The sequence below is a fragment of the Melanerpes formicivorus genome, unplaced genomic scaffold (genome assembly GCF_026170545.1).
Source record: "Melanerpes formicivorus ecotype bairdi unplaced genomic scaffold, bMelFor1.0.p_v2 SCAF_22, whole genome shotgun sequence".
Lineage (NCBI taxonomy): Eukaryota > Metazoa > Chordata > Aves > Piciformes > Picidae > Melanerpes > Melanerpes formicivorus.
Genome location: NW_027142374.1, coordinates 11,763,728 through 11,835,350, shown reverse-complemented (window position 1 = coordinate 11,835,350; position 71,623 = coordinate 11,763,728). Strand labels below are relative to the sequence as shown.

Genomic DNA, 71,623 nt, shown 5'->3' with positions numbered 1-71,623 from the left:
TCCTTTTGTTCCTCGCAAACTTTGGTCCTCCAGTGCTGTAGAAGGAATTACAGCTGCCGTGTTTGTAAACTTTCATTTATGATACATGACCTGCCTGTGTTTGCTGGGTTTTCTTTTCAATGCATTGGGAAGGCCAGCACTCTGCTTGCTGCTCACCCTTGGCTTTTCCTATTTATTAAAAATAAAAGAAAAAAGGAAAGGGAAAAAAAACCCAAGTCATATTTGGCCTCAGCCCATCTCGAAATATCGGGGATTTTACAGGCCATTGAGCTTTGCCTGCTCCTATTCACTGCTTTTGTGTTGCACTAATTGGCTTGATAAAGAAGGGCTTGGGCTCTGTAAAGTGCTTCTCCTCCAAGGTGAAATGTGAGATGGGGCGGGGGGGAGGAAATATTCAGATGTTCACTAGCAGTTATGCTCGCTGGATAATCTGAATGCATCAGAAATGAGCTAGAGCTCAGACAAAGTAGGGGATTAGGAGTCTGAGATGGGCGAACGGGGTGGACATCTGGAAGCCTGCTGTTTAGCTTGTCTGCTGGGGTGGGTTGCGTCTTCATTATATGGGTTATAGACGCCGAAAATGAACAGTGCACTGGGACTGTGGTTGCTCTCTGTGGATATCTTCTGAAATAACAGTTTCTGGTGTTATTTACCGAGCATCCTGCCCTTCCCGGCAGAGCTCTGTGTGCTCAATGCAAACCAGTGCGAGCAGAGCGGTGGAAGCTCACCCCCTGAAGCTGGAGGGACAAGCTCAGGTTTTATGGCACTCTCTGCACACACCACCTCTGTCAGCTGCTTTTGAGGAGAAGTACTGCTTGTGTCTGTGGCCAGGGTTGTGTAGGTTGTGGATGCTTGGATCCTTTCTTTTATGGTGCTCCCTCTGTTTCTGGGCAGGTACAGCTCTAAAGAGTCTGATAGAAAAGCAAACATGCGAGGAGAAGAAGAGAGAAAGTAAACTCAGGGCTTCTGAACCCTTCCCATGTGCAGACTCTGGCTCTCCCAAAGGTGAGCCCATTGTTACAAGCCGCTGCTGCTGCTGCCAGTATCTGCTTCAGGCAGTGCCATGTGTCCAGGGTTGGTTTCACTGGCCCCATCTCACTGTTCCCTTGTCTGTCTCACTTTGGGCATGAAGACCTGACTTGTGGTACAGAGCCATGGGTGGACTGGTGACAGCTGTGTGGGGATTTTGTCATCTGATGATGAAGTATGAGTTGAAAACTACTTTTGCCTTTTGGAACACACAGTATTGGAGAAAGAATTCCAAGTATGGTGTGAACAGAAGTAGATTAATAATGGTTTGGGTTGCTTTTGGGTTTAGCTCTAAAGTACTTTTTTTCCAGCCTCTTAACATATGCTGTGTTTCTCCTCTATCTCCAGCACTTTGCTCATGTTTCCATCTCCTTTCGGGATAACCTGCTTTGGCAGTTTCAGGTTTGACCACAGCTGTAATATACTGAGACATGTCTGTACACAGCTGGAGCCTTGCACCTCTCCCAGAAATATCCACTGCTGTCTGAACAACATCTCACCTGCCTGGGGTGGGAAACATCATGCTGACCCCACAGGAACCGAGAGGTTTGGGATATATGCCTTAGGAACAGAATGTTTTGGGTTGGAAGGGACTTTTAAAGGCCATCTAGTCCAACTCCCCTGCCACAGGCAGGGACATGATGACCTTGAATGTTTCCAGGCGGGAGGCATCTACCACCTTGCTGAGCAATCTGTGCCAGTGTTTCACCAGCCTCACTGTGAAAAATGTCTTCCTTGTCTAGTCTAAATCTCCTCTCCTTTGGTACAAATCCATGACCTCTTGCCTTTAAGTACTGAAAAGCCACTACAAGCTCTCCCTAGAGCCTTGTCCTCTCCAGGCTGAACCTCTCTCAGCCTGCCCTTACAGCAGAGTGGTTCCAGTCTTCACATCATTGTTGTGGCTTCCTCTGGACGTGCTCCAACAGGTTCCTGTCATTGTGCTGAGGGTTCCAGAGCTGGACCTAGAACTTCAAGTGAGGTCTTAGCAAAGTGGAGTATAGCAGCTCACCTTGTTCAGGTGAGCAGTGTAATTCCCACCCTGCCCCGTCTCTGGCAAAGCCAAAGCAAAGCAGTTCAGGGGAAGTTAGAGAAGACCTCCAGGCACAAAAGCATAATTCTAAAGCAGATGCACAAGCTTGGTGGTGCTATGGGTTGTGCTTGGGATGATAAAAGCAGGTTTTGTTAATTAAAAAAAACTACTCAATGCTGCAAAAGAGATGTGCAGGTACCAGGGCAGCAGGGACCCAGGCAGGGCATTGAGTAAAGGGTGGTTGAAGGACATGTGCCAGTCACTGCTGAATGTGATGCCCCAGGGAATTAAAAGCAGGACTGAGGAGTAAGACCTGTTTCAGCTCATGGAGATTTGCAGCTGTGTGGCAGCATCCCCTGAAAGTGCTGACTTGGTGAAACGTGCCTGCGTCGTGTCAAAGACATGCACAATTTAGGGAGAGAAGGAAAGCACCAGGTTTCCTTTTTAAAAAGCAATGTTGTGTGGGATGTTCTTGTTCTACCTGTTAGCTGCACACGCATTAACCACTTTGTGGGCCTCTGTGTGAGGTACTGGTGGCCAGCAGCTCCTGCCACGCTGCCTTGTTTGACCATCTTTTTGTACCAAAACTGGCTTTTTCTTGGGCAGACCCAGGAGGGGAGCAGAGCTGAGCCCTGGCAGTCTTTTTACTCTTTCGGGTGCTCTTATGTCCTACTAGGGTTGAAACATGGTGTGCTTCTATTTTGCCTGTGTGAGCTCAGGGAGCTGCTGCTGTGCAGTCTGTGAGCACTGGGTAGTGTGCAGATGTGAGGGTAAAGCAGATCGTAGAATCATAGAATCAATAAGGTTGGAAGAGACCTCAAAGGTCATCAAGTCCAAGCTGTCACCCAAGCTTTGCTAAGTGCCAGTGTACCAGGAAGCCAGTGCCTTGCTCTCTGTTAACAGAAGGTTTGGGATGGATAGAAGAAGGTCTGAAGAAGAGCTACAGCTTCCCTGGGGTCACCCATGGGTCCCCTGGGTGTCCAGGATCTGGAAGCTAGATACAAAGTCTTCCTCTTCTTCTCAGGATGGGAGAAGGATTGTGTTTCACCAGAAATGCAGGGCCAGAAAAGTATTTGTGTGCTGTGGGTGGACTCTGGATTAGGAGGTGTTACACAAAGTGCAGTTAAGCAATTATGATCCTAATTCTTGCTCCATTTTAATGCCTTTTTTCAGAAGCGCCAGCAGCACACATTGGAACTGCCCCATGCTGAGGGCAGAGCCTAAGGGGCTGCCCTGCAGAATTGGGGTCTTTGGAAGAGCCTATAGTAGGTACAGGGCACACTGCAAATCCCTGCTACACTTCTGGGCTGCCAAAGCCTTGCCACAAGGTATGGGGGTCGAGGGTTTGAGGAGGCAGTCCCCAGCACCGGGTCAGTCCTAACAGCTTCAGCGGGGGATGGTCTTGCAAACAGGGGCTGCCAGGAGTTTGCATTCCCCTTGGCCTCAGCCCCGAAGAAAGCCTAAAGCCTCGGTCAATAATAAGCTTATAAGTCAGTAAATCTTGGTAATGAGAAAAACAGAAGATGGCATCTGCTCAACACGACGGTGCTGTGTATGGTGTGGTAAACAGCTATGGAAATGAGTTGCCTGTTATTGCAGGGGTTACAGCTGAAAAGCCCTGTTTCCCTACAGGATCAGCAGGTTTTGCTGCCCCAAGCCTTTGGGGGGACTACTGGAACTCCACTGAGGCTGAGATTGGGGAGAGGTGACCTGTTGTGATGAGGGCTGGGTGCTTGCCACAGAAAAGGCAGCCCTCACTGTGAAACCAGTGGCAAGCTGCTGTTGTCTTGCATGTATGAAGCCTGAAACAGGACCACCACAGCAATTGTCAGCACACCTCCTTCTCCTCCTCCTCTGGTGTCCCCTCTAATGGCTTCTTGCAATGGCTGTGATCTGAGATGTAGATGTTTTGGAGAGGGCTCTGAGGCAAATGGGGTTTGGGGTAAAAATGTGGAAATGGTTTCTTCTCTGTTACAGCTTCAAGGATGCCAAAACGAGATGGGCAACAGGCACCTGTGCATAAATGTTGTGCAGGGGGCAGCAGGAAGTCTCCATGTGACATTCACTTGAACAAACCTGGTGCCCATGGGATGGGAGCTGGCAGTGGTCCTGGTTCCGCTCAAACAATGTGAAGCCAGGTCTGCAAAATGGGGAGGAGGAGGAGGAGAGAGTTCAGGGGAAGGAATCTGCATATGGTGTGTAATGCTTTTATGAATTGGGTCTTTAATAATTTACATTACCAGTTTAATACTTTGAATACAAATTATCTTACCCATATGCTGTGCTGACAAACATAAAAATGGAGTAATCAAAGCTGTAATAGCACTACAGCAAAAAGACATAAAATGCCACTAGAAGGCTTAGGATAAATTATTGCATGCACACACTGGTTCTATGGCTCCCTGGTGCCAAAGGATGCATTGCAATTGCTTCCTCAGACTTTGCATTTGGGCTTGAGGACTGATGCAGTACTAGGAGTACTGCTGGAAATTCTGTGACACAGGCGGCGTTTAACAGAGGAGGAAAGAAAAAAAGGCTCAGACCTGCTTGATGAACACCGCAATTTAAATTCTGCTCTGGCATTACACAGACTGCCAAGAAAATATAGCCCTCTTATTTGTAGGGAGCCCCCTTCTTCTTCCAGCGGGGTGATTTGCATGTATTATGAACCGCAGTGTTGGCTTGCCATCTTCAGGCAGCTGCCTGCACTGCACAGCATCCCTGTGCATCCCTGCCCATCCCTGCGCTGGTTGGAGGTGGTGGGTCCAGCCTGGGTGCCACAAGGGGTGCCCAAAGGAGGATGCTTGCATCCGAGCACCAGGTTACCCAGGAAATGCGCAGCATCAGCCCAGGGAAGACACGAGTTTCACCTCATCCTTTGTACCTGCACTCGCTCCCCTCTAACGTCTGAGCTCTAAGAGGCAGGAGCGGATGAAAGAGCCCCAGGTGCTCCTTCCTGGCTGCTCTTAGGCTACAGCTTAGCATCAAGGGATCAGTACAAGTTAGTCTGGGAGCTGCAGGTGGCTTAGCAGTTTGCTTTTAGCAGCCTGGCATCTTCAGGTGCACACGTGCAGGTGTACCAGGTATCCCAATGGGCACGGGACTCTGCAGCAAAACAGGCAGGTTTGCAGAGCAGGTTTGCAAAGAAGAGATGCAAGTTGTGCTCACAGGGGAAAGCTGCTGTTTGTAGATGTCAGTAGACCTTATACTGCAGCTTATGGCAAAGTCTCTGCTTTTAAGTACCAGCCTATTCATTGGCGCCGAATCACAAAGGCATCCCTGCTACAGGCAGTCTTTCACAGAGAGAGCCATTTAAGGCTCACATTTGCATATGCTGTATTTCTCAGCTATCAAGGTTACTTCATGCTGTAATCCATTCTGTGCTTCTAATATGATCCATGAAAAATGAGGCTTCTTCCCAAATACATCATCAGCAAGGGAGGGAATGGTGTTTTTTCTGGAAGGTGTGAGGCTTTGGTGGTAGCAACATCTTTCTCCAAAAGGCAGATGAATTGGGGCAGATTCATTCTGCATTGCCTGAACTTGCTGCCAGTCACCCAGAGACCAAACCCCTTGCACATTAATGCTTTTTTTTCCCCTACATTTGCCACTCCCAGAATCTGCTGCCAGCTGTTTTCTTGGCTCGTCCATGAATGCATGATCAATGCGTACACCGCAGCTCCAAGACCTGTGGAGCAAAGAGGCAGCTGGGGCTTCTCCTGCCCCTGCCTGGGTGGGTGAAGGGACCTGCACGAGCTGCAATAGGGAGGTGCAGGTGGGCATTCAGACCCCGCTGGGCAAACTTTTCCCATTGCCAGATCTTCTGGGGAATAAGGCCCTTGATGATCCCTTTGCACTGCAAATAAATTGGATGGATCAAGGCCACAATGAGAAATATCCTCACCCTTGCCCAGAGGGGGATTTTCAGCATAAAAGGCTTTATATGACTCATAAACTCTAACATTTATTTCTGCGCACGAGGTAAATATTTCCCCCTCTGAACGTCTAAGCAATGCAATTTTGTTTGAAGCCTCCATTTGTTTAAGTCTGGAGGTGACAATAATTCACCTGTTTTCCCTTCCCACAGCTCCCTGAGCAATGACGTAAGTCAAAATAGAGCGAACTCAGCTCTGGCTGTTTGTCACTTGTCAGCTCCCTGCCTCGAATACGCTCAGATGAGCTTTGTCCTGGAGCTTACATTCAGGCACCTTCTGATCTCTCGCCGTTGGTTCGTGGCCCTGTGTTCTCTTGTTTAGAAGAAGAAATACAGCACACCTGTAAGCAGCCACTGCCAGGGCAGAGAGACATAACTTAATTTAACTCCAGATAAATCATGATTTCACAGTCATCTGCCTGCCACAGGCAGTTGAGAGCCCCATCTCCTTGGCACCGTAACAATACTTGTCACTCAGTGTCCCAGAGAGACTCGCTTGCAGCCAGAGATCATAGATGACTGGGAAGATGCCTGGAGTTGTAAACATCATCAATCTGGAGGAAATAAATGCTCCTGGTAACTGGTGTCCAGTGATGACGTTTGAAGCCAGCACTTGCCTCTGCAGAGCATGGGACATGTCCGTGAGCCATGTGGGTCCCCAGCCCTAGACCTCCCTCACATCTGTCACCATCTGAAGCTCCAGCAAAGTGAAGAGCTGCCTCTCCTCTTCTTCAGGAGGGCTTGGGGCCCAGACCTTTGGAGGCCAGTAGCCCCTTGTGCAGCCCCCAGCCCCACTCAGGATGGGGGGAACTCAGGAAGTGGTTAATTGCTGTGGAGCAGAGGCATTGGAGATTGATGTTAATGCATCAGGTCTCTCTTTGAGGGAGGTGAAAGAAAGGCACTCCAATTTTGGTGGTAGGTGCAGCTCTTCTGTCAGAAATGTTCACCTCCACCTTGAAGCTGTTTTAGCTTCTGCTGGGGAGGACAGAGGCGCCTGGATGTGGCCTTGTCACTGCTTAAAGATGTGTTGTGTGAGAGGGATGGGTGGATGCATGCTCAAAACTCTGCCAGCACACCAGGTTTTGGAGAAGCCTCCCACAGCAGCACAGGCAGCATGTTTGGTGTGGGTGACTCATTTTTGCTCTCCACCCTTTATGGTACCCCTGTGCCTTTGCTGGCTTTGGTGGAGTTGCTTCTAACTTAGAGCTGGCATCACATGAAATCTGAAGAAAGTGCTGCTCCTCCTGCTTGCCTGCTCTCACCCAGGACTCTCCTGCTTCCCCGACAGCATCCAGGGCTGCTCCCCAGATCCCTGCCCATCCTTGGGGACACGTCTGCATCCAAGCCTAAACTCAATGGTAATGTGCACAGGCAATTTCTTTTTTGGACTGCCTCTTTATCTGTTTTTTTTTTCCCTTTTGAAAAGCAAATAGAATCCAAGGCTGCCATGTAGTGATGATGATGTTATAGTTAGTAGTTACTTCTATTTCTATAGCTCCAGGAGGCAGAGAACAGTCCCACTGAGTTAAATGCAGCACATGCTATAATGAGAAGATGGTCTGGGTGCCAAACAACTTGCAATCTTCTTGTTGGTGTAAGGAATATAAAATTAAGATTACTATAGCAACATCTTGCTTACATTGCATAGAGGTAGGATTTGTTTTTCATCTGTGTGTGTATGTGTGTGTGTATATATAAATGTAACACACACATACAACCCCTAAATATCTCTGGCAACTTTTTCCATTGTTGAATGTATATTTACTTTCAAGCTCGCTGTCTGTATCTCAGATCTGTGTTGCTCTTTAAGCTTTGCATCCAGCTTTCCTTCAGCAAGCCTTGCCTTCTCCTTTGGGCTCTTTTATGAGTGCTGCTTGCCAGGCTCTAGTCCCCTCTGCCTGGGAAGGGTGCTTGGCTCCCAGCCACGAGCAGGGACAAACCCTGACTAAGGGGTTCATCCCATCTCAGGGTTTTTGTTTTAAACATACACAACCCTGTTAAACTTCATTTTGACTTAACATCTCCAAATTTGCTTTCTTCTGTCAGGTTTTGGGAGACTGAGGTGAGCCCAAACCATGCAAAATCCCTCTTTTCTCTTCCCATCTCTCTTCTCTCAAGTCATTAGTTCAATTTTAAGTGACATTTCTAATGAATTATAAACCACACCTCTCACTTTTCCTCTGCAACTGACTCAAACCTGGGCCCAGGAATGCCTGCCTAAAGGGCAGAGCACACCCAGGAGTAGGAAGATGGAAGAGAGGCAGCAGGAAGATGGAAGATGGACTTACAGTTCAGTGTCACTTAAATACTCCAGGAAAGCAGCAGTTGAAGCAGTTTTCACCTCATCACAGAGGTAAGTGTAGTCACTGGTAAAGAAGAACTTTAACATTGCCAAATCTTAGGGGCTGTCTTTGCTTACCAGCCTACAATGGGATAGGAGGGGAAAACTAGGCACCAGACTGAGCTAGAGAGATCTAAAGAATATTGCTGTTCAGCAGAGAAAGACCTGTTGGAGGAATACCTGTCTCTCTTGAGAAGCAGGAGGAACTTGTGGATCATTTGTTACAGCTTTGAGGCTGTGGATTTGAACGTGCACAGTTGGAGGGCTGCTGGGTTTGCAGTTTTGATACCAGACTGTAATGGAGATCTGAGAACCCAAACTGAAAATGTCTGCTGGCAAATCTGGATGGAGAAGCTGGAAAGCAGCCTGAAGTTGCCAGCTGCAGATTTCTGGTGCCTCTGACTTAGCAGTATTAAATACAAGGGAATAAATCATAGGCAGCTCTGCCTGCAGGGTCTAGAAGGAAATCAAGGGCTAGCCAGGGCGAGGTGGGTGAACAAAGCTCACTTTCCAGTGGGTTGGTAGGGCAGGCAGAAGTGGAAAGGCAAGGGTAGAGGATAGAGTGGCCAGCTTTCAAAGACCTCCCTGCAGGCAAACACAATGACTTTTCTTCAGACAGGGCTTCTCTAAGAGCAGGAATCAATATCCTTCTGCAGAGCCTGCAAAAATGCTGATGGACCTGAGTGTGCAGAGCTGATGCAGAGATTTCTGTATGGCTATTGAAGAGATGGGCAGGGTGGGAACAAGTGCAAGTGGTGCTTGACCGTGTATGTTGGGAATTGGTGGAGACATTACGATGATGGCCTTGGGGTATGGGCCCAGTAGACATTCATGGGCAGCAATGTATTAGAAGACAAAGTGAACACGGTGAGATGGGCGCTCAGTGTTTTTGCTGCTGGTGACAGGCAGGAAAGCTGTCCCTTTGCTGAACTGGCCCTGATCATGGGCCAACCTCCAGGCAAAAAAGCCATCTCCACATCCTTCCCCAAAGGAAGGAGTAAAGACAGGCTCAGGGGTGAGGTGGGGCAGCAGAGGCTGTGAACCTGGCCCAGGGAGGAACCAGCAAGGTCTGTAGGGCTGAAGAAACTCTCTCTGAGACTGAGACTGTTGGTTAAAATGCACATGCCCTTTCTCATCCTTTATTTGGAACGGGGAGACATCAGGACAATGTTCTGTTTATGAAGCTCAGCTGAAACTGCACCACTCTAGACTTCCCAGGGTAAGAGCAGCTGTTATGGGCAGCATGAACACTGGTGCTGTGTGTTTGGTAAAGGCCCAGAGACCTGATCACTCACCCCTTAGAAATCCCGTAGGGCTTTGCAGGTGTATGGGAGTGTCCAGTGAAATCAGGGCATCTGGTGAGAGTACAGCAAGGGAGGGAATGGTTTCCTCTTCCCCAAAGGGTGTCAAGTTCCCCAGTTGTGGGGTGCACACTGCCAGTATGTACCAAAGCCCTAGACTGAGAAAAGGGAATCTCTTCACTGGGGAAAAACTGTGGCTTTGGAGTCAACTTGCTGCAGCCGCTCTGTTAACCCTTGCCACACCACTGCTGTCGACAGCTGTGCTTCTGAAGAGGCAGGCAGGGGCCATGTGTCCCCCCCAGTCTCCATGTGCCAGCCATCATCACCATCATCTCTATGCTATTTATTTCTCTTGACCTCTGTGTTTCCATCATCCATTTTTAAGCAAGCCTGACACCAAGACTGTAATCGTTTCCCATGTACTCCTATTTATGTTTCCACCCAGCAATTTGCACAGGGCTGTCGAGCTCTCTGCTCGTAATTGACAGGCGAAAGCAATCTGCTTCAAGAGAGGAAACATCTCTACCGGCTGCTGGATCTGAGCAGGCTATTTCCCATAATGAGGATGAAGCAAAACAGGATCTCGCTATCAGCTGTGGCTGTAGCTGAGCCCTCATTACTGCAGGCGCAGAGGTGCTGCCTGGGACGTAATTAAGAGCTGGGTTTTTGGAGTGCAGTGTTGAGCTGTCCTTCCTGCGCTGCTGGCTGCTGACGAGGCGGTTGGTGCCGAGCCCTCTCCTGAAGCAGCTCCCATGAGTCAGGCTGCAGGAGGGGCTGCTCAGGGAAGGCTCCTTGTTTTCTTTCTTGAGACTATTATTCCTCCACTTACAGGGGATAACCATGGCAATTTCAGCCTTAGCATTGGAAAGCAACTGCCAATGGCAATGGAGTGATTCTGACAATAGAGTGGCATCAACTGTGAGTGTCCCCACGGTGACAATGTGGCTGGGTGAGTAACACAGGTACCAATGAGCTGGACTAGCCAGACCCCAGCTAGATGTGCACCTTGAGATGTGCAGCAAGGCTGGCTCCAGCCTGACACAGCACAGGATCCTACCTGACGTAGCTGGCAGCAAAGGCCACCCTGATGCCCTAGATCAATGTGTATCCCCAGAGGCACAAAGCATGGCTGAAACCACTAAAGATGCCACTAGAGTTTGGGTTTCTCCACATGTGTCAGAAGGCCTGGAGTTATTTGCTAGCAGAGGCTGCACAAATTCCATGCATAATTCAGCCACTGCCATACAAATAATCCCACTAGTAAAAGCCTTTTTGGATATTTGATTTCAACAAAGTTTGACCTAAATGTGCCATGGCTGACAGCCCCATATGGTGGGTTTTAAACTTTTGCCATCACTTCCTTCCGAGAGGCAAAGTGAATCTAGGTCATTCCCTTTGCTTGTTTGTAACGAGGCTAATTCTGATTTCATTCGTGTTGCGTCCTTGAGTTTGAGATGGGGTGAAAAAAACGGGAGATTTGAAATGGCAAGCCAGCCTCCAAGTCATTCTTCTTAAATCCTATCTTGGAGCAAAGGAAGTGGTTTGATGTTGCGTCCCAAGGCAACATTGACAGTGTCATTTAATATTCAGGGTAGGGAAGGAATACAAAGTTTTCCTTCTTTCCCCTTTCTTCATTGAGGTTGCAGTGTTAAGCAGTTGAGCTGAATGAAGGGGCCTGTGTCCGTGGCTTTTTGAGCGATTAACAAAAAAGCCTATTCTGGGTGAGCGAGCTGCGCGCTCCGCGTGAGGCTGCTGCTTCAGGGACAAAGAGGGGAAGTGGCTGAACACGAGGTTATTAGTTTGTCTGGAGTTTCTGTGCGAGCACGATGGCATAAATAGAGCTGCTTGTTTGTTGATCTCTTCTGCGACGGCAGCTGAGGGCAAGCTGCTGTATTTATCTATTTATTGCCAAAGCAACTAGTGCTCCTTCTCCCAGGGCTGGGGTTCTCTCATGCCATGCACAGTACAGCTGTGTTGCCTCTGCAGTAAATAGCTGCACAGTCCAAATGGACAGAAAAAAAAAGTTTGGGAGAAGGGAACTACTGCTGTGTGTGTTTGGCTAGAGAGCTGTGGGTGGATAACAGGGATTCCCTTTTTGATAACAGTTTGGAAGTTGTTCTGCCACATGTGCATAAGTGTGACAAGCATGGAGGGGAAAGGGGGTGATTGATCCTTCTTTTGAAGGTAACAACCCTGATGCTTGGATGGAGTAAGTGGCTTTTTAGCTGTGTTTGTTAGAATAGAATAGAATAGACCAGACCAGGTTGGAAGAGACCTTCAAGATCATCGCGTCCAACCCATCATCCAACACCATCTAATCAACTAAACCATGGCACCAAGCACCCCATCAAGTCTCCTCCTAAACACCTCCAATGATGGTGACCTCACCACCTCCCCAGGCAGCCCATTCCAATGGGCAATCACTCTCTCTATGAAGAATTTCTTCCTAACATCCAGTCTAAACCTCCCTTGACACGGTTTGAGACTGTGTCCTCTTGTTCTGGTGCTGGTTGCCAGGGAGAAGAGACCAGCCCCCACATGTCTACAACCTCCCTTCAGGTAGTTGTAGACAGTAATAAGGTCTCCCCTGAGCCTCCTCTTCTCCAGGCTAAGCAATTCCAGCTCCCTCAGCCTCTCCTCATAGGGCTTGTGCTCCAAACCCCTCACCAACTTTGTTGCCCTTCTCTGGACACATTCCAGCAACTCAACATCTTTCCTAAACTGAGGGGCCCAGAACTGGACACAGGACTCAAGGTGTAGCCTAACCAAAAAGTCAGCTCAAAAAGCCTAAGGCTGTGCCAAGGCATGAACCTCTGTTGTCTGGAGTCTAGAGCAAAATCTTAAACAAGAAAAAGAGACTTCTGGAAAGGCAGGTCTGTTTGGCTGAGCACCGCGTCCTGGTGGTGTTAAAGTGCTGCAGACTGCTGCTATTCATACAGGAGGCAGGAGAAACCTCTAAACCCTCTCCTAGTCTGCCCAGGCATGGAGGAAACCTGGTTTGCCCAACACCAGGAGCAGCCGTGCTGGGCTCCACTGTACCCTGTCTGGGACTAAACAATGTGGGAGTAGCCCACATGGCAAAGGATTTATTAGCCCCATTTCTGTGCCTGCTTATGAGTCTCTCCCAAAGGCCAGGAGTCAGAAGTCCTCTTGTTGAAAAACTACAGCTTCTATTGTCTGTTGCTCTTGCTGGAGTTTACCTTAAATACTCAGCTAGGCTGGTGTGGTGGGAGGGGAAGGGTTCAGCTTCATTCAACTTCTTTGTGCTGCTGTGTGGATCTGGGGAAGGTAGAATCATGGAATTATTTTGGCTGGAAGAGATACTTTAAGATCACCAGATCGAACCATTAACCCAACACTGTTAGGTCACCACTAAACCACATCTCTAAGCACCACATCTACCTATCCCTACCTCCAGGGATGAGGACTCCACCACTTTTCTGAGCAGCCTGTTCTAGGGCTTGACAACTCTTTTTATGAAGAAACTTTTCCTAATGTCCAACTTAAACTTCCCTTGGAGTAACCTGAGCCCATTTCCTCTTGCTCTATCACTTCTTCCTTACCAGGAATAACCAACCCCCACCTCACTAGAACTTCCATTCAACTAGTTGTCCTGAGCCTCCTCTTCTCTGAACAAGCCCAGCTGCCTTAGTGGCTCTTCATGAGACTTGTGCTCTGAAATCTTGTTAGGATTCTGAATTTCCCAGCCTGGTATTCCTTATCCAGTGCTACCCTACCTCTTCCTGAGGGTGTCCAGGAGGCCACTGATTATTTTGGTAGGCATGAAGAGATCCTTGGGTCTGACTAAAGGGAATGACTATGTCTGTCACTAAGCAGGCTTGGTCAAAATGACAAGACAAATTGGCCTTAAATGTACCAAATTCAGCATAGTAGTATTTGTGGAGAACAGCCATTATTGTTGTGTATTTGACAAAAGTTAATTGTCTCTCTGACAAAATCAGTGTAGTAGTCAGCCTGTCCCTGTGAAGGGGGAGGGGGGGGGGGGGGGGAAATCCTTCATTTAGAAGTGATTCATTAAGTAGCATTAAAGCTGTCTCTGAAGACAAAATAATCTTTTTAAAGAGGACTCAAGGTACTGAGGAGGAAGATTAATGCCTCAGCTATTTTTCAATTATGCAAGCTTTCATTTGTTACAGTATACCTGGATTAACTCTTCCTGAGCTTATGCTTCGGTAGGTAAGGTTGGAAAGGGAGGTGTTTCATGCCACTGGACAAGTCCCATGCTCAGCTGTGAGCGGCACAACAGGAGGGTGCCAGGTGTTGCCCATCTAAGCCTCACTCTTAGCAAAGCTATGACAGCTTTTCAAAGGGAGTGTTTGAAAAGCACCAGAAGGGGAGGACACAGTCTCAAGCTGCACCAGGGGAAGTTTAGGCTCAAGGTGAGGAGAAAGTTCTTTACAGAGAGACTTGCTAGCCATTGGAATGGGCTGCCCAGGGAGGTGGTGGAATCACCGTCCCTGGAGGTGTTCAAGAGCGGATTGGACGTGGCACTTGGTGCCATGGTTTAGTAGTCATGAGGTCTTGGGTGACAGGTTGGACTTGATGATCTTTGAGGTCTTTACCAACCTTATTGATTCTATGATTCGTGGTGCTTGTATATTTTTCACTGCTTGCATTCTGCTTGGTGTTCCTGTTTGTGTACATGCACTTAAGCTCCTCGGTGTGCTTTGGGTACTGAAGGGCTTTGGTTTCTGACCTTAATTCAGTTGCCTTCTCCTGTGATCACATGGTTCTTGCACAATCTAATGAGCCTAAACTCTTCTAACACACTGGGGATAGTTTTATTTCAGTATGATTTACGTTAGAGGTTCCAGTAAAGCGTAATTAAAAAGGTCTTATTGATACCTCTACCTTCATTTTTTTTCCCTTGCCATTGCTTCCTAGAGTGCTAGCCTTTTCTTAATTGAAGCAGTGAAGAGTCCATTTAGCAGGAAGGTGGGAGGAAACAGCCTGAAAATCATTCATCTAAATCACTTCACTGATGAAAACAGTTGCTCACTACATCTATCATAATTTCTTCTCATTGTCTTACGAGAGATTACTTCCTATAACTGTGCAGATGCACACACGCCTGGCAGAGCTATGCAGACCTTCCCATCTAGGGCAGTTGCACTGGGCTGTGGAGGAATACCGCTGCTTGAGGGTATAAACTATGCACCAAAAGAAGTTACCAGAAAAGCCCTTTTTGTGTTTGGTTTTTTTTCCCCACTTGCAGCAGTACCATAAAATATGACCTACTCTACATCACATTGCTGTGCTAGCAAATGGGCTTTTTGAAGTATAATTGAGGCCAAATCCTTCACTGGGCAGCTTTGGTGCTCCCATTAGCCCCAGACAGCAGCAGGACAACCACCTCTGTCCCAGTGAATGTCAGTGGGGTTCAGCAGAATTTGCATTTATACTCTTCCTGTTATTCAGCAATCAACTGCTTTTCTCTGTCAGCAGGCAAAACTAGTTCCCTGCAGGACATCCTAGCATGGTAGCCTTCATCTTGGAAGACAGCACTAGAAGGTTTTATGCAAGCAGAAGATAATTGTTCTGGATTCAGGTTTACTGGGGATCTTGAAATCTTCTAAATCTGGGGGAGAAGTGATAGCAGCACACACATCTCTATGCAAACAACTCAGAAAGGCAGCTTTTTATGTTTTTACTTCAAACTCACACAGAATCACAGCATGACAGTGGTTAGAAGAGACTTTGGGAGATCAGCTAGTCAAGCCCTCTGCCAGAGTAGGTGTACCTAGAGCAGATTGCATGGGATGGTGTCCAGGAAGGTTGTGAATGACTCCAGAGATGGAGACTCCAGCAGTTCCCTGCACAGCCTCTTCCAGTGCTTCACCATCCGCAGCAAAGCCTGACCTAGTGCTGCAGCAGTGCCTGCACCCATGATGATGCGAGCCCAGCCTTGCTCTCCTCAGTGCCTACCGTGAATTCAAGGGCTATGCTTGCAGACTGGTACCTTGGGCTCAGCACCTGCTCCCTCCTTATTCTGCCCAGCACAGATGTGTGCATCATGTGTGGTGCATGGGACAGGATAGACACGTAGACTGCCTTTTCCCATGCAGAAAAGCAGGCTCCTCTGTCATCATTCCTCTTTCTCAGCCCAGCAGAAACATCTGCATACAGCTGGTTGGGAGACAGGAGAGGTAGCCAGGGGCTTGCTGTAGTACCTGTGTTTTCCTTTTCATTGGTGGAAGCATCAGATCTGGTTGCTTCTTTACTGCCTTTATTTCTTGGTATTATTGTTTGCATGAATGCTAACATTGTAACACCAGCAGTACTGAGGCACTGCTGTAAGCAGGGGCATTTTAAACTCTGAGCCCTTTTACTGTCTTCATTGTTCAAAAATGGAAAAGAAAAAAATAAGCAGGAAATCCTTTTCCCCATGGCACCTGTGGTTTCTGTTAAAAATGTGTGTGATGCTTAAGGGGAAACATTGTCTCATCTACCATGTAAAAGAAGATACAGGGATAACATTTGCTGAGAAATGTGACCCAGGCAGTGAAAAGGTCTTGTTCCATATCCTCAGATATTTACAGGATACAGTCTCCTGGCAGGGCTTTTTCCAGATATCTAGATGCTTCACACACACAATATCTGCATAGCTAATGTGTGTGTGTATATTGATACACACACACACATACAATAAACTACATGTCTATACATTTTAAACATACATTTATACTTTAATCCTCACCACAGAAATTGTGCCTTTCCTTATTTACTATTAACAGAGATATTTTGACTCCATCTTCACCAGTTTCAAATCATGTTTCTACTATCAAGTCCAAGGCACCTGCATATAAAATTCAGGTCCTCTGAAGTCACATCCCCGTTCTCCACATCTAAAATACATCTGAAAGCATCTTAAATAGGGTGCAAACAAATGCCAGAGCAGAGTGGTATGAAGGTGAAAGGTGCCAAAGGGATTCATCCATGCAAGCTGTTCCTGCCCCTATACCACAGGTACATCCTGAACATAGACCAACCAAAAGTCTGTGAACAAAATTGTTTGGTTGACAAAGAAAATATCAAAGCATTTGCTTTTAGCTTTGTTATTGGCTCACTCAATTGAGCAGCTGTAAAACCCCGAGGCCAGGTTGTGGCACAGCTTTTTTACATTAGCTCAGTCACTTCGTCACTTCAACCTGTACACAGAGAAGCAACTTTGAGCTAATGCCCAGGGGAGGTGCGATGCAGTGGTGATCAGCCTTGGCATGCCCCTGCCCTCTCTCTGCCTGCCCGCCCCCCAAGGCACAGCATCACGGCTGAGTTTGTTTTCTAAATAAAGATGAGAATTCATGTGGTTGTGTATTGCAGCTGCAATCTGACCACAGGAACTCGATCTCTTCTTGCTCATGTTCGTGTGGAGTAAAGCACAAAAGGTGCCTGGAAGCTTTAGTTGCAAGGCTGGGCTGAGGGAGGTGGGAATTCCTGCTGAGCGCTGCTTTCCTGCGGCTAAGCAGCACACACCTGGGCTGCTGAAGTTGAAATTACAGCTCAGACTTGCGCATCACACACACCAGAATCAGCAAGGATTAAAATGAAAGCAAATAGGTTTGTTCTGATGTAGTTGAAGAGAGACATTCTTGCTCTCTACAGCTACCTCAAAGGAGGTTGTAGCGAGGTGGGGATTGGTCTCTTCTCCCAGGGAACAAAAGATAGGAAATGGCCTCAAGTTGTGCCAGAGGTGGTCTAAATTAGACATCAGGAAAAATTTCTTTGCTGAAAGAGTTGTCGAGCCTTGGAGCAGGCTGCTCAGGGATGTGTTTGAGTCATCATCTCTGGAGGTATTTAAAAGACGCGTTGATGTGTTGCTGAAGGACACTGTTGAGTGGTGGACTTGGCAGTGCTGGGTTAAATGGGTTTGAATGATCGTAATGATTTTTTTCCAACCTAAACAATACTATGACGGTGGCCGTGGCTGCCTCCTCGGGGCTCCGTGACGGCAGAGGTCGTACGGGCTGGAGTTGTTGCCTTTTACCTTAGACAGTAAAACGTCCTCCACCGTGTCTCGGTGTCCTCTCAGCACAGCTATGGGGGAGAGTAGCGCGTTGGGAGGGCTGCGGAGCCGGAGGAGTGCTGCAGAGTCCCGTCCCGGGGCTGAGTCCCCAGGCGCCCCCGCACCTGCGCCCCGCCGCTCTCCGCACCCTGCCCCGCTGCTGCCCGTCACGGCCGCGCGATGGCGCCATCGGCCCGGTGAGCGCTACGGGTGCCCCGGTACCGGGCAGCCCCCCCCGCCCCGCCCCGGGCAGGGCGGTGGCACGGCGGGGAGGGGGCGGTGTGCCCCTGCCCCCCCCACCCCTACACCCCCGGGACGGGTGCCGAGGCGTGCTCCTCCCCGCGGCGCGGCGGCGGCCTGGGGGGTGCCGTCGGGGCGGGAGAAGGAGGAGGGGCCCCGGCGGTAGCGCGCATGGAGCGACCGGGGAGCAACGAGAGCTGCCCGGGCTGCCAGCTGGAGGGGGGGTCCCTCGGCGCGAGCCGCGACCGCCCTAGCAACCGTGCTCATCTTCACCATCGTGGTGGATGTGTTGGGCAACGCGCTGGTCATCCTCTCGGTGCTGAGGAACAAGAAGCTCCGCAACGCCGGTGAGAGCGGGGCGGGAGCGGGGGGCGGGCGCGGGGGGCGGCGCGGCCACGCTGCCAACTTGCCGGCGGCGGGCGGAGCGGCCCCGCACCGCGCCCGGGGCACGACTGCCCCCGGTCCCGCACGGCAGCGCTCCCCGGTCGCGGTGGGGCGGGGGGTCGGCGGGCGGCCGTGGACGGACAGGACCGCAGCCCCTCGCCGTGTCACTAAAGGGGTATCGGGCGTCTTGGGAGCGCCGGGAGCCGCGTTGCCCCGGGTGAAGGGGTGGCGAGCTGCCCATGAGCCAGAGAAGCACCTGCTCGTCTCTTTTCGCCGGTGACCTGAGTTACCGCCGGGGTTCCCGCCTCGCTGTCCGTCCCGTACCGCCGCATCTCTTCTCCAACTCCTTGGAACTTCTGTCTCCCAGAGGCAGCTGCAAATCGAGGAGCCCGAACTCACGTCGCGACTCAGGTAAAACCCGCGTTCCTTCAGCTAGGAGCTGGGAAAGAGCGAGGAAAGCGAGCGCGGGTAAGGAAAACTTCAAGGGTTGCTCAGGTGCGGAGGAACACGTCTCAGGTGTTTAAGACTAACCTAAAAGCGACGCTGAAAACTTGCTTTTATGTCCCAGTCCTCCATACGCTTTATAATTTTCATTGCAAAGCTGCTGTGCTTTCGATGACCGACTGAACTCAGAGTGAAGATTCTCTGTGAGTTTTTTTTGGTTGGTTGGTTTGGTTTGGTTGGTTGGTTTGTTTGTTTGTTTTCTATGTGTAATTTGAAAGTATGTTATGGAGCTTTGTGTTTTGCCCTCCCTAAGGCTTTAATCTAGGAAGATTGTTAGGTTGATATTGATACTAATAATTTTTTAGGAAGGCTGTATTTCTTCAGGGCATATTTTCATTCCTCTCCCTCCCCCCTTCAAAATCTTGTTATTTTAGCAAAGAAATAGCATTGGATATAAATTTCAGCAATGAGGTAGCACTGGCTATAAATAGCTCTGTAAGGAGTTTCAAGTAGTCTGAGAAGTGCTGCTTGAAACACACCGTAGAATGTGTTTTGCTAAGGACGACACAACTGTCTGCTTTTACAGCAGAAGACATAAAATGATCTTTAGTTTTATAGCTTGTAAAATGGTTTTAATGAAATATCTCCAGTGGCTATAATGTGCAAGACACAGCTGTAAGCATTTTGGAGATGCTGATCTCTCAGTCTTCTGTGAATATGGAGTAACTCAGCAGTTTGGTAAAAGTAGTAGGTGGGCAAGACTGATGGGACAATTTCTGCCCCCCTAGTGTGTTTATTGTTTGATTGATTTATTAATGATAGCCATTTGCTTGGGCAGATGCTGGATGCAGTGATCCCCACCAGAGTTGCTCTCTAACTGGCACGTTAAATGTGGCCCAGAGTACCCACAATCCACAGATGTGCTGCATTTGGTTTATGGGAACTTTAACATACCTGGGACTGGTGTTTCCCCAAGCTTTTCAGCTTTGCTTTAAAATGTGAGTGCTGAGAACTTGTGATCAGTGCTTCTGGGAATGAAAAAGAGAGTCACTCTTCTCTTCTTCCTAAGATAACTAGTGGTTTATGTTGTCTGACTGGGTTGGGCAGCGAGGAGATTTGAAACTACTTAGCTGCTTTTATCACCATTCAAGCTGTTAATCACTTGACCTCATTTCGTGTCTTGACTGCCTCCGCTGTGAGGTGAGTTCAAGTTCCTGTGAAAGTCAAAAAGAACAACTTTCCCTTGAAGTAACCATGAAAGTATTTTCTAAATCTTAATCCCTGTCAGCAGCCCATTGTCTGCTCTACCTGCAAGCTATTGAGATGTACGAGCAGAACCAACACAAGTGGAACCTTTGTTTAGCTCCCTGATTTGAGGGCAGGTGGCTCTCACTGCACACAGAACTTGAGCATGACTAATGGGGAATTTGGTGTTACACGCTTCAAAGCAGCGGTGAGTGTAGAGCGACCTGCCCTGCTTTGTTGACCTGAGCATCGTTCTTCCTTCAGTCAACAGCCTAAACTGAGAATGCCTTAGAAAAGTCACTAGAGGGATTCAGCAGCAGGAAAGCAAGGTAGGCTGGTGGTGGTGGTCTGAAGCTCAGTTAGATTAACCACTGTCTCACTGTTGTCATCTTAATTTGCTGAAAAGATCATGTATTTAGGATGCTCAGACAATGTCTTGCATCTGTCCATGGGATATAAGCAGACTATCTGTTTCTGTGGATACAGAACAACTCCTCAGGGGTCTCAGCTTGGTTCATGTTCCTGTTAACACGTGAGCAACACCATGACCAAAGGGGCTCAGCTTGAGTGCAGCAGCCAGATTGAAGTCCTTCTGACAGAGTTTTTCTGCTCATGTTCAAACCTACACTTGCCTAGACCAATAAATGGACACCTGTTATGAATGTATCACCTCTTGCCAAATCCTAGAAGTGACAAGTCCTCTGTTTCTGGAGCAAGCTCACAGAGATACTAGCAAGAGCTGAGCTGGAAGATTGTCCAGCTGGAGCTAAAATTTTATTGCCAAGTTTAGCTGAATTCAGACTGGGAGGTGAAATTGGCACTGCTTTAGTAGCTGCGGTGGGTGATCACTCTTGCAGGGATGAGGCTTTTGGTCTGTCCCTCTGCAGTACTCGACAAGTGTTGCTATCAAGCAGGATCTCACAAGTCTGGATTCACTGACAAGTCCATAGTAGATTGTGCATTTTCCACTGGACACTTGGAGCTGCTTGTATGATCTGAGAGCTTTAAACAAAGCTCCAGACTTTGGTCCATATGTTCACAGTGTAGATGGTTGAAGGTGAAAGGTATGAGAAATAACTGCTCTAACAATGAGAAATAACTGCTCTAACAGGAGGGATGTCTATATGGGAGGCAGGTGACAAGGGGTGAACTTTTTGTCAGCTGAAAGCCTTCAGAAACCTGGCCACCTGCTATCCCTGCACTGGTACAGTTGAAAAGCAAAACACCTGACCTCAAAAACTTTCCAGGAGAAATCACTGCACTACTCTTTCCCTCTGGGAAGATGGAATGTGTGTTGGGTGGGTGTTGGGGTGTATCCTGTGTTGTTACTGGAAGGTGCTCTGGGTGCCTAGCACGAATTAGGATCAGTGAAGCAAATGTGAGTGAGCCATGTGCTATGTGGCACGTGCAGAAGCGTGACCAGCTGAAGGCTGCGGGCATGGCTGAGTCTACAGCTTTTGGCTTGTGGGACCCACTAGCTTTACAGGGGTGAACATCCACACTAAACCCAGCAGGTGTTTTTCAATGAGCCAGTCTGCTCCTGGGCAGAGGGTCTGGAAATACCTTCCTTTAGCTTTCCTACACTTGCTGCAAACCTAGGCGTGCAGCCAAAACATGAATTCCCCCCAAACCCCCATCTCTCACTGGTGCTGCCTGGAGCTTCCCTGCTGAGAAAGATTTCTGCCACCTTGTGGACCCTTTTCCTCTGTGGGGGCAGGTGGCACAGGTATGACTCTAATGAGGTCACTGGGCTGAGCCGCCTTTTAATCCTCTGGGTATACACTATACAGCGATGTTTGCGTAGCGCTGGGGATTTTGGTCATAGGCTGTCACACTGGCCAAAGGCAAGCATCACACACCAGTCTGCACACATTATGTCAACACAGTTACCTTTGTCAGCCAAATGTGTACTCTTAGAAGAAAAAGTAGATCAGTTTGACAAGCCCTTGGACCAGAAAAGCATGTTGACTACCACTAATTGTGTTTGCAGCTCCGAATATTGGCTGTTCCTCTGCTGGGGACTGCCGGCAGGGTAACCAGCCTGCACTTCCCAGGTCAGGCTGTTTGCCCTCTGAAAATACTGGCACAATGTTAAGTTTTTGTTTGCTTGAGTGGAGTTTTTTATTTATTGTTCCAAGACCTTTGGAACTTCCTGGCTGGCCTGAGACATGTTTCTGTTAATTAATTATTTAGTTGTTGGTTTTTTTTTTTTTTTTAAAGTCAGTGTTGGAGGTTTTCTGAGCTCCTTCATACACTCTGACAGGCTGGTTTTCTAGTTACAGATGTGAAAAACAGTTGGCAGACAGTGCTGGGTGCTTCCCAGCTTAATTCCCAGGGAATTCTCTTATAGCTGAGATAGAAGTCGTCCTTATCTGCAAAGATAACAAGTAATGCTGGTACTTTCTACAGCTCTTCATAGAAAGAGTTATCAGCCATTGGAATGGGCTGCCCAGGGAGGTGGTGGAGTCACCATCACTGGAGGTGTTTAGGAAGAGACTGGATAGGGTGCTTGGTTGCGTGGTTTAGTTGATTAGATGGTGTTGGATGATAGGTTGGACTCAATGATCTCAGAGGTCTCTTCCAACTTGGTCAATTCTATTCTATTCTACTCTACTTGAGGACGTTTTTGGCCAGTGTTTGACATCCAAGTTGTCTGCTATGACAACTTCCTCCTGTTGTCACAGAGAAGTTATCCTTCAGTATTCAGTACTCCTAAGGTTGGAAGGGATCTCAAAGATCATCGAGTCCAACCTGTCACCACAGACCTCCTTGACTAGAGTAGGGAGGACACCACTGCCCACTGCAGGCTTGAACTCATGACCTTCCCATTAAGGGTCTTGTGTGCTACCAACTGAGCCACCTGTCCCTCCAACTGAGCCACCTGACCTTCTACCCTATTCTGTCTGTGTCAGGCTAATTTCACTGTACTCTATCAAGCCTGTTGTATTGATACTGTTGCTTGTTTTCCTGATATACTTTATTGCTATTAGGTTTTTAATCTCTCCCTCCCTCCCTCCCTCCCTCTCTCTCTCTCTCTTTCTTTTAGCTTTCTTTAGAAAATATTGCATTCCAGCTACTAATTTCATAGTGGGTTTTCTGTTTGTTTGGTGTTTTTTTTTAACATATTTTATTTATTTTTAAAAAATTTGGTTCTTGTCTTAAAATTATTGTTTTAAACCAAACTTCCTCTTTTTTTTTTGTTGTTATTATAGTATTGCTTTTTTTAGGGGGTGCAAAGAAGGGCTCCACTAAGCCATCCTTAAATATCTCCCAATCAGCGTTGTCACATTTGCTTATATTTAGGTGTTTTCTCTCAGTTATTTTTGTGCCTGTTTCTAGTTTGGGGAAGCTGACCTTTGAGAGAGGTTGTGTTGGATCATTTTCTGATTCCTTATCTCACATGCAGTTGAGAGCTGAGAATGGTTTTCTTCCAGCTACTGCAGGATTTCCTCATCCTAGAAAGCTATCTATTATATGTAGGTGTGTTGAGATTATTTATTTTTACATTTTCTTAATCTTTTCTTTTTTTTTTTTAACACCACAAACCCTCCAGCATCTGCCACAAGCCTGAAATTACATCTTTTCTTTCTGTACACTGCGGGTAGATGCTTCAGGAGCTGCTCGTCTGTTCTGCTGATTCATTTGTCTGTAGCGAACTCCTAGCAGTGCTTCTGATGTACTCAGTGTCTGACCCTCTGACCGAGTCAGGGACACTGCAACACGTGTCTTGGCCTTCTGGTGGGCTCTTGAGGGGAATGTGCTGTGTGCTGATGAAACAGGTTGGAGGTTGCTGAGACTCTAGAGCTGCATGTGCCTTCTCTTTCCCTGGGTCCCCATAATGTGGAAGGGTGACACCTGGCACCACCTTGGTCTTCAACAGTGATGGGTGCCTGTGACACCAAATGCGTGAGCTGCAGTGACAATTTCACTGTTCCTTCTCTGCCATTGGTGGGGAAATAATCCATGGTAGTGTTTGCTTTTAGCTTTATTATTGACTCACTCAGTTGGGTGGTGATGAATTTGCTGTATCGAGCTGGCTGCTAGTGATGTTCCTTGTGCTATCAACCATGGGAATGTTAGCTGCAGAAACAGTGCTGCTTCAGAGAAGCCAGGCTGGGGCTTGGTGTGGTGATTCCATGGGCTGTATGGTTGATGCAGAGGAGCTGTTGGAAGTAGTCTGTTGTGTGAGCAGCAGAGATGTACCCAAGTGCACACAGAATGCTCCAGGAGCAGTGGAGTAGGCATGCTGGTGGAGACATGTCCCTCTGTCCCTGCATCTCTGCTCTGCAGCTCCTCACCCCTGCAGCTCTGCAGGTGGGTGCTGAGGGGAAGATGCTGGCTGTGGGAGGTGGGAGAAATGGGAGTGAGAGCAGGATAAAATCTGTGAGAAAATTAACTTGGATAAAGGTGAAGCATGATCTTTAAGTGTAATAGCAGTGTGAAGAACAGTCTTAACCTGTTTTTACCTGCAAGATGTTTTGTGTAGTTATACGCAGGACAATAGTGCTTTGCTTGGTCCATGTCACAGCTGCAGGGCCAAGCTGATTTGTAGAGGTCTCTGACTGCATCATCTTGTATTGGGAGTTCAAGTTGGTTTCCTACCCAGACCTCCCAGCAGTGCTGTGATGGATGACTCCTGGGCTACAGAGAGGAGAGAGCTACTGTCCTGCTCTGAGCAGTGTTTGCAGCCCAGTGCTGTGCTGATCCCATGCTGTGCTCCAGGAGCTCCAGAGGAAGCAGCAGCTCACTCAGGCATGAGCAGTTCAGAAGGTTTTTTGCAATGCTTTAGAAATATTTCTAAATTGGTCCTCTGTACAGCTCCATAGGGCATCCCAAGGGTATTTCATCCCATCAACTGTGTGAGGTCAAAGCCCCCACTCTTTGGTTTTGTTTTTCTTTGGTTTTGCTAAGTTTTCCAGGAAAAGATCCCTCCTTACACTTCATGTAGATGGGACTATTTTTAGGAGTGCTGAATCTCAGGAACCCCTTCATGAAACTTTGCACAACTTCCAGCAGAAATCTCTGCTCCCTGTTGTGGTTAGACCCTATCCAACAGCTGAGCACCACACAGCCACTTGCTCAGTCTCTCTTGTTGGATGGGGAGGAAATACTCAGCGAGAAAACTCGTGGGTTAAGACAAAGGCAGTTTAACAGATAAGGCAAAAGCCACACACACAAGCAAAACAAAACAAGGAATTCATTTATCACATGACAGCAGACACATTCAGCCATTCCCAGGAAGGCATGGTTCCATCACGCATAACAGTGACTTGGGAAGACAAACATCACTCTGAACATCCTCTGCTTTCTTCTTCTTTCTCCAGCTTTATATTGCTGAGCTAGACATCATATGGTATGATGGACAGGCTGAGGGAGCTGGGTTTGTTCAGCTTGGTGATAAGGCTCCAGGGAAACCTAATAGCAGCATTCTAGTACCTGAAGTGGCCTACAAGAAGGCTGGAGAGGGACTGTTTACACACGCCTGTGGTGATAGGATGAGGGGCAATGGTTTGAAATTAGAGAAGTGGAGATTTAGATTGGATGTTAGGAACAAGTTCTTTACTATGAGGGTGGTGGAATGATGGAACAAGTTGCCCAGGGAGGTAGTTGAGGCCCCATCCCTGGAGATACTCAAGGTCAAGCTCGACAAGGTTCTGAGCAACCTGATTTAGTGGAGGATGTCCCTGCTCACTGCAGGGAGGCTGGACTGGATGACCTGTGGAGGTCCCTTCCAAGCCAAACCATTCTATGATTCTGTGAATATCCCTTTGGTCAATTGGGGTCAGCTGTCCCAGACGTGTCCCCTCCCAATTCCTCGTGCACCCCCAGCCTACTCACTGGTAGGGTGGAGTGAGGAGCAGAAGGGGTCCTAACTATGTGTAAGAACTGCTCAGCAGTAACTAAAACATCCCTGTATTACCAGCAGTGTTTCCAGCAGAAATCCAAACCATAGCCCCATGCTAGCTACTATGGAGAAAATTAACTCTATCTCAATCAAAACCAGCACAACATTCCTCTCCTACACATTGGTTTTCAGGACAACCCCTGTGTGGAGTAGGACTTGAATACTATGGATGTCCAGTTAGGGAATGGAGCTAAAGCACTTTTAGTTACTCAGTAAGTCAGCAGTGCTCAGCATGCACTTCAGCTGTACCAGTGGTTTCATAGGCAGGTGGCTTGTGGTCAAGCTGGTGATTATGTGATAAATGTATGATTTGAGGAAAATGAGTCAGGTTTCTGCCAGCAACTGTAATTCTGGCAATTCTGAACTGAGGAATGATTGTCTTTGCAAAGTGTTTGACAAAAGTTTTGTTATGTGTTGGTGCAGGTTACAGTTACTCTCAAATCAGTTGGAAAATAACCCTCTTTCAATCAGGCAGATGTCTGTCTTGTACCACAGAAAACAACCTTCTTGCTCCCCAGGAGGGCCACCCTATGGACCTCACAACAAAAGTTAGCAAGCTAGGTTTAGCCTGGTGCTGAGCTCCCTTTCTCTCTTTGATTCCATCCAACCTCTTTGCCCTTCCTTGCCTCTAGTGAAGGCTTTTGTTTTTTCCCTTTCAGCCTCAGAGAGCACTACTGCCCTAGGACTTGATGTTCCTGAAAGATTTGGAGAGCCAGGCACTGCCTCAGATAATAGCAAGTAATTAATTGCCTTGCAGACAGTCCTTTGACACAAGCTGGAACACATTTTGGGAAGAGGGAAGGTGGGCACACATGCTCAAAGTAGCTTTTGTGGAGTGATTAATTAAAAGGCTTACAAAGACAACTATCATGTGATGGCCTATAAATAAAATGGAAGTTAATTCAGAGGGATTTGTGTGTGCTCCTCTTCTCTTTTTTTTTTTTTTCCCCCCTTTTCATTGTGTTTTGTTTGCTTTTCTTTCCCTGTGCAGGATGTTTGATCTCTTCCAAGGCCATCCCACAGCAGAGAACAAGGTTAGAAGAGGACAGGACTGTCCTTTGGGCTGGTTGGCAAGGAGAAGGTTGGCAAGGAGAAGGTTGTGCCCTGGTTCTGGGACACTCCTGTCACCAGCAGCCCCAGTTTGATGTGACTGACTTTTGGGGTAGCTGTAGAAGGAGACCTGTGGCATAGCTTTCTTATGTTTAACTATTCTCATTCCTGAAAGCTGACCTGAGGACCTGTGAGTCCCTGTCTTCTAACACCATCCACTTTGTCTTCAGACCTTGCTTTGTTTGACAATCCCCAATGTCTTCTTCAGATGTGATGCTGATAAACACTATGATGGCTGCTGAGGACTGAGGTCCAGCAGCCCAGGGTCTGACCTGTTCTGAATTCCTGCTTATCCTTTGACTTAGATGCAACATTCATGAACCTGGGATTGTTCCTGGGTGAATTTCAGGCACAAGTGACCTACACTCTGGAGCTGCTGGGGAATGAGTGTGCCACAGCTGTGGATCCCGGGCCAGCATGAAAGGATCCAGGTAGAGATGGCTTCAGTAAAGATTAGGGCAGGAGGGTGTGAAGCAGAAGGTGAGGGCAGAGGGTAATAAGTAGGAATGCTGATGGAGTGATGAGAATGTGACCACAGGAAGAGTGGTAGCAGGATGTGCCAACCACAGCCAACATGAACAGGTAGTAGGATGCTCAGACTAACTCAGCTGTGTCTCTTCTCTCTCCTGAGGAGAAAGGTGGTGAGAACTGGCAAATCTGCCTCTTGCAGACATTCTTGTTTGATGGTAAAAACAGTCTCAAGAGATCCTGATATCTGGCCCCATGGTGCTGAGCAGGCAGAAGGCCTGCAGTTCCCAAGGGCTTTACAAGCCACAGGTTAAATTGAGTCTAACATATGTCATCTTACTCCTGTTCCTGTGACTGGACTTCACATCTTGACTGTGAGTTTCATTTCTGCAGATATTGCAGTAGAAAATAGATGAAATCAAATCTTAATGGGGTAGGTGAAATCCACATCAGGGTCACATTCAGCTGCATTAGGCACTGGAACCCTGGCCTGTGCTGCCAGAGGGAGATGCTACCTGGCAGCCAGGCAGGAGGAGCAGCCTCCCAGGTCTGTCCATGGTAAGGGTCCTGTGAGGCATGGGCTGCCCACACACACCAAGATGGGAGGCAGTAGGGCTTTCCTGTGGCATTATCTCTGTCCTACTTATGAGGTCATTCACAAGGAGATATTGTACAAGGTGACTAGCTTACTTTCCTACAAGCTGGGAAGTGAGAAGAGCCTATTGATTTAGGTGGCCATGGCAGCTCAAGCCAGCCCTGGGACTTGCATACAAAAATAGCATAGGAGGGTTTGTGTAGTGGGTAGTAGGTAGAGAAAATAAGCACTAAAGGCTGGGGTCCTAGTGCATGGGAATGGGTTTGGTCTCTGGTTTTAGGGTGGAACTGCTGGAGACCAGGAGGTGATGATCTGTATTCAGGGCTGGTGCTTCTGTACCTACCCAATCCAACTAATTATTCTCCTGCTTGTGACTGCCAGTTTCAATGGCAAGAGCCATCCAAATCCCACTGTCCTCCCACTTGTCCTTTGGCCATGAGTCCCATCTGCAGGCTGCTGAAATACTCTTTCCTGACCTGTTTAGTGTTGTGCGGTTGCCCTCCCCATGCATTAATTAGCAGTCAGCTTTGAGGCTTCCTTTGGCCAGTGGAGAGTCCCTGGCTCGGGGGAAAGCAGAGTCACACCAGCACTGACAGGAGGGAGTGAAGCTTGTCTGTGCAGTGGGAGAGGGAAGAGCTGATGGGAGCTCGGGTTTGAGGCACACTGATGAGGAGGAAGTGGTTTGGGCCATTAGAAGAGGCACGTGGGGCTCCCACTCATGTCCCTGAGGGAACATTGAGGCAGGGATGGCAGGACAGTGGCACTTCTTCCATGTTGCTGTTGGTTTCCAAGTAAAACCTTGTGTTGTTCTTGGCTGGGTGCTAGGAAAATGGCTTTATACCATATTCAAAATACTCACCCTTGGATTTAATGATATTGCAAAAATAACTTCAATGTACTTATTTCAGAGCCTTGTGATAGTCCATGGAAATGTTTATCTGCTGGGGTTGCCAAGCATGTACTCCAACGTTCATGCAAATCATTTCTCTTCAATAGAAAGGGAGAACAATGGCCTGGGTTGGTAACTTTGGCCCCGTGCTGTCTGAGAACAATGGCTCTCCATTCTACCTTTCACTATCTTCAGGTTTTCACCAAAGTTTCCTGGGTCCTATCTCTGTGTTGACGTTACAAGAGAGGCACCTTGGGGAGTGGCTGGGTAGACTTCCTCTATGACTAAGCCTTTTTCAAGTCATTCTGTTCTTTGGTCTCTGTGCCTATAAAGACTGTTCCTCAGTCTCTGCATGTCAAGGTCCTCGTGCCTTATCTTTTAGTTTGATACACTCTAGAATTCTTTGGAAATTGCCTCAGTTCTGGAGAAGCTGGCAAGGCAGCAGAGGCCTCTTGACACTGGCTTGGGGTCAAACCCCAGCCCCTGCAATTGGTTCCCCAGCCAAATTATAAAGTACAGCATTGCAACACCTCCAGGTCAAGCCTGCAGCTTTTCTGTGTGGTTGACTAAGAGGTCAGAGCTGAAATTCAGGAAGGGTCTGGTCAGTGCTGCTGTGAGGACATGCACATAAGGTGTGTTAACTTAAGGATAGTAAACACCCTTTCCAGTTCCTGGCACAGAGACTAAAAGTAAGGAATAACAACATAAAATACCCCTAGAAGAGGCTTCCAGTAGCATTTGGAGTAGTCAGGAGTTGGCAAAATTAACATTCCTACATTTCCCTCACACTCTCCATTGTCCTCTCTCCTCTTCCACTCTTCTGACTCCTGGTGAAGGGCAAGTCACACTCACACTAACAATGTTGGTTAATATCTGACTGAAAATCTGCCTCTTCTGAAGTTTCCACCATGTTACAAATGGCCAGGATGATCTCTTGATAAACAGAGCGGTGGCAAAGATGAACATGAGTTAAAAATCTGTCCTCTGCTTTCCACCACTACTCCTGCCTGGTTTCTTTCTGCCCTTATATTGGTACCCCCTCTAGATGTTTCAGTGCTCTGCTTCACAGGGAGAAACTAAGCTAGAACGAAGTCTACTGCTCCCTTTCATACAGAAGTAGATGTTGTTGAGTCAGGGGTTTGTAAGTGAAGACTAGAAATGGAAGGAACCTTTTCTACCATACCTAAGTGTGAGTCAGTGGCAAGTTCTGCCTTTGTCTTAAACAAGTCTTTCTACTAATGAAAACTAATTAGGCAAAACTAATTGTACTAGGCTTAAAGCTTGCTGACAAAAGCCTCAAAGAGTAGGTGTAGTTGATAGGTATCCAATTATCAGCTGTTGCAGTAGGAATTGCAAGCTATGCCTCTCCCGTGTTTGTCCATGGGAGTTTCTGTAGGGCAGGCAGAGGTGTGGTGGGAGGCCTTGCAGAAAAAGGCATGTGTGATATGAAAAGGAAGGACTTGCTCAGTAGAAGGCTGCCAGGCTAATCTCTGCCTTCAAGAAGTCATCATGCCTGCTGAGAGCTGTCACAGACAGCAGTTAGAACAAAGAGGAGCAGCATGAGCTGCAGCTATGTGTTGTTCTAGACAAGACACAAGCCTGTAGCTCCCACAGGTGATCTTGCATTTCCTGCTGTGAAGCATCTGAGTGCCCAGCGTGCAGAGTGGTGCCTTGCTGAACATGCCAGCTCTGCCCTTGCACAGCACCTTGTGTTTTAGGTGTTTGACAAGTCCAGCCTGTCACAAGATGCCTTCTTTCAGGGCACTTCTCACCCAGGTTAGGAGTGGGCTTAACATCTAGGCATATGCAGTGGTCTTTTGGTCCTTCAGAGACACAACAGCTTTATCCTCACAGGAAAACAGAGAACTTATTCATCAATGTATTTATGTTGCTCCTGACAAGTGTTCACCAAGCAGTTCTTAATGAGCTGAGGACTTCACAGGGCTTTTCTTTCAGGACAGCTGCAGTGAACAAAGCATTCCTAGCCTGGTCTAGATCAGCACTGAAAGATGGGATGATGCTCTCTGCCATCACCTAGCTAAGTCATTCTAAAAGGCAGGTCAGGGTAGAGGAGCTGGGAATTGACTTGGGTGAAGACCTGGATGAGAAAACCAGGGTTTCCTAGGCAAGGCAACAAGGGAGGAAAACTGGCTAATCCTGCCTAATTAGGACAATTGACTAATTAGCTAATGAGAGAAGCCTTCCCAGTATGGATGTGCCATTGGAAGCCATTAATTAAAAGCCTTGCTAAATCCCAGGCTAGACAAAGCCTTTGAGATTAATATGTGAGCAAGAAATAACCGCTGGATGAACATTAGCATGAACATTGTCCCTTAGCAGACACATAGCCTTCTTGATGGAGTCTTTAAAATAATAAATATTGCTGTGGAATAAATTTTACAGATATAGAAGTGGAGCAGTGAGCAAGCAACAAACAGAGCTCACAAAGAGCTAGACTGTTTCACTGTTCCTGTGGCAGCAGCTGTTCCTCTTTGAGGGTATTTTGACTGCAGTTCGCTAATTTGTTATTTGGTGTTTTCTGTGGGGGCAAATTTCTCCCAGGAGAGGCTGGATTTCTATTGATTGATCATTTGCTTTCCAGTTGCTGTTGCTGGGCTGTTCCCATTGCTTTGATGAGCCATTCTTTCACAGTTTTTTCTTACCTTTGTGCCCAGGTGACCAAGAAGGCCAATGGCATCCTGGCATGCATCAAGAATAGTGTGGCCGGCAGGAGCAGGGAAGTCATTGTGCCCCTGGACTAAGCACTGATTAGGCCACACCTTGAGTTCTGTGTCCAGTTCTGGACCCCTCAGTTTAAGAAGGACATTGAGATACTTGAACGTGTCCAGAGAAGGGCAACAAGGCTGGGGAGAGGCCTTGAGCACAAGCCCTGTGAGTAGAGGCTGAGGGAGCCTGGAGAAGAGGAGGCTCAGGGGAGACCTTATTGCTGTCTACAACTACCTGAAGGGTGATTGTAGCCAGGAGGGGCTTGGTCTTTTCTTCCAGGCAACCAGCACCAGAACAAGAGGACACAGTCTCAAGCTGTGCCAGGGGAGGCTTAGGCTTGAGGCGAGGAGAAAGTTCTTCACTGAGAGAGTTGTTAGCCCTTGGAATGTGCTGCCCAGGGAGGTGGTGGAGTCACCATCCCTGGAGGTGTTCAAGAGGGGATTGGATGTGGCACTTGGTGCCACGGTTTAGTCATGAGGTCTGTGGTGACAGGTTGGACTTGATGATCTTTGAGGTCTCTTCCAACCTTGGTGATTCTGTGAAAGTGGTTCTTTTGCCCATTTGCAAATGTGGAAAGATGCCCACTTTTCCTCTCACAAGGAATGAAGACAAATGATCAAACTCTGAAACTTTTTTCTTTCTTGGAATGTGATCCTGGTTTGAAATCAACCCTTCTATTTCCATCTCCCTGTTTATAAAATAATTTCAGTTCCTAGCAATCAACAATACTGTGCTGTGAAGAGGTGGCTCATGGCAAATTATGATCCCCTTTTCCAGCATCTGTGGGCAGAAGCTTTTCCTGTGAGGATACTATGATGTGCCACCCCTGTCCTGCCTTCCACAGAGGTAACATGAGTATGTTAGGCCTCTGCTCTCACTGATTTATGGCAGGAGCTACGTTGTAATGGACCCCACCTTGAGCAGATTCTACCCTGTGGTTTAACACACACCTGGGACATGAGCATGCATCCCTGTATATCTGTGCATACATCTCACTGGTGAGGCTTGCTCGGGAGGTTATAACGGTTTGTATTCACAGAAGATCAAAACTGGCAGAGAGGTGCCTGGCATGAAGGTAGTTTTGGTGTTAAGGACAGAGTGCTAGTGCTGTAGAGTTGCTGTGCACAGTGGTCCTCAACTTTTATGCCCTTAGGACTTGAGTGATACCCCTATGCCTGTATCTCGCTGACCGCAAAAGCAGTAAGTTGTTGGGCCAAGCCCTTTGCCATAAGCTGTCCTTAGCTGTGGTAAAATCCTTCCCAAACTGGGGCTGAAGGGTAGAGCATGTCTATGAAGAAGAATTGGTGAGCAGCCCTTTGGCTTATTTTTCCTGTCATGGACATCTAAGGCAAGTTCATTCTGAAACAGAAAGGTGACAGGTTATTCTGCACTGTCACCCAGGGAAAGCTCTTCTTTAACAAAGAAGAGACAGAGAAGCCAATTCCTGCAAGATACTATCTTTGTGCATGTCCTTCCACACACCCTTGCTTCTCTAATTCTGCTGAGACTGCTCTTTCACCAGGGGAACAAGGAGGTGAGGGGAAAGGTGTTGTGTCTGGGGCATCTGAATGCATTTGGTTGCTGGCTGCAGGATGAGGATGGGCAGTCACCTGGCAGTGTGTTGCACATCTATCTTTAGAAACCCTTTTTGTTCTGATGGGCCTGTTTGAACTCTTGGACTTTCCTCAAAGCAGGGTTTTCAGTGTGTGCTGAATCCTGTTTAAAGTAGTTGGGTGGGATTCAAATTGGCAGCCCACTAAACACTGTAAGTAACTGGTGGCACAGCTGTATTTGTTGTGGCATCCTGGCTGCGATGCTGCTAGTGGAGCATAAATGTGTTCCCTTTGCATTAGAGGAACAGATGGCTTCCTCTGGGTCTTGAGCATTGGCATTTTAATTCTAACAATTCTAATACTAATGCAGTTAGAGTAGGTGCTAGTTGCAGGGCAAGTCTGTCTGTGCTGTATCACTTGCACTGGTCTTGCAGAGAGGAGATGGTCCCAGCCATGTGTGCTGCTGGAGACTGCCCATGAAGGCTGCAGATCCAGTGCTACAGCCCCTGCTGAAGGCTGGAATGCTACTGTGCTGGAGCACTGATTGTGAGCTGTCAAACCAACAGGGACTGCAGAGCTTGGCACAGAGTTGTCAGGAACAAAAGGCAACACATGAAATTTGTGTGATGTTCATGTTTAGGGTGTTGAGTGCCTGTCCTGTTTTCCTGCTGCACTGGATGTTCCTGGGAGGGGAGGAGAGTTGGGGGAAACCAGAATGGATTTAGGAGGCAATGGCTCTGTCGCTCCTGGGCATCCTAGAGCTCAAAATACTTGAACATCTCTGCTCTAATGAGAGAAAAGGTACTTTGCAATCATGCTAAGAAGATACAACATAAAAGACATCCTGCCCATTGTAAGTGCAGATCAGGTTCGTGATCATCTGAAGAACCTGAAAGTGTTCAAGTCCATGGGACCCGACGGGATACACCCACGGGTACTGAGAGAACTGGCAGATGAGGTTGCTAAACCCCTCTCTATTATATTTCAAAAGTCCTGGCAGTCTGGTGAAGTCCCCACAGACTGGAAAAGGGGAAACATTGCCCCCATCTTCAAAAAGGGCAAGAAGGAGGAACCAGGGAACTACAGGCCAGTCAGTCTCACCTCTGTGCCTGGAAAGATCATGGAACAGATCCTCCTGGAGTCACTACTCGCTCAAAAGAATAGTGAAGAGGTGATTGGGAACAGTCAGCATGGCTTTGCCAAGGGCAAATCCTGCCTGACCAACCTGGTGGCCTTCTATGAGCAGGTGACAAAATTAATAGACGAGGGGCGAGCAACTGATGTCGTTTACCTGGACCTGAGCAAAGCCTTCGACACTGTCCCGCACCACATCCTGGTCTCCAAACTGGTGACACATGGGTTTGATTGGTGGACCACTAGATGGATAAGGAACTGGCTTGATGGCCGCACCCAAAGAGTGGCTGTCAATGGCTCCATGTCCCAGTGGAGGCCAGTGACAAGTGGAGTCCCTCAGGGATCAGTCCTGGGACCTGTCTTATTCAACATCTTTGTGGGGGACATGGACAGTGGCATTGAGTGCACCCTCAGCAAGTTTGCTGATGACACCAAGCTGTGTGGTGCAGCAGACACGCTGGAGGGAAGGGAGGCCATCCAGCGGGACCTTGACAGGCTGGAGAGGTGGGCACAAGCCAACCTCATGAAGTTCAATAAGAGCAAGTGCAGGGTCCTGCATCTGGGTCGAGGCAATCCCAGGCACAAATCCAGGCTGGGCAGGGACTGGCTGGAGGATAGCCCTGAGGAGAGAGACTTGGGGGTGCTGGTGGACAAAAAGCTCAACATGAGCTCTCAATGTGCACTTGCAGCCCGCAAAGCCAATCAGATCCTGGGCTGCATCAGGAGAAGTGTGGCCAGCAGGTCGAGGGAGGTGATCCTCCCCCTCTACTCAGCCCTGGTGAGACCCCACCTGGAGTACTGTGTCCAGTTCTGGAGCCCCTATTACAAGAGGGATGTGGAGGTGCTGGAACGTGCCCAGAGAAGGGCCACGAGGATGATCAGAGGGCTGGAGCACCTCTCCTATGAGGACAGACTGAGGGAGTTGGGGCTGTTCAGTCTGCAGAAGAGAAGGCTCCGAGGAGACCTAATTGTCGCCTTCCAGTATCTGAAGGGGGCCTACAGGAAGGCTGGGGAAGGACTTCTCAGGATATCAGGTAGTGATAGGACTAGGGGGAATGGAATGAAGCTGGAGGTGGGGAGATTCAGGCTAGATGTGAGGAGGAGGTTCTTCACCATGAGAGTGGTGAAACCCTGGAATGGGTTGTCCAGGGAGGTGGTCGAGGCCCCGTCCCTGGGGGTGTTTAAGAGCAGGCTGGATGAGGCTCTGTCCAGCCTGATCTAGTGTGGGGTGTCCCTGCCCATGGCAGGGGGGTTGGAACTAGATGATCCTTGTGGTCCCTTCCAACCCTGAATGAAACTATGAAACTATGAAACTATTTGTCACTTTTTGTCCTTCTGACTTGTGCTGACTTTAAAGCAGGTAAGGTATCTGCTGGGGTGGCCTTGAAGTGGCACAGAAATAACAACCAGGGAAACTCGAGTGGAAGTTCCTTGCAAAGCTGGTAAAAGGACATCCTGAGGCTGAAATGTCACTCACTTGCAAATAAGAGGAAAGTAACTTTTGCTTGAACACAGCCCCTTTCTTATACCTCTGCCTATGATCTTTGTGGCTATATGGCTGTCAAAAATGGTTTTCAATTTCCTGTTGTGGAGGGTTTGAGTTGTTAGAAAGGTCTTGTGCTGGCTTTCTGAGAAGCTGGGAGTAAATCCCAATCCTATTGATATTCTTGCCACAGAAGTGGGCCCAGCAACTTTTATTCTTATCCTTCACACTTGGGAAAGGAAGACAGAAGATGTGATTTCTTCAGCATAATGATGAGCTGTGGACTGTAACAGGAGTATCCTTTCCTGGGGACTGCTGCTAGATGATTATATTTCAGGATGATTATGAGCTGCATTCTTTGAGTCAAGAATACTTAGTGCTGTGGTACCTGGAAGAAGCTGTGTTTGTATCCATGCCATCATCGGGGTTACTTTGTTTCTGTCAGAAATGTCTAGTCTGCATTTTAAGAGATGCATCAGGGATAACGTATTTCCTCTTGAGTGGTAGAACTTGAGACCTATAGATCAGCTGCCTGTGGAGTTATAGTTTCTCCAGCATTTTAGTAGTTTCTCTGTCTTGCTCCTTCTCCCACCTTTAAAAATTATTTTAGTTTGAATTGCTTTTCCAAGCTGGTGGAAAGCTACTGACACTCAGAAACTCTCCACCTCCACTGCAGAGAGCACAAATTTTCTGCATTCTCTATCAGCAAGTGTTCTATAATTCATTATGCTAGTAACACTGAAAGCTTCAAACATTTATGGACTGCCTAAATACATTAACTATGAATGCAGAATGTTCATGTCTGATAATGCACCAGACATGTTCCTCATGCCTCTTGCATTTTCCCATCTTCCTCACAATCATGCTATATGAATTCCTTCAGTGATTAATCTTCTCTGTCTGGAATGATTTTTGGAGTGTCTTGATTAAGTAAGAAGGCAGCTAAAATTCAAAGCAGAACAAGATGACCTCATGGAATTTGAAAGTTCTGCAAAATGGTACCTGAAGAGGCCAAGCACCTCTGTTTCAAAAGCTGTTCCATCCCTTTCCCTTCTCTCAGTAAAATGATCTGCATGCAAAGAGTTTAGGTGAGCAACAAACACATCTACATATAAGCAGCAAAGAGACAGAAATAGAGCAAGATGAGTTCAAAATGATTTTGTGAAGCAGCTTGGAGCCTTCTAACTTAAGATGTGTGTTCTGAATCATTGTGCAGAAAATAACCCTTTGTCCATGTGAATGGATTCAGATAGGCTTTAAAAGGAAAGAGTGACACGGAATCTGGTGCTTTGGTTTGCCTTGTGATGAGGGTGCCGTCTTTTGGGGTCATCTCTACTGCCATCTTCATAGTCCCCCCCCCCCCTTTCCTGTGATGATGACTTGGAAGTGGGCCAAGACAGTTTCACATGATGTAAAGCAAATGAGCAGGGTTTCATGGCATGGAAAATATTTACTCTCTTCTGTCAATCTTCTCCTTCCTTCTCCTTAATCTCTGAACATCTCTGTGCATAATCTTGCCTATAATTATAACCACATTGGAACCAAGAATGTGGTGCCTAGTAATTACTTAATTACTATTTATTTGTTCATATTCATATGTCTTTCATTCTCTGTAACTTATTTATTTGTTCATATACATTCTCTTTAACTTATGTTAGAAAATAGGAGCTTTATTTTCCATTGTTTGAAGTCAAGAATGTGGTGGGCATGCAAAAAACACACACAAGCCCAATCCTTCATCTCTCTTGGGGCGGGGGGGGGGGGGGAAGCAATCCCAATCACAACCCATGTCTAAGAATTCCCAAGTACTCAAGCAAAGTAGCAATTGTCTTTAAGGAATGAAACTTGCAGATTTTTTTACTGAGAACTACACAACCTTCTCAGATAGTTGTGGAAAGGAGAGATATGGGGGTGACAGGGGTGGGCTGGGGGTGTCCAATTTGCAGCCCAGCTCTGGGACATCTCTTTTGCAAAGCTGCACCTAGGGAGATTTAAGTGGCTGGAAAGGTGTTACATGAGAGACTTGTACTGTGTCCTTCCCTCTTCCTTTTGCTCATCCCATGTGCTCAGGCTCTGGGCAGGGTGCTGTGTCTGGCCTGCCAGAAATCAGCCGGCATGCTGAGCTCCTGTATTTCTGTGCCTGGACACTCATTTACCAGCACAAATGACTGGCTTACTTTACCATTTTACCAGAAGTTGCAACTTTCATTTAAAAAGCAAATTATGTATCATTGACTCTGCAGCTTCTTTAAAAGGCTAAAGGGGCTGAAGACAGATGCATGGTTTGCACTGCAGTCTGAGCTAAGTGGAGGTGAGCCTTCAAAGTTGGCTTGTGCTGGCAGACAAAGCCAACGAAGAGGTTTGAGCTGAACAGAAGGCTTTTTGCATGCTGATTGATATCCAGATATTTTCTTGAAATATGCTAGTTAAAGAAAAAAAACTCATAGAATCACAGAATGGTTTAGCTTGGAAGGGACCTTAATGATCATCTAATTCCAACACCCTTGCTATGGGCTGCAACGCCTTCCGTTTAGACCAAGTTGCTCAAATCTGAGCCCAGTTTGGCTCTGAACACTTCCAGGGATAGGGCATCCACAACTTCTCTAGGCAACAAGTTCCAGTGCCTCAACACCCTGTCAGTATAAAAATTCCTTACATCTGATCTACTCTTATTCAATTAATTACCCCTAGCCCTGTCACTTTTGGTGGGCTCTCACCAGAGTGGAGCAGAGGGGCAGAACCACCTTCCTCAACCTAATGGTGCGGCTGCTTTTGATGCATCCCAGGATGTGGTTGGCCTTTAGGGCTGCAAATGCACACTTCTAGGTCATGCTGATCTCATCAATCAAAATGACTGCTTCTGTAGGGTACCAATGCCTCATCCTAGCTCACAGCATTTTCCAGTTCAGCTTTTGATTTAGAGTCTAGTTTTTCACACTATTCAGAAAAACCTCCCTGAAAAGGAGCAGCAAAGGCTGTGCAAAGCTGAGCACTTGTTGACTTGTTTGCTTTAGTGGGCCCAGTCCTCAACAATCTTATTCCTCATCAAATTAGCAAAGCAAGATAAATTGAGGGTAGCCTTTTGTGTAAACTCATAGGTGCAACCCATTGCCTTCAGGCCTGCACAGAGCAGGCTGTAAATCAGGAAGTGCCTTTTAACTTACAAGAACCTTAATCCCCTTCTCCAAGTAGATAAAAGGAGTACAATGAGGAGCAGGTATTACTCATGCCAACTTTGTATGTACTTGGCTATGATGCTCCTTTGAGGAATGTTTTCTTCTCCAATGAGCCAAATAAGAACTGCCAGCCTTAAAGTGTTGACTGAGTAAGAAACAGCAATATGGAAATGTTAGAAGGAACAGCATGCGGCCCTTATAAAGGGCTGTAGCAGCTATGGAGAAGAAAACAAATGGACTTGGTTCCTGGGGATATCTTTATAAACTAAAACATGAAGTAACCTGAGAGGAGCAGGTTGTCCAGCTGTATGCATCAGCGGTCTGGTTTTGCTCAGAATCCAACACCTTCAAGACAAAGCTTTGGAAGAGTTTAAATAAGAAAAGTATGTTGTAATTACACAGTGGTTAGAAGCGCATCATTTTTTGTTAGAAGTGTCTCTGGATAAATTGTAAAGGCTTTTTTTCCACCTCTTCTATGACTAGTTTTCTTTAAGACCTGCTTTGCAACATAGCCAAGCCTTTTTTACTTTGGAAAGTGGAGGAAGTAGGGGAGGTTAATTGGCAAGGCTGGGGGTACTTTATTAGCCACCACCACCACGGGGGAAGCCTGGTTCTGATTTATTTGCAGAGATTTCACAATTTGGCAGTGCTGACTGGCAGATTTCAAGCAACTGGATATTAGAATGGATCCAACTGGAAAGCTTTGTTGGAATGTGAACTTCAGCTAGAGATTAGCCGTGCCCTTTCTTGCGATCCTAATGCACGTGTGTAAGTGTTAAGAGTCGAGAAGAAACTCTTAGCTACTGATCAATGTAGGCAATGCTTTAATTCATATATCTGTTTGAAACAGAGCATTTTTAAAAGCTTCTGTCTAAATTTAAATGGACTGTTTATAGCAACCAGCCAGTAATACAATATGCTGAGTAAAATGTGCTGAGCGCATGAAACAAGCAGGGCTATTAAGCCATGAATAAATCATTGGTTCAAATCAACTTGCACTAACGATAGTGCTCATTTGAAGAAAATGCACCATGCAATTCAAACTATTTCAGAATTAATAATAATAATTACAGTCTTAATCACCAGGAGGCAATGTTTCTTTCCCTTGCAGCTGAAGAAACTTTGGTAATGCAGGATAGATAATTCTCTAGATGTAAGCCTCTAATTTCTCCATAGCAATCACATCTGACACATGCTGTTATATGGGATTGTTCCCCTCTGCTGAGCAGGGAAAGGCAAAGAAGGATTACAAATGTGGCCTTGTGTATTGTTTTAGGAAATGAATGGCTTTGACTCTTAATTTCCCTTCTGTGGGGGATTGCCATGTCCAGATTTGGAGGCTGATGTTTGGTACTGGGAAAAAAAGTCAAACCTGCCTACGGACTGGAGAAGGTTGATTCCAGCTTGTCAAAACACTTTGTTACTGCTGAAACATGACAACATGTAAATGTGAATATAAGGTAAAATTGAATGTTTGCATACAGCTAAATGGAGATGAAGTAAGCTGAAGCATGTTTACCTATCAAGCCAATTCATTAGTCATTTGCTACTGAAAACTGTCTAAATATCAGCACATTTCCCATGCAGGTTTTGGATTTTGGTGCAGCCGTGTTTTCTTTACATGACAGAGAACACTGTTTTTGAATATGTGCGTTCCTAACAGCTCTGCACACTTGGGAAGAGGAACTGAGCCTTTGGGTATTGAGCTGCAAGCTCTGCCCGGAGGGTTGCAGCTCCTCCAGTCTTCAGGCAGCAGCGCCTTGGGGAGGTAAAGCTCGTGTGTAGAGCAGCAACCGGCTGGGTTTTGCAAGAAACACAGAGGCAGCCTTTCTACTTGTATAATGTCTTGTGCAATGAATCATTCTATGAATTGTGGGGGCTTTACTTTGGACAAGAAATACATCTCACCTGGCTGACCAGGCTGTCCTCCAGTACAGGTGCCACCTTCTACCACGTGTGCTATTTGTCACCTGTGGGAGCCTCATGCCTGGTGCAGCTGTCATCCAGACAGCATGGTTATGGTTTTCATAGAGACTGCTCAGCTAGTAGGGAGGTTAGGCTTAAATGATGCAGGCTTATCTTGGGGGAGATTTGTAAATATCAGTCGGATTTGCATGCATGCATGCATTTTCTGCAAATACATCCTGAATCTTTTCTGGCTACTGCTCAGGCATGGGCTCCTGTAGCATCAGCTCGTGCCAGGTACAGCATCTTCCCTCCCCACCTAGCCTCAGCCACTGCTCTCTGGAATATTTCCTTCTACAGTTACAAAGTGTAAGTGAAAGCTTTGTGTATCAACTGTCTTGTAAGGCTTTCTTACAGATTCATTGTAGTAGAGTTTAAAAATGAACTTTCTTATCAAAAAAGCTGCTGTGTCTTATTAGCATTATATATGGCTCTGGTGTGCTTGGCTGTGTGTCAGGAAAGAGCTCTCTCTTAAAGCACATTATTTCCCTGCTGCCCAATGTTCATTTTCTTGAACTTTTCTGCGAGGCACTTTCTGGCAGCTGTTGGCAAGGGGGCACAGCACACTTGGTTCTCCTTGTTCTTTCCTGAAAAAGACAAGAAAGCACCAAGGGAGTGGGATAGAAATGAGAAGAAAGGGATGGCAAGGGCATGAATCCCTAGGCTGTGGGATCTAGATTTATGGGTCTCATAATGGGCAAATGCTTTCCTACTTTTCCTAGTGAGAAGCAGGAGTCCAATTCTGTTCTCTGTGCGAGGACCATTTTTGCTCTCAACACGGATGATGTTTCAAAATTTCCACATCCTTTCAGTGCCTCAACAATCTCTCATGTAGATAAAGTCTGTTTATTGTTGTGTTTTTTTTTTGTCCTGAGGAGCTTGTGTAGTGTCTCCTGTTAAGGCCTCTGTGACTGTATCTCAGGGAAATGAGTGTAGATAGGTAATCATTTGCATGATTTTGCATGCCAGCTGAAATTTCACATCTTGTGAGCTACAGAGTCATAGACATTTGTGGCCTCTAGCCTCAACTTTGTCTAATATTGGTAAACTCTCAATTCTATTTTCCCCTCTGTTAGGGATTGGAAGAATTCTTGGATGATTTGTGATGAACATTGATCATAATTATGGGGATGCCATTTTCTAAGCTTTTGAATTTGTGTCCTCTCAGTGTTTGTATGACTGTGGCAGCAGCTGCTTATATTGATGTAAGCACAAGACCACATCCATGCACACTGAAGTAGGGCTTTCTTCCCCATGACATTAAATAATATCAACAGGTCTGGTACCTTCCCAATACATTTTCATTTTTCTTCATAATACAGGGAAGAGCCAGCTTTATCTTCCTTTAAAACAAAACTCTGTACATGGATAATAGTCTCATTACACCCCAATATCGTCCTTTTAAACCATTTGCATGTTGCAGGAGAATATGTAAGTGAGGGAGGGTGAATATTTAGAGAGGAAAAAGGTAGTTTCATAGCCTGAAGCTATGATACAGACTCATCACCCATGAATGTGTCATAGAATGCACTGTGATAAGTAAGGCACAAAACATCCCTCTCACCGTGCCCAAAGGTGCTGGACCTGACACTTTCAAGAAGCAGCAAACTTGGGTTTGTTCTCTGTGGGCTTGTTCCCACGCCATGGCTAGTACACTCCCCTGGCTCAGGGCTGTGTGCTGTCAACAGAGCGTTTTCATTTCCAGCTTCGCCTATGGGGAAATAGAGTAACATATGTTTTAAGACCCACTACTGCTCCTTCTAGAGGTCACATTGCTGCAGTGAGAACTGGCTTTGGCTTTCTATAACACGGTGGTCTGAGAGAAAAACCATCTGTGAGTCCTAGCTTAAATGGATAATGACAAACACAGATGTGCCTTGCCCTAATGTTTGCAGGGCAGAGCTGAGCCGCCTGCTGCTGCCGCCACGGGTCTTGCATTGTTCCTTGAAAGTGTCAAAAGTGGAAAGCAAGCTGCACTTTTTGGGTCCCTAGAGGGAGCGTGCAGTGCCCTGACCCCTCTGACTTCCCCAACATTCCCTCTGTCTTTATTCTCTTCTTCACTCACAACCTGTCTCCTGGTTTTGCTCTTCCTTCAGCACATTCCTGTCTGAAAACAACAGGGGGAGAAATGAGAGGGGGTATTGTTTTCCTTCTTCCACTCTGCAGGCTGGAGCTATCCCAGAAGGGTGGGAGCACCATGCTCCTGCTGTTGCATCCATCACAGAATGAATGTGAGGGTAGCTTCTGAATTTTAAATGAGCTAGCAGCATTTCTAAGCATCATTCTGCACGTCTTACTCTTGCTTCTGATTTTTCTCTATTCATCGGATGCCGCCTCGTGTAAGAGAGGGAATTGTCCTACTGGCTCTACAGCAGGAAGGCAGTACAGGAGGGGGCACATTATTCATCAGTTCCAATTGCTTTAATCTGTGATGCCAGCCTTTGCAGCCACATCTGTGAGTACTGCATGGAAGTAGGAAATCCGCTCAGTTGTATTGCTGCAGGTGCACAGTGCATCCTAGCAGTAGTGTTTTCCTCAGGCCTTTTGTCGCTTAAAACCCTTATGTCATCTTCTTGGTTTTCTTGAACATGTTTCATCCTGCCCTACTTCAAAATGAAAAAAGTTAAAAAGCCAGTGTGAAGTGTTTTACAGACAATTGCTTATATTAATGGTCTCCTGCAGGCAGAGCTCAAAGGTTCAGGGGAAGGATGCACCAAACTGCAGTCCTTCTTGAGAGGGCTTCCCTCTTGATGGAGCATTCTGGCCTTCATTTCAGAATATGACCAGTTAATGTTGGAAGAAAACATGGCCTTTATTTCTGTTTTTACTCTTGGATTTCTCCTTTGTTGGCTTTCCAACCCATGAGACTTTGGAAATGTTAAGATGCAAGTGTTTATGTGTTTCCTTCCAGAGAGCGAAGAGTGGCAGGACTGCGCATCCTCAAATGAACACAAATGGTAATGGTTTAGAGTAGAAACCCTTGCTGGTGAAAAAACGGAGCCATCCATTTCCAAGATTAGTTTTGAAATATCAAATGCTTTTGTGTCATGCTGAAGAACAAAACAGGGCTTTTGACATCTTCAGAAAAGAAAGTTTCCATGTAAAACTCTCTCGGGGAAAAAAAAGAAGCTCCCCTTCATTTTAGCAAGAAGATAAAAGAGCTTGAAATCGCAGGGCAAACTTCTGCTCCCATGTTGTTGATCAGAATTCCTTCTTGGCTGATGCACTGGGAGCTACACTTTCTGAAGTACTGAAGAACAAATTGTGTAGTAGCAGGAGCCAAATGCCCTTGTTCCAGACAAAAAGTTGTTTGTACAACCTGTGCGCTGGAGTGTGCCGAGCGGCTAGAAAGCGTGAGAGAAAGGAGCGGTGAGGATCTGGATGTGAAGCTTTGCCAATCCTCCCATTTTCAGGTTTTTGAAAGCACAAAGGTTTTCTCTCTCTCTTTTTCCTTTTATTTTTGGGTGGTTTGTTGGTTTTTTGTTTTTTTTTTTTCCCCCTTGGATGGAATAACACAGATCCAGATCCAGCAAGCAGTCTGCCTTCAGTGGCTTGATAAATTGCTCTTAATTTTCTGGAATAGGTTAATCTCATTTGGGTAAGGGAAGGCAGGCTTTTCAGAGCACTGCCCGGTATGAAGATTAAGTCAGCATCAAATGCATTAGTGAACCGATCTATCTGTGTTGACTAACACCATTTCAGCATCTTTGTCTTTCATCTTTTTTTCCTTGGGTGGCAATTTAGGTGCTGTATTGCAACATTACATGGTGGTTGCTCTGCTTAAAACTAGGTTGAATGCCCTTGTAATGTCTTTAAAGCAGATTTAGTTTAATTTTATTTCTTTCATGGCAAGTTGTTCTTCTTCTCTGGACCATTTCTTTGAAAACTCATGAGACATCATTTCTGGGAATACATGACCCTAATCATTGTAGGTTACTGCAGAACATGCCTGCCACAAAGAAATTGCCTCTATTAATTGCACATTTATATTTGCCCATTATTATTCAGTGTTAACTTTGAACTTTCTGGAACATGTCCAGAGAAGGGCAACAAAGCTGGGGAAGGGTTTGGAACACAGCCTTGTGAGGAGAGGCTGAGGGAGCTGGGGTTGCTTAGCCTGGAGAAGAGGAGGCTCAGGGGAGACCTTATTACTGTCTACAACTACCTGAAGGGAGGTTGTAGACAGGTGGGGGCTGGTCTCTTCTCCCTGGCAACCAGCACCAGAACAAGAGGACGCAGTCTCAAGCTGCACCAGGGGAGGTTTAGACTGGATGTTAGGGAGAAATTCTACACAGAGAGAATGATTGCCCATTGGAATGGGCTGCCTGGAGAGGTGGTGGAGTCACCATCATTGGAGGTGTTTAGGAGGAGACTTGATGGGGTGCTTGGTGCCATGGTTTAGTTGATTAGGTGGTGTTGGATGAAAGGTTGGACTCAATGATCTTGAAGGTCTCTTCCAACCTGTTTTATTCTATTCTATTCTGGAGATCTGTTTCTGGTCTATGTGGTGGGCACGCTTGTAGTTGTCTCACCAGTCTTTGTTTTCCTCATTTTAGTTTGCTACTGGTTGGACCTCTTTCATGTTAGTTGAAGTCTAACCCCTAACAGAGGCTCTTTTCACCTTAGGGATATTTATAGCACGTCTGTCTTCTGTGGATTCTTTGTTAATTCATTGGTCTTGGGTTTTGCAAATTCTAGCAGGAAACATGTATGCCAACTATCATCCCTGCCTTTGTTAGTCTTGCTGAAGTGGTTGGGACTTCAGGGAAAAGTCTTAGTTTAGAGGGGCCTTCTGCTAGTAACTCCTTGCTCACAAAGAAATACTCAGTTTTCCTCTTCTAGGCTGAGGTGAATTAGTTTAACTTGAAGCCAGCAGCAACCTCTCAAAAGAATTGTGATGTTACCTCATATTTTCTTGGTCTTTAGCATGATTTGTACAGAAGATGAATTAAACACTGAGCAACAAAATGAAGCCCTTTTTTTCCCCATAGGTTAGTTTTGTGTTATGTGAGTTATGAACTTGACTGAAGCTCATCCTAGTCTATGGTTTTGTAACACCAGAATGACCTGGTTTCCTGGAAAATATGAGGCCACCCTATATGTTTTTTAATAAGTGTGATCACTCACAATGCCCCTGCTCTGCTGGGGGCCAGTTGCCATTTTTTTTCCAAGTGAGTCATCCAATCTTCTATAAAATGTGAATGAAATAGTTCTCCAGGGACAAAAATCACTGAGGAAAGGCAAGCAGTGTGATCAGACAGGCTTAATTTCTCCAGGAAACCTGTGAAAACCAGAGATGAGCTGCGCTGATATTCTGAGGTTTATACAGAAGAGTGTATTCACCTCCAGCTGTTGTTGGTAGGTCATTTTACTGCTAAAGACATCTCCATATGTTGGGAATGCTTGTGATTTATGGTTTATATAGTAATGATATAGCAGCAGCCTAATGTCTACCTCAAAATATGGCTTTTTGGGACACAGTCAGGGTTGGTTGTGTGAAGATTCAGGATGGTTTAGCTCCTTGAGCCCATGAGAACAGCTGTTGGTGTCTGCAGTCTCCAAGGCACACATTTTTGTTCTTGATACTTTCCTGTCTCCCAGGAGGAAGGGTGACAGCTCTTTTTGATGCAGTTCTATAATTACTGGAACTGACTTGCTGGAAGCTGACATTGTTCTAAATGCTGCCATTATCCCAAAGCAGCCTCTGCATATGCTTCAGCCCAGGCCTGTCTTTCAGGCAGCCTGAGAAACATGTAGCATTTACCACACCAATGATTTGCTGTACCCTGGCTTCCATAATTACCAGACCATCTGAGGATTGTGCAGAAAGTGCAGCTAAACAAACCCAAATCCTAAAGTGTGTATGAGGACACAGTTTGTTCTTTTGATGAAAATGTCATTGTTTGCTCTTAGTACTTTGCATGGTCCCTTCCTGAGTAGATGTTGCAGTCATATAGCAACATGCTACACAGCTGCTGCTAGTTTTAGCTGCTTCAGTCTTCTTGCCTATTATGTAGTGCTATTGTTATAGCCACAATTACAAGGCCGTGCTGTTGTACACAGACAACAAAGTTCTTTTTCCTGGCACATAAGCAAGTGCTCAGCTCTGGAAGCCAAGAGGTATGTGTGAGCATTTTGTTAAGTGAGACCCACTAGAGATGACCTTAGCTCCTGAGGCCATTGTCTCTGGGAACAAGGAACTAGTTTTAGGCTCCATTTACAAAGGGAGAATTCTCTGCAGGCTGTGTGACCACTTCTGTTCTGGACCAGGCATAAATTAAACAAGCAACACTCATGGTTTACCCGTGAGCCACATCACTGCTTTCTCAGATGTTGACCTGCAAGGCCACAGGCAGCTTCTGCCTTGTGCCAGAAGGACAGCAGTGTGTTTGTTCTCATGCAGTGTGATTTACAATGGACTCCAATTATCCCCTAAAAACCAGCTGGTGAGGTTTCTCTGGAAGAGATCTTCAGGTGCTTTGCAAACTGGCACAGGCTGCCAAGCATGGAAGCACTGACAGTCCAGGAATGGACCATGACTGTATTCAATTGCATCCAGCTTGGAGCACAATAGATTTCCAAGAGAAGTGGAAGCTCCAGAAAAACTGCTGGATGGAACAGACCAAGTTAGGAGTCAGCCAAGGGCTCTTCTGATTTAGACTACTATTGCTGGGAATCCCCAGTGACTGCTGACCCAGCTAACTCTGTCACAGCACCTCTAGCAGCAAAATGTGCTTCTGGACCGTGATGGGATAAAGATTCCATCTAGCTGTGTGAGAAGAGCGCTGCCTACTGAGTTTACAGTTGCATGTGCTGCAGTTCAGCATTGCTTGTCTAAACTCCACCCAGACTGGGGAACTGAGGGGAATTCCAGGACAGGTAAATAGAGCTGTGCTTCTGCTGGTTTTATCCTACTTCTTTGGTTGTTATTGCATGTTGCAGGCTCCTTAGCCTGCTCTGACCTGGGCTGTTCAAAATGAAGTGTTTGATTTGGGAGAACAGCCCAAGAGCCCAAGGGTTAGCATGGCAGAAATGTTTTGATTTCTGTTTATATTCTGCTTTGCCCTGAACAACATCCTTGTGCTTCTAAGCATCAGGCAATGTAAGGGAAGCAGATCTTCTGCTGGCAGAGCAGGAAGCTGAAACCTGCAGAAGCAGCAGTTTGCTCAAGGCTACATGGCAATTAACTGGGAAAGTCCTTACTTGAAACAAGAATGGGTCTCTTGTTTGTCCTTACAGACAGTGCTCCAGTGTGAGACTAGCTCTGACTGAATGCAGAATTGTACAGGGCAATCACCTCCTGCCCTCTAAAGAAATACAGAACAAAACCTATCAGCCCTGCACTGTCACACCATGGGATAATCTGGGGCTGGCTGGCTGATTTGTTTTTTCAGTACTTGTTTTGGGCTTGGATGAAGCAGAATCATCCCATCCCCTCTGGGAACCATCCCTTCTTTCAGGCAAAATGTATAGTTTGGCTTGCAGGATACTTTTCAATCCTGAGAATTTCACAGTGCCTGCTGTGGTACCTCTGAAAAGTAAAATTCAGGGGTGACATATGTAAGCCTTGTTGACTCCTGTTCCTTCCTGGCAATTCTCATAGTCTTCATGAGTGAAACCAGTGGCTGGTGGTATAGAGAACTTTAGAGTCACCATCCCTGGAGGTGTTCAAGAGGGGATTGGACGTGGCACTTGGTGCCATGGTTTAGTAGTCATGAGGTCTTGGGTGATAGGTTGGACTTGATCTTTGAGGTCTCTTCCAACCTTATTGATTCTATGATTCGATTCTGTGATTCTATACCTGGGGACAGGCATGGCCTCAACCTGTCTGTCAGCATTGGTGTTGATGCTGTGGACACATCTGTGTCGAATGCTTGCATATTTTTAAGGAATAATCACAGAATCACCAAGGTTGGAAGAGACCTCAAAGATCATCAAGTCGCACTTTTTTCCTCACCTCAAGCCTAAACTTCCCCTGATGCAGCTTGAGACTGTGTCCTCTTGTTCTGGTGCTGGTTGCCTGGGAGAAAAGACCAAGCCCCTCCTGGCTACAACCACCCTTCATGTAGTTGTAGACAGCAATAAGGTCTCCCCTGAGCCTCCTCTTCTCCAGGGTAAACAATCCCAGCTCTCTCAGCCTCTCCTCATAGGGCTTGTGCTTGAGGCCTCTCAACAGACTTGTTGCCCTTCTCTGGCCACGTTCAAGTGTCTCAATGCCCTTCTTAAAGCGAGGGGCCCAGAACTGGACAGAGCAATGTAACAGCAATTTAACTCAGTCTGGTCAGGTTTATTACTTCAATATTGGAAGGTTCCAGCTGATATCAGATTAACATCTTCATAGAGTTTAAGGCACTGCTTGGGTATTGAAAGTTACCTTTTCAACCGAAATCTTTGCAAGGGTCTTGTGTTACTTGTGCGCTAATGACTCAGCCTGCCTTTATAAGAAGTTGAATTTCTTTACATGGGGTTTTGAAGCTAAATATGAAAGAGGCAAAATGGCCCTTAATTTGAACAAGTTCTCATTTGGTTTAACAGCTGCTGTGCATACTGTCTTGTCTTTTCGGCTGCGTTTGCCACTTTGGCAGTGTGTTTCTGGCTGTCAGAGTCTTACAGAGTTCTAATGAAATGCGACACTTTTTTTCCTCTCCCCACAGCTGTTATTTGTCATTTGATAAAAATCTGCCTTGTTAGAGTTTTATTCCTGACTACATGACAAAAAGACAGTATCAGAAGGCAGTGCTGGCATGAGAGTTTCTGCTTTGTTGCTAAAGCTGAAGCAGCCATCACTCTCCTTTCAAAGGATGTTATGTAGCTGGATTTGGGAAAGACTTTGAACTCCAGAGGGAACCAAAGCTGACCTCTTCCCATATTCTGCCCTTTACTACTGTTTGATCCTAATTAGCAGTTAAACTCCATGCCCTGCACTCCTGGTGCTGAGATGTTGGTTTCTGGCAATTGCTCCCAGTTTGTTCTTCCTTGTGATGCAGTCAACACTCTGTTTCTCCACCATGCTCCTAAATGAAAGCTGTTACATCTGCTGATTTAGTAGACGTGGGCCCATGCTCCTTGGGGTGCATCTTCCCCACACTGGAGCCAGGGAGGCGTGACAGCCAGAGCTGGGTGACATGCTAGTCTGGGCCTGATAGAATAGAATAGAATAAACCAGGTTGGAAGAGACCTTCAAGATCATCGCGTCCAACCTATCACCCAACACCACCTAATCAACTAACCCATGTAACCAAGCACCCTGTCAAGTCTCCTCCTGAACACCTCCAGTGACAGCAACTCCACCACCTCCCCAGGCAGCCCATTCCAATGGGCAATCACTCTCTCTGTGTAAAACTTCCTCCTAACCTCCAGCCCAAACCTCCCCTGGCGCAGCTTGAGACTGTGTCCTCTTGTTCTGGTGCTGGCTGCCTGGGAGAAGAGACCAACCTCTGCCTGTTTACAACCCCCCTTCAGGTAGTTGTAGAGAGCAATAAGGTCATCCCTGAGTCTCCTCCTCTCCAGGCTAAGCAGCCCCAGCTCCCTCAGTCTCTCCTCATAGGGCTTGTGCTCCAAGCCCCTCACCAACTTTGTTGCCCTTATGATGTGCCCCTGGGGACGTTCTTTGGTGGTTCATAACAAAAAGTTTGCTGCAAGAGCTGGTCTTGTGTTAGTCTGTTACTGAAGCTGCAAATCCTGGTGCCTTCTATCTCTGGTGTTACATATAACACTCTGGATTCCTTAGAATGTGTACCGATACTTGACTGAGCTATTTCAGCCTGTTAAAAACTTCACCTGGTTGTGCAGGAGTGGTCTTGCCAGACTGACCAGACTTGTTCTCTGTTTTTTTGGAGCTGCCTAGAATGGAAGTACAACCTATGTTAGTACATTCTCATGCCTGACAGGGAAATGCACGCCATACCACACCATGCTGCCAGCTCTGCTCGGAAAGCAGAGTGTTTTCTGGACTCCACTCAGTTTCTCATTAATGTGCAAAGCTCTCATCCATTTCCAGCAATGCACCAAACAAAACTGTTTTTGACAGAATTTCTGCAAAGCTCTTTGTAGTGCATGCTAAGCTCACCTTAGATCTCACTCTCTTGTCTTTGTTACTAACAGCTTGCTTTTGAGGCTCCGTATGAAGAAGAAGGTGGGCAGCATGCTGTGAGTTTTTGTTGCCTATGTTGATATGCCTGTGTTACACGCCTGCTGAGGACAAGAAATCCTTGTCCTTTCTAACCCTGTCAAATATTTGGACAATAAATCTTATGAGGAGTGACTGAGGGCACTGAGGCTGTTTGGTTTGGAAAAGAGGAGGCTGAGGGGAGACCTCATTGCTCTCTACAACTACCTGAAAGGATGCTGTGGAGGGGCTGGTGCTAGTCTCTTCTCACAGGTAATTAGTGATGTAGCTTGAGGCCATTCCCTCTTGTTCTAAGTGGATAGGTTTAGACTGGACATTAGGAAAAAAAATTTCATGACAAGAGTGGTCAGGCATTGGACTGAGCTGCCCAGGGAAGTGACTGAGTCACAAACCCTGGATGTGTTTAAAGATTGTTTGGATGTGGCGCTTGGGGATATGGTTTAGGGGTGAACTTTGCAGAGTAGGGTTATGGGTTGGACTTGGCGATCCTGAGGGTCGTTTCCAACCTGAATGATTGTGTGAAAACCATCCCCTCTCAGGAAGGTATTTTTTAATGATGTGTGATACTCCAAATACCTTTAATATTTCACGATGAATGTATGACATTAGAGTTTGCACTTGGACACAACGGCTTCTCACTCGAAGACTGTATTAAGCCTTCATCCTTAAATATTCTGTTTGGAGCTTGTTGATCAGCAAAATTACTTCATGGGGTACAGATAACAACATGGGATTTCAGCAATTACATGAAAAATATCAGTGAATCCTACTAAGGAGAGAAAATGGAGTGGCAAACAGTTCTAAAGAGTCTGGGAGGAAGGAAACAATATCTTGGGCTTAAGGAATGACAGCTTTTAAAATGCTCTTGTTAGATAAGGAAATCTAGGAGTGAAGGAGAGGGCTTTTCAGAAATTGCATAGTGAGCTTTTTCTTTTAGAAATTTAAGAAACTTGACCATTTCTTTTGCCTTTGGAGAGGACAGCAAGTCAAAGTGTGTCCTTTAAAACTGATAAGAATTCCAACACTTCAGGAGAAAAAGGCAGTGTGAAAAGCCTCCTGGAGGGAGGTCTCACACTGATTTAAGGTGATTACACAACTCTAAAAGTAGACCAGCCACCACAGATGAGAAGGTAGGGTTTGGGGATATTTCAGGGTTATGTGATTGAGGTAAGTACCTCAGAGTTTCTTTGCCTTCCATTGATGGTCTCTTTTTCAGTATCTGTTTCTTCTCTCTGTTGTTTTTTTCTTAAGGGCAAAACATCTGAGCAAGAGCAGAATCCAGTGATGCTCTTGTATTGGAGGCTGTCAGTGGCAGAGCTGTTTGCCAGCCTCTCCAGTTATGATCCACAAGTGCAAGAGCTCCCTTTTAATATGTGTAATGCTGCCTACAAGTATAGCTACTGACCTCCAGAGGTTCCTCCAGGAATTTAAGTGTCATAGTCCCATGAAATCTTATTCTCCTTTCAAATGAGTTGGCTATTAGCCATCATTAGACTCCCTATTCAAACTGTTGTCATAGCACACCTTTGTGTGGGCTCATGTTGGAACATGTCCACAATTTGGACTTTACTACAAAATTGTCTTTACTCTTTAGATATACCTGCCCATTGCACCTCAAGGATGGTTAAGTTTCATAAGTCACTAGGATAACAAAAGAAGCAGATGCTTTCAAGCAATATATTTGGGACTCCCAAGCCCAAGCTTCTCATGTCAACTGTTTCGTGTTGCTCACCCTGTACCCAGCCTTGGCATGAGTCCTGTAAATCCTGTGGCATATTTAGGGTGAAGCTTTTTCAGATATTCTAGGAAACACTGGGCTTTGGTCTCATTTCAGGAAAATGAAAGAGCTCCTCTAGGGCATGTGTTGTTTATTTGAAGTAATCTTTTTCTGGTATAATTATTATTCTCTTTGAATCAGCTTTAACTGTTTGCATTGGACTTTCACTGATGCAACTGTGTTGGAGTCCCTAAAGTGTTCCCAGGTGACAATAACTCCCCAATAGGATTAGTAAAGAGTTGTGAATGAACCAAGAGGACCAGAATAGATTTTTTTTTCTTTTTCCTTCTAAATTTTTACTTACATGCACTGCTTCTCCCACAGTTCTCATAGTCTTAATGAAGCCATCAAACCTTGGCTCTCTTTCCCCCTACATCTGTAATGTAAGGAATATTACTTTTCTTGATAGCAGATTGTGAAGGCTGGATGAACAATAATTCAGGTAGGTCAGCTCTTACCATGGAGCTGGATGCTGGGTTTGGAGGACTGACTATATGGTGCTTTCTTGTCCCTCATGGTACCCGATCTTGTCCTATGGCTTTATTGCAAGGTCCAGCATGAGGCCACAGGAGGAAAAAAATATGCCCTAGAAAGTATTCTGTGGACTAATCTACCCCATGGGTCTTTTTTTTTGTATAACCTGCTTTTATAACATTGGCCATCAAAGGATTGAAAAGATATATTAAGGTCATCAGAAAAAAAGCCAATCAATGGCAGTGCACTGTAGGGCATGCCAGGACCACAATAAGGCTATTGCCTTGGAGATAAATGGGATTTCATTTATGCTTCCTTTTCCTAACTCTAGTGGCAACTGCTGTGCAGAAGCAGAATAAATACCCTACCCTGATAATCACCCTGCTAGCTCTTGAATGCTCAAGCCTTCATTTAGGTAACCTCTATTCAGTCCAATACTTAACTAGCAGACAATCTGTTTTCAGTGCTGAAAGATAATCACAAAGGAGATGGCTTGTTACAGCAATTGGTGAAAAGACCACTTATGAGAAACCTGGTATGTGCTCAGCACATCTCCATTGACACCAGGTTCATGGTCAGCAAAGTCTGTTCTTGGCCAGTTAATTCCTCAACCCAAGCCCAAACTGAGGAGGGATCTTAGAAGGCCAGCTTTGGTTTAGGAAGACATCCAGCCTTTAACTGATAGGATCATGGCATGTCAAGATGCAGAGTTGGTGTGTAGGTTAGGTTTGGTGAATATCTAACAGCACCACCAGGTAAGTGAACATAGAGAGAATCAAGCCTGCTTTCTCTCCATCTCCTGCCAGCCACGTTCTCAGCATGTTTCCTCAATACATGGCTTATAGTAAGAGGAAGGCAAATCACAGTCAGGGCAAATTTAACAGCTAAGACAAGTTAAATGTAGCTCTGGTATGGAAAACTGCAGAGTTAATTTGCCTGTGAGCAAATCTGCTTTCTTCTGCAAATTCTGCATTCTGATACTCTCTGCATGATAACTCTCTTCTTCACATCCCTGAACTCCCCTTTCTTTGGGCTTTGACACCTGCTTGTGGGGCAGTGTTTTTTAATTAAGAAACATAAGGCTTGTCCTGTAATGCTGTGAGAAAAGTGCAGGCCAGTAAAACTTCCATTTGTGCTTTTCGAGGCAGCAGATTGACAAGCCCACTTGTGCTCAATTTGCCCTACCATTGTGAGATCAGATTCTGGTTCAAAGAATGACATTTATTTACTCTCTTCAGAACAGATGAGAAAGCAATTTCAGCTAAATAGTCTGTATGGCACAGACTAATCTATCTTGGCAGTGGAGAACAGGAATTCATGAAGTTTCTGAGAAGTCAAGATTTACTGGGACGGGAAACAGCCCTCATTAGACCAACCCAGAGTGGTAAAAGTAGATAAGCTTCCTCTGGGCAGCCAAATCCATCTCAGCATCCCTGAGCTGAGGGATGCTCAGAGCACAGCTTCTCTGTCTCAGCATGTTTACTCAGCAGAAATCTGTTCCCTTAACTCAAACTATTCTGATTCCTCTAATTATTTATTTAGGTATAGGTAGTTCATACATTGATTACTTTCTTTTTTGGTCTAAAAATTACTTTTATATGGCAACTGACTTATTTTTATGTAAGTCTCTTGTTCTCTTTGGACAGAGGACTAGGGGAGATACTGATGCCAAGATCAGAATGCGTTGGAGCTCTGTCCTCAGCTTCCATTAGAAAGTGAGGTTGTATTTGGGGCAGCATTTTATGTTGTGCTGGTCTGTGCCCAAATGGAGCTTTTTCTTCATGATCTAAGCTCAGCTTGCTCTCTCCTGAAGTTGGGTACTGTACAAAACTACTTGGCTTCAAATCTGAATCTTCAAAAAAGGATACTGTGTATTTTGAAAAGGGCATCTGAATTTGGCACTACAGCATCTAACCCAGCCTAAAAGTGAACTTGTGTGTGTGCACAGACAACCCTTATCAAAAAGCACCTTTAAGTCTTCATAGGCTGGCTGCTTTGAGTCTCTGTCTTTTTGTCTTAGACTGTTCTCACCTCACACAATATCTTCAGTCTGTCCCAAGGCTTACCCCGCAGACCAGCCACAGCCTGAAAGGGTGTTACCTGTAGCAGACTTGGACAAGATTTAGCCCAGAATGAGTTAAAGACTTAACATCCTTCAATGATAGAAACATTTTTGTGTGGTGAAGTTTTGGTTGTTATAGCTTCATAATTTCCATGTACAAATGAAAAGAGCTAGAAGAGGGGAAAAAAAAATGCCTCTCATTCTCACCAACTAACCAGAAAGAGACTGGAGGGAGACTCATCCCTGGGACTGCAAGGCTGGAAGGCCAAAGCAAGTTGTTAGTTGTGGCAGGCTAACATCCGCCTCTTGCAATGGAGGTCAATGTGTGACTGGTGCTGTCACTAAGGTTTAGTTAACAAACCATGCTGGTGAAGCATAAGGAAGAGAAGGAACCATCTCCTGGGCTCAGCAGGGCTCACAAGGGCAGTCAAACATGATTTTTATCACTAAAATAATCTGTGTGTTTATATATGACTATATGCTCTGCCTGACAGCTGCCTACGAATCGGTTGCTTGCACATAGCTCCTTTGCAGGCCAGAAACTCACTTTGACCAGCACTGATAACAAAAGAGCATTATTAAGTCTATTAAGCTGTTCACAGATTTTGTTTTAGAATAGTAGCAGATGGCAAATGGTGGTGGTACAGCTGCCAGGACCAGGAGAGGATGGATGCTGGTTTGTCATTTCAATGGCTGCTGGCAATAATTCACGTTGATGTTTATACAGGGCCTTTCCTGTTTCAGAGTGCTTTACAAACTGGTTGATAAATAATGGGCTTGAAGTTAACGTGGGCTGGTGGAACTCATCTCTATGGTCCTGTGGCCAATGCGTCAGGGCAAGCGCAACTGTATAATCCTGTACTTCCTGCACAGCCTGGACAGGGAACTAGGTAGCTACTTAGGTACCACTTCAGCAGGGGTTTCAGGTACCAAAAGGAAGTAAACCACTGAAATTCAGAGGGTAGCACTGGTAGCCAGGATGCCAAGCGTGAGTTTGGGTACCTAGATTCACTTTTCTACAGCTGCAAGAGGCTTTGTTTTGACTCTTCCCAAAGACCTGCCATGTCCCACAAAAAGCTGCTGTGCAGAATAGACAGCCATCACCCATGTGGTCCTGGCAGAGTCAGATATTGCAGCCAGTGCCACACAGGTCATCTGGCACTGACAGAAGTACTGAGTCTTCCTCTTGTTTGGTGCAAATGAAAGAATCATAGAATGGTTTAGGTTGGAAGGGACCTTAAAGATCATCTAGTCCCAGTGTCCTCTGCCATGGACAGGGAAACTTTCCACTAGATCAGGTTGCTTAAGGTCCCATCCAATCTGGCCTTAAACACCTCCAGGGAGTAGGCATACACAACTTCTCTGGGCAGCCTGTTCCGGTCTTCATTATATATCATCTAATCTACCCTCTTTCCGTTTAAAGCAATTACCCCTTGTCCCATGACCACACTCCCTGATAAAGAGTTCCTCCCCACCTTTCCTGTAGGCCCACTTTAAATACAGAAAGGCTACTATGAGGTCTCAGACTGTACTCACAGCAGAGGTGCTCCAGCACCCTGATCATTTTTGTGGCCCTTCTCTGCCCTCCAACAGGTCTGTGTCTCTGCTTTGCTGATAATCACAAAGCTGGACCCAGCACTGAAGGTGGGGACACAGCAGAGCAGAGGGTCAGAATCCTTTCCTTTGACCTGCTGCCCATGCTGCTGGGGATGCAGCCCAGGACATGGTTGGATTTCTGGGCTGCAAGTGCACATTGTGAGCTCATGTCAAGCTTTCACCTGCCAACACCCCCAAGTCCTTCTTTGCATACATGATTCAAATATATTTTTGACAGCAGTGTAATGAAAAGGTCATGAACTCAAAGTGAGTCTAAAATCCAGTAATCCAGTTCTCCACCTGGCAGTGTATGCAATTACATTCTTTAACCATCAGCTAAAATAATATATGTCACATAATGATGTAATGTAATTGAGGTACTGGAGAGCTGGGACCTGCTACTTCAGTAAATGCTGTGAGATTTTTCTCCTCCTCCTGGCAGCAAGTGTTTCTCAGAGGTCCAGAGGGAAGGCAGGTTTCCTGAAGCTGTGCAATATACTGATGAGGTGACTAATGAAGCTTGCAGTCGTGATGCCAAAGTGAGGCTGAAATGTGTGGTCATGGAGGGTACAAGAGGAGGTGGAGAGCTCACTTACAGACTGTCTCATGTTCTGCTTTGGCCTTGCTCCTGTGTGTACATAGGGCTGGCACAAGGCAGACAGCAGCAGCAAGTGTCCACAGTAGGGAATGATGCCAGTAAACCAGATAGGGGTTGGTAGCACAGAGCATACTGCTTCACAGCTGTGGTGAGACATCTCAAAGGGCTTTTTCCCAGAGAAAGTTCCAATATTCTGGAGTGTTGTGCTTTTGTCTAGAACCTTTCTGATTTCCTTACTTTGAATATTTCCATGTTCTCTAATCTTACACCTTAAGGATTCTGTGAGTTGGCAATATCTCCTGTCCTGCCTGTTCATTATCCTCTGTATCATTTTATGCAGCACAGTCAGAGCTTGAGACCAGCTGGCAGCCCAACTGCCTTGTCTGTTTAACTGCAGGAAACCATGCTTTATCCTCTCTGAATCCTGATGGAGTAATGACAACAAATAATTGATGGAATGCTTTCTCCTTTCTTTTGTTTATTCCTCTCTTTGAACACACTCCCTAAATACACAAAATGAAATTCTCTATTAAAATGTATGGATTAATGAATTGAACAAATTCACAATACCCTGGAAGCCAGGAGTTTGCAGGAAGCAGCGACATGGGTTGTAATCCCCTAAAGGACAATGGTTCTTAATGATCTTTGTTGAGGTAAACACTCTCTTCCCAGGAGTGGTCCTTCAGAGTCTGTGAGGCAAGAAGCGCTTGTCAGAGCGAGGTCTGCAGGATCAGGATCCCCCAACGCCACAGTACTATTATCCACCTAAATTACAGCAGTGTATGATCAATAAGATTACACACACTCCACTCTTTATAAAAAGAACAATATTAGTCTGAAAGTGCTTTCTATGAACTGCCACTTAGGCTGCAGCACCAAGCACGCACCTCACATCTGCAGACCAGAGGTTAGTGAAATAAAAGCCACAGAACAGTGAGTGGCAGGTAAAACCAAACAAGAAAAGGAGGCTATCATAGCTAATAAAGACTCTTATAGCATGCTGAATAAAGCTTTTATGAGTTTATCTTTCTGCTTGGGGCAAACAGTACATTTTGTTTCTGTTTCGCAGTGAGCGTAAGCATTGGAAGCTTAAATAGAGAACATTAGGTTATGGTAAGTGGTCAGCAGAGGATTGATTTACAGTCATGGCCTGTTAAATTGTTTACTGAAACTTCTGTATATCTCTCTGAGGTTGATGTGAGTCTTAATTCCAGTTCATCTCCTTGTAGACCTGAGTCTGTTGAGTGTTTCATAAAATCTGACAGGGCAAACACAAAGTTTAAGACACTTTTTATTATAAGCCACAAATAGAAAGATGTCAGCCCGAACACAACAGTCACCCCAATAAATTGCAGCATTATGTTGTTATGTGTCTTAACATGTTTTTTTTCCAACACAGGCTTTTATACCTGCTGTTCTACAGCTGTCAGTTATTCTGTCTACAGCTGGATGGATGCCAGGATCTACTCTCATTACTGGGAAGAGGTTGGAGCAGTGTGGGTAACGGTCATGCAGTGAGCTCCTATGGCACTCATGCCTACCATGCTCATGGGTCAGATTCTCTCCTACTGGCCTTCAGGCTGTTATCTGTGGGTGTTTTTCACTTCAAAATGCTGTGTTGGGCACCAGCTGTTAGGGAGCAGCTCAGATGCCTGTGAGGTGGCCGGCAGAAAGGGCCAACCTAGATAGAAAAGCTCTCAACAGAGAGCTGGAGCTGGGCTCTGCCAGTTGAGCTGAAGCTGATCTGCAGAACTGTCTCTTTGCTTTGACGCAACTCTGTTGCTCAGGACATTTCAATTCAGCACTGCCTTTGCAGATAACTTTGTTAACTTCAGGCTGCAATGAGCATCTGTAACTTGATAACCTGAAGCAAGCAGTTTAGCAATATTTCAGCAGGGCATGTGAGTGTAAGAGAGATTTATATGGGTAACAGGGAACGTGAGTTTTGGGTGCTTGCTTTGGACATTTGGGGATGTAGGAAAACCCCCAATTTTCAGAAAAATATTTTACCTTCTTCCCTCTTCCCCTTTAACTCTGCTTCTAGGTTTAGGATACCTAAAACACAGTCTGTGTGCACTAAAGAACAGTCCACGCCTGCTGTGTGGGAACATCAGGGAGAGGCTGGATCTCTGCAATTGGAGTTTATGCACTGAGGGATTTCCAGCAGCCTCTTGAGGCAGGCAGGGCCAATGACCCTTGTATTTGCACAGTGATACTCAGTTAATCTCTGTAGAAAATTATCCTTCTGTATGAAAGTCAGGTGCTGTTTGGGCAGCCTGCCATTGAAAATCTTTATGTATGTGGCTTATTGATTTGCAGAACTCCTTGTGGTATTTCCACACTTCCTAGCTCTGGGACATTACAGTAAGTCCTCAGATAACCTGTGTTGTTGGGTTATCCAGACAAAAGAAGAGACAGGGTCGGGGGACTGCTGGAATACTGCAGCAGGCTCTTGGAGTAAGCAGAAGCAGGTTTATATGAATATGAGAGGAAGGAGATGAGCTCAAAGATAGGAGGACCAGGGCAACACATGTTCTGGGCTTCCTGTTGCTTTGTAGTGGCCTTTCCCCAGCAATTTGTGGATTGCACCATGAATAGTGTATCATACTTCTATAGCTTCATGTTGGACCTCTGTAATGTAAAAAGATTTAAAGTTTCCCTGAAAAGGTGGCCAAGTCTGTGTAACCAGTAAGCTTATGACAGGCTTGCCTTTCTTCACCACTCATGCTTCTTCACGTGTGACTCCATAACGAGGGGACAGAGTACAGTGGCACACAAACTAATTTAGACTAAGTAGAAGTTAAAAACAGGATGGAAAATGTGAAAGCTAATAAGGAAATATAGTCACATGCCAACAAAGAGATAAAGATGCATCTGAAAATAGTGGCACAGAAGCAGATCACTTTAAATTTGAGCTGAAGTCATGCTGGTATTATTCATAGGCAGGACTCCTTTGTTTTATAGTGGAAAAATGTAAAAAAAAAATACAGAGTGAAGAACATTGGTAGGAAACTGCTCTTTACCTTCCCTAAAAGCCATACAGTAGATGGCTTTCCACTCTGCAATATTGTTGGGATTGGGGGGGGTCCAATCTCATCCTGCAGAGGACAAGGACGCCAGTGTGGCCGCAGGGCCCGTCACACGGTGGTCTCATAGGAAAGCAGGGATTGGGAACCTGAAGCAATGTTTAACTCAAGTTACTCTTATTTTAATAATTAGCCAGCAGCTACTTCCCATACTTTGAAGGTCATGTTCTGCTTCGGAGGCATGCAATGTTCCCCCTCTTTTCAGTACTTGGGCATTAAAAAGGCGCTGATTTTCAGGACTGGCTGGCAAGTGGCTGTTATATGGGTCTGACCTTCATGTTTGTCTCGCCACAAGACCAGCATGAAGTTGACTACACTGTCAAATGAAATGGAAGATGAGTTTGTTTCTGTGAAGTCGTACTGAGTGAACCTTTCTGACCTTATTTTCAGGGGATAAATGCTCTGCCAGGGTGATGATAGGTCTCGTAGCTGATAGGAGAGCCAAGACTGCAAGGTGCAAGCACAGAGCAGAGGATGGCAGGGTTGCTCTCCATGTAAAGGAGGAGATTATGGTTGTGTTGATAAAATTCTCATTTTCTCCTTGCTGGAGCAACATGCAGTGAAGTGATGTCAAAGCGATACACACAATACTGTGCTCTTGGATTGAATCCAAACTACTGTTGCCATCCTGTCAGATTTATTTTTACAGAACTTCTTCCCCCTATATTTTTACTTCCTCCCAACTATTCAAGTTAGTGAATAAAGACTGACAGGGACTGCTCATTTTTCCCAGCAGCTGGCAGTGATGTGAGGCTAATAATTTTCCCTATGATTTTGCTAAGCTTTGGATTAAATCCACTGATGTGCTGTTTTAAATATGGAATATTCAGCTTTGTTCTGCTTTGCCTGATTCAGAACTGGATGCTGAATGTGGTTGGCTTTCATACCCAGCAAATGCAGAGGCTTGCTTTCTGACTGCCTGTGTATACAAATGTGTATCTAAGTGGAACAGGTCTGGCAAAGTGGGAGGGTTGTGGTCCCATCAGTAGAGTTTGTCTTCAGCATCCTCTGGATGTCTCTGAAACTGTGTTGCTGATACCTCTATGTTTCTGTTTTGCTCTTTGGAAAGGAAATTTGCTCCCCAAAAGGAAATTCTGGTGCTGGAGTCACATTTTGAGGTTTTTTTTTGTTGAAGTGCATGTTTTTGAATGGATATAAATTTTGCTGCAGAAAAGTATTCCCTCTCTAGAGTGCCTGCGTGAGCACTAAGCCTGACCACAGGTGTTTCTGCCCTTGACAGTGGGCATAAACAGAGTTAATTATAGAGAACCAGGTTCAGCAACTGCATTTTAAAAAGCTCTAAGTAAGATATTAAATCAGAAAAAAAGGCTGCACTGAGGCACAGCAGCCACAAAATCTGCGTGCTGTGGTAAACCTGTGTATGTGAAATCTCTCTCTAAAAGGATTTCAGCACCTACATGACCTCCACTAATACCTGGTTTTAAGTGACGTTTTGTGTCAGCTGTCTCAGCTCCACACTGCCCTGGGCTATTCTCAAGCCTGAACTGTTTTCCAGTCAGCCTGAAGTGGATTCTGTTGCCTGATACGAGCTATTGACTTGCTAACTTCTGTTGGCAACGAATGGCTGCAAAGGCAATGAGACTGTGACTTCTGCCAGCCTTGGGTTTGTTTTCCCAATAGTGAAGACACTTGTCTAGCTGAGATGAGATCTTAGAGCCCTTTCATGGATACTGCAGAAAAAGACCTCTCTGTACTGGTGGTTGTTTGGGTTCTTCCCCCCCCCCCCCCATCATCTGGTAGACAGCAGGGTATGAGGGTTTGGAGAGAAGGTACAGGTGTGATCAGTTGGCTGGGATGTTGCCTGTAACACATAGGGACATAGATGTTCACACCTTAAATGTGCTAAGGATAGCATTTTCCTTCTTGCCACTGCAGATATACCTGAAAGCAGTAGAGCTTAAAAGAAGAGCTACTTTTTCTAATATGCTCTCCTGTTGAGCTCCTCCTGAAATGACAATTTGCCTTGTCCTCAAACAGCTGAATGTTGAGCGATGTCTTTCTCAACATTGTAGCTGGTCCTGTAGTTATACCAGTTCCCAAAAGACCTCAAGGTCTGAGGGCACTCATCTACTCTGACTGGCAAACTGAACAGAAAGGCTCTTTGCCTTTCTTTGCCTCATTAGGACAATGAACAGTAACTGGTGCTAGGTAGTCACTGGTTGCCTGGGTTATTTAGGCCTGCTCCATGTGGTGGAGCTGCCAGCATGGTCCCATGCATTGTGCCATTTTCAGTCCAGTAAGGCTTGACCTATTTTTTTTTATTTGCAGAGACTCTCAACTTTCTTTGCTTTAGAATCTAAATAACCTGCAGCATATACTCTGCAGAGATGGCTGGTAGCAGCTTATTAACCCTATTTCCTGCCCAGGTCCAGACAGTGTAGGAGTGACTCACCTTCCATATTGCATTGGACAACTATAATATTAAAAAAACCCCAAACCAGAAAAACCTACCAAATAAAATAAACACAGAAAAGCTTCCTGCACCATGACTTCTGGAAGAACACGTGCTCCTTAGAGCAATCACTGCTGAAATGATGTGACATGTGCCTGTTGGCATGCAAGAGACTGAAGAAGACTTTTCCCTTGCAACTGTTTTCACTACAATGAGTAAACCACAGAAAGCTTAACTTGCCTGCTGCAGTTCTTTGGATCTTCATAGACAGAGCTTATGTAAAGTGTCACTATGTGATTGCTTTAGAAAGCATTATGTCCTGTATAGTATTTCAAGGCTTGGAGTTCTCAGCAGGACAGTGAATGCTAGGTGGCTGCATGGTGACTACAATCTGGCTGGATGATTAACAAGGAAAGCAAAATCCTTTTCTCCTACACAACTCAGAGGAATGCAGGAACCTGACCCACAGCCATAGCTGAGTTCAGGGCAATGCTTCTAGTTTAGAATTTTCTCAGGAAGGAGCACACAGGTTAATCTTGCCTGCTTATTCTCCATTGCTGTCACCAGCAGAGCAAAGCTTAATTTTCTAGAGTTTCAAATTCCAAATGGAGGGTGACACCTGTGAGAAGAGTTAGGCCTAAAGAGTAGTTCTGAGTTGCAAGCCGTCTGCCTAAACTCACGCTAACCTCTCATGGTTTCTTCTCCTTTTTTATAGGCAACATCTTTGTCGTCAGCTTGTCTGTAGCAGACCTTGTAGTTGCAGTGTATCCATACCCTCTGATCTTGAGTGCCATTTTCCATAATGGATGGACCATGGGAAATATTCACTGCCAGATAAGTGGGTTCCTGATGGGCTTGAGTGTCATCGGGTCCATTTTCAACATCACAGCGATTGCCATCAACCGCTACTGCTACATCTGCCACAGCCTTCGGTACGATAAGCTCTTCAACCTGAAGAACACCTGCTGCTATCTCTGCCTCACCTGGATACTCACCGTGGTGGCAATTGTGCCGAACTTCTTTGTCGGGTCCTTGCAGTATGACCCCCGGATTTTCTCCTGCACCTTCGCCCAGACGGTGAGTACGTCGTACACCATCACGGTGGTGGTGGTTCACTTCATTGTCCCGCTGTCCATCGTGACGTTTTGCTACCTACGCATCTGGATCCTGGTGATTCAAGTCAAACACCGGGTGAGACAAGACTGCAAGCAGAAGCTCAGAGCAGCTGACATCCGGAATTTCTTGACTATGTTTGTGGTTTTTGTCCTTTTCGCTGTGTGCTGGGGACCATTAAACTTTATTGGCCTTGCTGTTTCAATTAATCCTTCAAAAGTGCAGCCACACATTCCAGAGTGGCTTTTTGTCCTGAGCTACTTTATGGCCTATTTTAACAGCTGCCTCAACGCTGTGATCTATGGGCTTCTTAACCAGAACTTCCGGAAGGAGTACAAAAGGATACTGCTGACACTCCGGACTCCCAGGCTATTGTTCATTGACGTGTCCAAAGGTGGGACAGAAGGGATGAAAAGCAAGCCGTCTCCAGCTGTAACCAACAACAACCATGCTGAAATACACTTATGAGTCAGAACAGTAGTATTTATTCTGGATTACAATTGTAGATATAATATATAAGAGCCTTTCCATGTATGCGTTTCACAGCTGGCATTACTGGGGCCCCTCATGCAAAGGAGTCTGTTACCTGACATGTTTAGCTTGTTGCTGTGATGTCAATGTTTTAAGTAAGGATTTTCAGAATGGAAATGACCAGGTTCTCTTATTTTTAATTTGCCTTGTCATATGCCCTCTTCCACCATGTGCCTAATCAATAGGTTTGGTTGCTTTTGCCACAAGCATGCCAAAACCCTGGAAAAGGGAAGTGTTCAGAGTGCATGGAGAAACACAGTTACGCTTGAAATGCAACCTTTGAGAACCAGCAAAATCCCCATGTATTACAAAGACACTTTTCTCCCCTCCCTCTGAATTCTATTTTTTTAGCATTAATATAACCCAAATTATAGCAAACAAAGTGTAAAGTGCATGACTTTTTTACCTTGCCAGTTGGGTAGAGTATTGGACAGCAAGCATACATATGGGCATGATGACTCCCACTGCCTGTGTGCTCATTCTCTTTTTCTCTTAAGGCTTAGAAGCTAGCCTTGGCTAGACATGAGCCAGGCAAAAACAAGACTTAGTGAATGTCTGATACACTTATTTTAATTGAATATCTACAGATATTGAGCACCCTTGCACTCTCCTTCCAGGCCATGAGTAAGAGTATAATATATGACATAATCTAATTGTAGGAAGATACTTGGAGCCTGATTCTAATTTAGGCAGTATCCTGTCATGGCCAGCATTCAGTCCAAATGTCTTTCAGAAGTTCCTGCTACGTGAACATCATCAAAATAGATGAATATAGCAGAGCCCCATCTGTTCAATGCAGGTGTTGGCTTTTAAGTTTTAGTAATATTTACTTTTTCAGACAAAGGGAGAAGTGAAAGGAAGTGTTTGTTCCAAACATCTCTCCTTTTGCCCACCACATAACATGAAGCTGGTAGGCAGGGAAAGTAAGGAATTTGTTTCCTTTCTGTTCATGTGTGAAGCTGTAATTAATTCATGGAGCTGGAAGGGGAAAGCTACTTAAGGATATTCTTGCATTAGTTCTCAGCTTGAACTCTGGAAAAAATATCCTGAGGTGCTGGGAAAGCAAATATTGCATTAGAAACAAGCACATGGGCAAAGGTATGTCTGTTTCTTTCATAGAATGTGGGGCTATAAAGGCAGCTGTCTGTAAATATGACCAATTCTTTTTTTTTTTCCCTTAACTTCATTGTGTATTCATCTCCTTATGTATATATGTGGATCCTGCTTTGAAACAATGCCATAAAATTAACAGGTAAAACTCCCCTGGCTTGGTGCTGGCGTACTGAGAGGCACAGTGAGAGATGTGTGATGGAGAGGAGCAGATCCGAGCCTCATGGATCTAACGAGGACAGCACTCAGCCTTGCCTCTGATCAAAAAGTGCAGTCTTCTTTCTTTTGTCATGGTCCAAACCAGGGCTAGTTCCCAGGGCCGAACCCTGAAACATTGAGAATCAGACTTTGCCATAGTGTGTGGGTGCCTAGAGAGGGAGGGATGCTGGATTTAGAAAAAACCCTGAGCAGGCTGAGTGCCTAATCCTTAGTGAAACTAACCACCCATTTGTGCATTGCTTGCTGAAAGCAATTTGTTGCTGAATGTGCCTTCTGCTGATTACTGGGGGGAAGAGGAATTGGGAGAAATTAATCCCCTTTATGAAGAGGTCCAAGAAAGAGTGTGTTGCTTCAGTGAGGACTGCAGTGTGTGGGCTGGCACATGGTGACAGCTGCTGCAATGCAAGGAGGTGTCTCTGCATTTATAGGACACCCTGGCCCTTCATGAAGCTTTAGACTTGAACATCTCAGCCACTTCAGATGGTTGTTGTTTTAAAATGCACCCAGCCAGCCTCCCATAATAGGAGTGAAACTGAGTTCTGTTTTGCCCTCTTAATCTGCCTGAGCATGGCCAAATAAAGGTATCTTGACCCTCAGAAATAATGTGATCCCTTTGCCTTCCAGCAAAACCAATCTGGATGAATTCACACCATTCCACACAAACAAAATCATTTTGAGTCAAACTTGGATAAGAAAAGCACCAAGGAATCCATAACTGCAGGGAGTGTTTGTCCCGTTGTGCCAAGGAGATGTCCCATGTTTTAGTCTTCAAAGTTGTTTGCAATTAGCCACCACAGTGTTAGTTAGAATCACATTAGCAAATCATTTTAAACATTTAGCACCAAGCCAAATATATTCCTTGAAGACAATCATGAAGAATCTTGTGCATGTGTGCCAAATATCTCAAATACCCCACAACTGAGGTTTCATCTTGTGGATCCTTGTCTTTTTAACTGAATGTCCTGTCAAGACAATGCTGTGTTTTGTTTTGGTTTTGTTTTCCCTTTAAGCTTGTATTTGCACTATTTCTTGCTCTCCAAAGTAACAGTCAGCGAGCGTTTGAACCAAACCAAGCAAGCCAAAGAGGTCCTGAACAGCAAACTGGGGGAGTCTCTGCTAGCATCTAGTAGGAAGAGGACAGGCAGGAATGTGAGAGGGCATCTTCCCAGGGCTTGCAGAGAGTCACTGCTGAACCAAACTATGCAAAATGATAGGGAATCTTCTGTAGGGTCATAGCCAAGCTCCTGCCTAGATCTCTGCAGAGGACAGGCTAAGTAGCTGCTACTCTGAGGTGGGTCCTGAGAAGCTCCCTGTATGTGCAGGTCCTGCCAACACCCTGCAGGGTGAAGATGGGCCTGCAACAGGCACCATCCATCTAAGAGCACAGAGTGTTTTCCCTGGCATTACTTGTTCAGAAGTGCTTTGGATGTCCCAGTGCAAGTGAGAGCTACCCAAGAGCGGGCTTGGAGCTGGGCCGATTCAGCCATTGCTGTTGGGAGTCCTCAGCTCAGTCCTGCTGGAGCTGAGATTTGCAGTATGAAACATGAAGAGCAGGGAACATGGCTTCAGACAGAAAACACTGTGCCATTTGCTAGCACTTTGATACAGAGACAGGGCTTGGGATAGGATAGATTTTTATACTGACTTATTTTAGAACTACCCAAGCAGCTCTTTATTTTTATGTTAAGAAATGCTTAATAGGGCACAGAGAGTTTATTTTGTTAACGTTTGTTTACAGAAAAAGGGAATTGTGTCTTAAATTGGGAATCCTGAGCGGTGTCAGAGTTTCCCTATGGGAATCTAGCTTTAAACCAAATTTGAGATTTCAAGGAGATCCCACAGGTTAAAACTGGGCTTTGCCAGTTTCAGCTGTTGCATAACCTGGCCTGAAGTCTCAGTGATAACATTGAGATCTCCTATAAATCAGGTTTAAACCACTGTCTGGATTTGACCTGGTGGTGTTGAATACCTACTGTAGCCCCAAAACTCAAAAATTATCATGGCAGACACCAGCTTAGGGAGAGGCAGTATTGTCATGAAGGAATATGAATCTCTTGCCACAGAGGGATACTTTGGGTGTTGCTAATGAGTGTTTAATCTATTCAAGAAGAAGAATGTAATCCATATATTTATATATAAATATATATTGCATATGCTGTTTCTGTTTCATCATTTGATTTAAGAATCCTTCAGTGCACTTTCCTATTGGTATTTATGTTCATAAAGTAGATTCATTCCTTTTGCCTGTTAAAACTGTAATAAATCTGCCATTGGGACTGCTTATTGATTTTTACTTTTGTTGTTGTTGTTGGTTTGTTGTTTGTTTGGTTTTTTTTTTCCCTCTTGAAGATCTTTTTTTTTTTAATAAATATTTGAAACCACAGCTTGGGTTTTGTTGACTCCCAGAAAGCAGATTGAATTACCTCATGTAATTGAGTTCAGACATACCTCAGCTGCTCAGCTCAGACCTGGAGGAGAATGACAGAGTGCATCTGCGACATCTTCTTGCCCCTCATGTTTTTCTTCCACCTGCCTGTAAGCCAGATGCTTGGCAGACAATGGCCTTTCCCATGCTGCTTTTAGTTTCATCGCTGTCTGTCCCCACCAAGGCCCTTTGCCTTTCCTGTGTGTGTGTGGCTGTCCATTGGGTGCCCTGGAAGCAAAGACTGTGTCACATCCATTTCCTTGCTCTGATAGCTGTGTTGCAGCTGGGAAGGAAAGCAAGAACAAGCTCTGAATGGGAGGGTGTGGGAGCTGGAATGGTTGCAAGTGCAGAGCACAAGGTGGCATTTGGGCTGTAGGGGAGGACTGGGGGCAGAGAGGGAGGACTGGGGGCAGAGAGAGAGTCCCCCTGGGCTTGTAACAACAACATTGAAGTAGTAAAGGCTGAGATTATCCATTAAAACAAAAAAATGCCTGAACAACCTTGGAGCAGATGTGTTGAATGCACAAGCACTGTTCATTCAATGACATCCCAGGGCAGTACTGCTAATTTTTGTTTTTGCTAATCTATTGCTACTTTTCTTTCCTAATCTTTTCTAACAGGCACTGGATTTCATCTGCTGCTTCCACAGCCTGCAATGCTCAGTGATGTGCCATGCTGGAAGCAGTGTTTATGGTAGTTGCAGATCCCAAAATGTCTGTGTGGAGCTGCAAGAAAAGCCTTGCACAAACCCATACTTGCCCTTTCTGCCAGGTGGAGCTGAAGTGATTGAACTGTAGAAATGAGGTGGTGGTATTTATTTACTTGCAACAAAGTCCAGTAGCTGGGAGATAAGATACAGCTATAAAAGACAAGAGGTGTGATAATTCAACACCAGGATAAAATCTCACTCATGCTAACTATTCAGAAATCAATACTTGTCCTAATGTATTTGCTCCCAAGCTTATAATTTATGACATGAAGCCAGTTGGTAAGGAGCTGCTGCATATGCATTTGGAATTTTATTGAGAAAATGTAAATCACTGGGCCTAATGTAATATTTCTTACCATAAAAGCCCTGAGATAAGAAATGCAGAATGGATTCTTGCAAGAGCTCTGGGATGGGATATGCAAATTTCTTCACTGGTGATAAGAGACATAAAATTTGTATCACTCATGAAATACATTTGTGAATGGAAGCTTGGTAATACTGTTAGCTGAATTTTCACTTGGTAATGCTTGTTTATAATGTCCATTATTCATATGCTACAAGCAATGCACTGTACAGCAGAGATAGAATTTACAGTATGAGGTCAGTTTCCAGAGCAAGCAAAGTGGATCTGAACCATTAACTGAAACATCTGTCTATGTTTTCTCCCAAGCATGGCCTCCTGATAAAGTTTTTAATTCAAATAATAGCTTCTAAGAGGCCAGGGAAACTTTAATGTCTTTTAGAGTGGTGGCAATGGCTGTGCAGTCATGCCTTGCTTAGATTGCCTTTTAAGTAGTCTGCACCATTAAACCACTTTATAAATCTGTTCAGTTGAAGCACGTTGTTTATTTTGGATGCAGAATATTTTATAGGCAAGAGGTTTAATAAATTGCAATGTCTTTACTTCTGCATTGCATTTCTCCTGTGAACCCAACCTGAATTTCCCTGGGAGTAGGATGCAAAATTGTGTTCTCAACTCTGAGCAGGTTTGCTTTGCCTCAAGGTGGGTTTGCAGTGGTTTTGATAAGCGTGGGATAGAGGTATTAATGTGGCACCAAGATGCAGGCATCTCCTGAGTGAGAAGAGGCAGTCACTGTGCAATTAAAAACGAACAAAAAGGTAAGAAGTGTGAAACCAATTTGCAGGAAAGAAACTGAGAAAGACATTTATGCTTGAAAGGAGAGGAATATTTGGAGGGATTGTACTTACTCAAACTGGCAGCTGGCCAGGACAATGAAGTTAATGAACCCGTTCATATAAAATATGACCCCGGGATTTTTATGGTGCTGGGGCACGCGGCCAGCACGGAGCCAGGTGTCTGGCTGTGGGAGCCCCTGCGGCACAAGCAGAGAAAAGGGCAGCACAGTAAGTAAAACTGAAGAAGCCTGGAGAAAATGTACTTCTGAAAACACTGAGTGCACAGATGTATTGGTAGCTAATAAAAAAGCAAAGTAAGTCTTAGCTCTCTGTTGTTTTGGGTTTTGTTGTTGTTTTGGGTTTGTTTGGGGTTGGTTGGTTGGTTGTTTTGGAAATGTTAGGGTTTGTTTCACTTTCTGATGCTCTTGAAATACTATAAAGCACTGTCAGTCAACTTAGACACTTGGGTTTTTTTGCAGGTGTTTGGCCTGCTGTTTATTGCAGCACCCCACCTCCCCATGCTGGCTTGGCACAGCTGGGGACAGGTAATTTCTTCCAAGCTTCTCCTGCAAAAAGGAAATGGGTCCAAAAAAGGTATTTCAGGAGGCTGCAGCAAGTGCAACACCAGATCAGCTTGTGCTAGAGGCCATGCCCATGCCATGCTCATGCTCCATCTAGTCCAAACCCCTTGCCACAGAAGGATTGCCTAGAGCAAGTCACACAGCAGCACATCCAGGTGGGTTTTGAATGTCTCCAGTGAAGGAGAGTCCACAGCTTCTCTGGGCAGCCTCTTCTAGGGCTCTGTCACCTTCACAGTGAAAAGCTTTTTCCCTTATGGTCACGTGGAACCTCCTCTGCTTCAGCTTGCACCCATTGCCCTTTGTCCTATCATTGGACATCACTGAGAAGAGCTGGTTCCATCCTCCCAACACTGCCCTTCACATATTTATAAACATGAATGAGGGCACCCCTCAGTCTTCCTCCCCCTCTCCCCCTCTCCCCCTCTCCCCCTCTCCCCCTCTCCCCCTCTCCCCCTCTCCCCCTCTCCCCCTCTCCCCCTCTCCCCCTCTCCCCCTCTCCCCCTCTCCCCCTCTCCCCCTCTCCCCCTCTCCCTCTCTCCTGTTTTCCTAAAGGAATCAAAATCTACTGTAACTTAAAAATTATTTCCTATATTCCAAATTATCTGCTGGATACTTAGAGAGCAGATGGAAAACACAGCAGGTGCTGATCATGTTTTTCTGCCCTTGGGAAAACTTGTCAGAGGTACC

General features: G+C 45.8%; 1 protein-coding gene across 1 annotated transcript; it reads left to right on the top strand.

Moving 5' to 3' along the window:
• The first annotated feature begins 18,054 nt into the window (after positions 1-18,054).
• Positions 18,055-68,467, top strand: GPR50 (G protein-coupled receptor 50). Its single transcript, XM_068152180.1, is given in 3 exon segments — positions 18,055-18,117; positions 18,119-18,245; positions 63,827-68,467. Coding segments are annotated over 3 exon segments (1,041 nt in total). The 5' UTR covers positions 18,055-18,069; the 3' UTR covers positions 64,693-68,467.
• The last annotated feature ends 3,156 nt before the right edge of the window (positions 68,468-71,623 follow it).